The sequence below is a fragment of the Ovis canadensis genome, chromosome 5 (genome assembly GCF_042477335.2).
Source record: "Ovis canadensis isolate MfBH-ARS-UI-01 breed Bighorn chromosome 5, ARS-UI_OviCan_v2, whole genome shotgun sequence".
In the NCBI taxonomy this organism is placed as follows: Eukaryota; Metazoa; Chordata; class Mammalia; order Artiodactyla; family Bovidae; genus Ovis; species Ovis canadensis.
The window spans coordinates 55,403,979-55,474,138 of record NC_091249.1 but is presented as its reverse complement, the minus strand read 5'-3'; the positions used below and the strand labels follow the sequence as shown (position 1 = coordinate 55,474,138).

The 70,160-nt window shown below is 45.6% G+C and overlaps 2 protein-coding genes, 2 non-coding genes and 1 pseudogene across 43 annotated transcripts; 2 read left to right on the top strand and 3 right to left on the bottom strand.

Moving 5' to 3' along the window:
- Positions 1-19,947: 19,947 nt before the first annotated feature.
- Positions 19,948-20,865, top strand: LOC138441812 (nucleophosmin-like; annotated as a pseudogene).
- Positions 20,866-27,568: 6,703 nt separating this feature from the next.
- On the bottom strand, positions 27,569-27,640 carry TRNAE-CUC (transfer RNA glutamic acid (anticodon CUC)). The gene has a single exon. It is a non-coding gene; the product is annotated as a tRNA-Glu (tRNA).
- A 284-nt stretch (positions 27,641-27,924) lies between these two features.
- TRNAL-CAA (transfer RNA leucine (anticodon CAA)) lies at positions 27,925-28,030 on the bottom strand. The gene is made up of 2 exons: positions 27,993-28,030; positions 27,925-27,970 (listed from the first exon to the last, which is right to left on the bottom strand). It is a non-coding gene; the product is annotated as a tRNA-Leu (tRNA).
- Positions 28,031-45,006: 16,976 nt separating this feature from the next.
- On the top strand, positions 45,007-53,970 carry ZNF692 (zinc finger protein 692). 28 transcript variants are annotated; one of them, XM_069589629.1, is made up of 14 exons: positions 45,007-45,347; positions 45,523-45,764; positions 46,164-46,279; positions 46,433-46,620; positions 46,904-46,935; positions 47,215-47,478; positions 48,020-48,068; positions 48,169-48,291; positions 48,576-48,794; positions 48,882-48,959; positions 49,056-49,134; positions 50,562-50,676; positions 53,244-53,343; positions 53,485-53,970. In XM_069589629.1, exons 4-14 carry the CDS (start codon positions 46,445-46,447, stop codon positions 53,780-53,782), a joined length of 1,533 nt encoding a protein of 510 aa, XP_069445730.1. In that variant the 5' UTR covers positions 45,007-45,347; positions 45,523-45,764; positions 46,164-46,279; positions 46,433-46,444; the 3' UTR covers positions 53,783-53,970. The 28 variants fall into 28 exon arrangements, with proteins under 28 accessions (XP_069445730.1, XP_069445723.1, XP_069445731.1 ...); XM_069589622.1 differs by having other exon boundaries at positions 45,146-45,347; positions 45,569-45,764; positions 48,573-48,794; XM_069589630.1 differs by having other exon boundaries at positions 45,172-45,347; positions 45,573-45,764.
- A 518-nt stretch (positions 53,971-54,488) lies between these two features.
- On the bottom strand, positions 54,489-63,444 carry ZNF672 (zinc finger protein 672). 13 transcript variants are annotated; one of them, XM_069589649.1, is made up of 5 exons: positions 63,344-63,432; positions 62,538-62,997; positions 59,299-59,456; positions 58,484-58,590; positions 54,489-56,999 (listed from the first exon to the last, which is right to left on the bottom strand). In XM_069589649.1, the coding sequence occupies exon 5, from the start codon at positions 56,770-56,772 to the stop codon at positions 55,375-55,377; it is 1,398 nt and encodes a 465-aa protein (XP_069445750.1). In that variant the 5' UTR covers positions 56,773-56,999; positions 58,484-58,590; positions 59,299-59,456; positions 62,538-62,997; positions 63,344-63,432; the 3' UTR covers positions 54,489-55,374. The 13 variants fall into 13 exon arrangements, with proteins under 13 accessions (XP_069445750.1, XP_069445760.1, XP_069445751.1 ...); XM_069589659.1 differs by lacking the exon at positions 62,538-62,997 and having other exon boundaries at positions 59,406-59,456; positions 63,344-63,444; XM_069589650.1 differs by lacking the exon at positions 62,538-62,997 and having other exon boundaries at positions 63,344-63,443.
- Positions 63,445-70,160: the final 6,716 nt, after the last annotated feature.

Sequence of the window (70,160 nt, the reverse complement as noted above, 5' to 3'; positions counted from 1 at the left end):
TGCAGCACTATTTATAATAGCAGATATTTTAAAAACATAAACAACACTCAGAATTTTGTTGAACTCTCTTCTGTTGCAGTTTGGCAATGTTGATAATGTCACTTGTCAGTGCCTAGGGCTTCCCTGATAGCTCAGTTGGTAAAGAATCTGCTTGCAATGCAGGAGACCCCAGTTCGACTCCTGGGTCAAGAAGATCTGCTGGAGAAGTGATAGGCTACCCACTCCAGTGTTCTTGGGCTTCCCCTGTAGCTCAACTGGTAAGGAATCTGCCCACAATGCAGGAGACCTGGGTTAGGAAGATCCCCTGGAAAAGGGAAAGGCTACCCACTTCAGTATTTTGGCCTGGAGACTTCCACGGACTGTATAGTCCAGGGGTCTCAAAGAGTCGGACATGACTGAGTGACTTTCATTTCACTTCACTTCAGGGCTTCTAAGGCCTTAGTTAGGTCCAAGAAGTGATGCACGTGGACTGTGGGACAGGGAGGTTCTCAGTAGATGTCAGCCTGAATTCCCAGCAGCCCCACCCCCGACTTCTCCTTCACCCTTTCCCTCTGGGTTCCAGCCCCTTCCCAGATCTCCTTCTGCCCTGTACCCTCCTCTCTTTCTCCAGAATGCTTTTCATCACTTGACATACTACATAGTTATTTTATTTTCCTCTCTCTTCTTCTGTGACCTCTCTCCTCCTTTTTTCTAGCTTAGGAAAAAAAAAAACCACTAATTTTAGCACATAGGTACTTCATGATTTAAAATTTGTTTACATTTTTGCTAGTGTGTAATTTATATATAGCACAGTGCAGGTATCTTAGTTGATGAAGTTGTGTGCATTTATACGGTTGAGTGAAAACCATCCAGGTGATGACTGAATGCATTTCCTCTGCCTCAGAAGGTTCTCCTGTGCTACTTTCCAGTCAATACCCTCCAGAAGTAATCTCTACTGTTACTTTTATTCCCGGTGGTTAGTTCTGCATGTTTTTAAACATGTACGAAACTTTCACTTCACTTTCATAAATAGTGTTGTTGTTGTTGCTCAGTCATTATGTCGTGTCTGACTCTTTGCAATCCCGTGGGTTGTAGCCCCCAGGCTCCTCTGTCCATGGGATTTCCTAGGCAAGAATACTGGAGTGGGTTGCCATTTTCCTTTCTCCAGGAGCTCTTCCTGACCTAGGGACTGAACCCACCTCTTCTGCTTTGGCAAGAAGATTCTTTACCACTGAGCCACCAGGGAGGCCCACAAGAAGTAATGTAGCATATTCCTTTTGCTCAATTTTATGTCTGTGACGTCTACCCATGTTGGTTATGAAGTGTTACAAGTCATTTGTTTTGTTTTCTTTCTTTAATTGCTTTTTTCTACTGAGCAGTATTGTATGAATATGTACATATATATATATATATATTTATCTATCTGTGTGAGTTTAGGGCCATTATGAACATTTCTGTGTCTTTGGTGGACATATGTACTCATTCATGGATAGATATCAAGGAGTAAAATTTCCAGATCATAAGGTATACATATATGCAGCAATAGTAGATAATGACAAATGGTTTACGAAAGTGTACCAAGTTACACAGCTACCAATGCCATATGAGAATTCCAGTTGCTCCATATGCTTGCCATCACTTTCTACTGTCAGGCTTTTAATTTCAACTATCTCTAATGGCTCATGGATATTAAGAAGAATCTCAGTTCACTTCAGTTCAGTTCAGTCGCTTAGTCGCGTCCAACTCTTTGCGACCGCATGAATCGCAGTACGCCAGGCCTCCCTGTCCATCACCAACTCCCGGAGTTCACTCAGACTCACGTCCATCGAGTCAGTGATGCCATCCAGCCATCTCATCCTCTGTCGTCCCCTTCTCCTCTTGCCCCCAATCCCTCCCAGCATCAGAGTCTTTTGCAATGAGTCAACTCTTCACAAGAGGTGGCTTTAATCCATATTTCCCTGATGACTAATGATGGTGCCTGTTCATTTGCATATCCTCTTGTGAAAGTCCTACATGTTTTTCCCTAAGGGATCCCAGGCACTTTAGTAGGGTATTCAGTAAAGATGTGCTGAATGAATGGGTAAAAAATGAATCAACAAATGGATAAAATCCACCAGAATAAGAGGCTTACCCTCACCACTGGCTGCCACTATGCCTGTCTCCAAAGATCTCCAGCACTTTGCAGATTTGTCTCCTTTGGTTGGGCTTCCCATGTTGCCCTAGTGGTAAAGAACATGCCTGTCAAAGCAGGAAATGTAAGAGATGTAGGGTGATCCCTGGGTCAGGAAGATTCCCTGGAGGAGGGCATGGCAACACACTTCAGTATTCTTGCCTGGAAAACCCCAAGGACAGAGGATCCTGGTGGGCTACAGTCCATAGGGACACAAAGATTCAGACACAACTGAAGTGACTTAGCAGCAGCAACAGATCCTTCGGTTACATGCCTGAGAGTTGTGGTGGAACTGGGGCACTTTGGGAAGCGATTAGAAAGGTCTAAAACAGGATGCCAGCTTCTCAGTTGAACAGCTTGGCAAGCACATTGCTAAACATTGCCAAGCTTGGGGCACCCCTTCATGGCTCTGGGTTTTAGAGAACAGAGAGGGAGGTATGCCAGGAACAGGTACTGACACATTTACACATTCCCCTGCCATTCACCAATCTCTACTTTCTACCCAGTCAAGTCCCACCCCTTCTCTCCAGCCCAGACTGCACCTGACCTTCATGTTCCTCCCGTAACCTAGGCAATCTTGAATCCTCACCACTCAGCAAAGGGCAGGACAGAAGATGGTGACAGTTCCCAGAATGAGAGGACTATAGGAAGTATAGCAGGCCTGAGCCCCAAAAGTGGGGAGATGTGCATGAAAAACAAAAATACACTGGGAATCCAGAAGAGCCGGAAGTGCAAGTTTCACACCCAGAGTAAAACCCCAGTGAAAACCCTGAAATACAGAAGTAGGGGGTGACAAGGGGGCCTTTATGGGAGGATCCAAGTCTAAGGAGAGGTGGAAAGGAGAGCAAGAACACTGCCTGAATTCAGAGAAGTGATATGTAAAGATTCTCTGGCCTCACCACTGACCGCAACGGGCTCACAAATCCACGCCTCATTCCTGCATTCGCCGATGTAGCACTCTTTGAGCACCACTACATACCCACCCTCCACTAGGCATCCTAGATAAACAAGCAAGTTTCTGATATCATGTAGTGCACATGCTAGCCGAGTAGATGCAGTGGTCATGTATGGATCTGAGAGCTGGACCATAAAGAAAGCTGAGCGCCGAAAAATTGATGCTTTTGAATTGTGGTGTTGGAGAAGACTCTTAGAGTCTCTTGGACTGCAAGGAGATCAAACCAGTCAATCCTAAAGGAAATCAACCCTGAATATTTACTGGAAGGTCTGAGGCTGAAGCTGAAGCTCCAATACTTTGGCCACCTGATATGAAGAACTGACTCACTGGAAAAGACCCTGATGCTGGGAAAGATTGAAGGCAGGAGGAGAAGGGGACAACAGAGGATGAGATGGTTGGATGGTATCTCCGACTCGATGGACATGAGTTTGAGCAAGTTCCGGGAGTTGGTGATGGACAGGGAAGTATGCTGCAGTCCATGGGGTCACAGAGTTGGACACGACTGAGTGACTGAACTCACTGACTGATGCAAAATTAGAGTGTTAGTGGAAATAAAAATAAAAGTATCCCAGAAACTGAGCAAGCAGTGGTAAGGGAGGTTAAGTCGAGGGGCTGACATAATTTGACTTGTGTTTAGAACTGTCGTTCTGGTGGTAGCCAAGGGAGAGAAGTGGGGAGAGCTTGGGGAAGTGATGGTGAGGGATGTGGAGAGAGCATCTTGGCCAGGTCAGGCGTGGGGTGGAGACTGAGCTAAGAAGTTGTGGGGGCCAGTGAGAGGGCCTGGAGAGGCCTGAGGGGGCTGAAAACCCTGGAGGTGATGATTCAGCAGGAAGGAGGGCTCAAATCTACTTCAGGGTTTCTAGCCAAGGAAACTGGAAGGTCAAGGGTTCGCTCAGTCCAGGTTGAGGGAGGCAAGGAGAAACAGGTTTGATGGCAGGTGGAGAAGAGAGCCCTGGATTCTTCCTGATTATCCCCCATTCAGCCTCTCCTCTACAGCAACTTCCCCAGGCCCCAGTGAAAGTGAAAGTCGCTCAGTCATGTCTGACTCTTTGCGACCCCATGGACTGTGGCCTGCCAGGCTCCTCTGTCCATGGAATTCTCCAGGCCAGAATACTGGAGTGGGTAGCCATTCCCTTTTTCAGGGGATCTTCCCAACCCAGTGATGGAACCCAGGTCTCCTGCATTGCACGCAGATTCTTTACCATCTGAGCCACCAGGGAATCCCGGTGCAATTCAAAGAGTGGGAGCTGGGAAGTTCAAAGGCAGGAGAGAATACACCTCCTAACCCTGACCACGTCTCTCAGACAGACCTGAGCCCCATCAGGACTGGCCTGCTGGAATGAGCTCTCTTCTGGGGACCTGAGAACCAAACTCAGAGTCTGTGAGTACCCACAGATATCTTGCCAGGCCAGAGCTCTAGACTGGGCCTCCCCCACTGCCCTAAGCCTCCCCCATTGCCCTGTCCCTGGCCTACTTTCCAAACCAATAATGGAAACATATCATCTGACATATATTTTGGAGGGGACAATGAGGAAAACTTTTTTGAAGATGTAGGATGATCTATACCTCACTTACATATGTATCCACTCATACAGTGAATAGTCACAATGAGGCTGTAGCTGTGCCAGGTGTGGGGCATGACTACAGTGGATAAGGCAGACCTGGTCTCTGGCTCTTAGGGCAGGAATCTGGGCTGCTCAATGGTGTCTCCATCCCAGAGACAAGATGCAGCAGATCTTTAAGGCCGTGGTTGAGTAGCCCAGGGGGGTAGATAGCCCTCACTGAGGGCTGTGGGGCTGGTGTCAACTCCCTGGTCTGTTTTTTCTGGGTGAAATAAAAGGGCTCAGCTGCATAATTTGAGCAGCTCCTTTAGCTCAAAGATGTATTGTTCTGTTCTCTTTTGCTGAGGAGGAGCCCTCTACCCTAACGGACTGACTTTGCAGGGCCAGGCAGCTGATGGGAAAGTGTGAGTAACTCCATGCAAATTCCCTCCACTCAAAGCACATATGTTTCCTAGAAGGCCCAGCTGTGCATTTTCTGCTTTTTAATGGCTGAGCAAGATGCTATAATTGCTTACCATTTTAAGCACTGTTTTCCAGCAATATGGCATTCTGGTTAAAATATAAATCTCACAAGGGGATAAGGAGGCAAAGAGACAAAACTTACAATTTCAGGATGTGTCAGATTCCACCTTTCACATCAAGAAAGGGAGAAGGGATAAGCCCCACTCTTGTTCTTGAAGAAAAGGTAAATGGCTGAGGGTGGAAGAAGGCTGAATTCTTAAATGCATGTGTTTAAAAGAAATTTTAAAGTAAGATAAATTATAAGTAAAAGAAATTGTAAAATCAAGCACATGGGTTCTCAGAAGGAGGCTGGAGAAGCACAGGAGGCCCTCAGGAGAGCAAGAGAGACAGGGCAAATAGAGTCAACCTTTAGACAGGTAGCCCAAAGGACAGAGAGTCTGGGCTAGGCACTGCCCCAAGCATGACATCTGCAAGGAAGTGCAGAGGGTGGAGAGAGCCTTTGTAGGAAGCCTTTGCCCAAAACACTTGTCCATGCGTCCTTTCTTTCCTCTGCCACCAAACTTGCTCATTTATTTGTCTACCCATTTTTTAAACCACTGTCCATCTGCCCATCTATCCCCCCATCCACCTCTGCATGCCACAAGCATGTTGAGTGCCCAGGAGAAGCCAGGCTGTGTACAAAAGGGATTAATTTCTGGTCCAAAATGGAGATTGAGCAACTGCCTCCTATCTTACTCTGTGCCAGAACAGAAGGAATCGCAGAAAACTGTTAAAGGTGATGAGTGAGTGGAGGGTGGGAGAATGAGGTGCGGGGGGCACATATAGTTTGTCCTTCTATGCTTTCTTTTTCTGTAATACCATCACAGTCACAAATGAAGGAAGAAAGGCGGCCCAAATGAAACATAAATCCTGAGGTTGGAATCAAGGGTACAGTCACACATTGCTTGTGTGGATTCTTATTAAAAAAAAATGAATACACATTTTTAAAGGTGTATGGTGGTAAGTCTGATGTGAGGGTCGGACTCCTCCATACTGTAGGGAAAGATACAGAAGGAAACTTGGTAACAAAGTGTATTAGTCTACTCAGGGCGCCACAACAAAATACTGCAGACTGGGGTGGCAGAAGCAACAGAAATTTCTGGAGGCTGGAAGTCCAAGTTCAAGGTGTTGACAGAGTTGGTTCCCTTGAGACCTCTCTCCTTGGCTTGTACATCAGTGCCTTCTCACTATGTCTCCACATGGTCTTTGCTCCGTGCACACATCCCTGGTGTCTATTTGTGTCTCAAAATTTCCTCTTCTTACAAGGACAAAGGTCAGATTGCATAAGGCCTACCCTAATAGCCTCATTTTAACTTAATCACCTCATTAAAGGCCCTGTCTCCAAATATAGTCATATTCTGAGGTACTACGGGTTAAGATGACAACACAGGACTTGGTGGCGAAAAACAATTCAGCCCATAACACAGATAATAGTTTCAACAAGGACAACAATAAGAAAATGGCAGTCACAAAACACACATCTTCCGTAGGCTCCTGGAGGAAACGTATGAGCCAGAACGAATGGAACCCTGTCCAAGGCAAATGTGATAATGCAGGCTCACAATCGGGCAAAGTTTAACTTCAATGAACTGTCTCTAGGAAAGGACCTCACGATGTCTTTCAAGGGCTTGAGAAGCTGGTACCCTGCCATGCACATCTCAGGAAATACTGAGATTATTAAATGATGCCTTTATACTCTCTATCCTCACCCTGTCCTTCCGCAGGCAGTGAGTTGGGTCTTCTCACCACAACCAACATTCTGTCAATCTTAAGGGAAAAACGGGGCATCCAATGTGGTGGACAGGTCCACCTCACCTGTCCCCCCTACTGGATTGAGGTCTTGGCCTCATGGATGACAGTACGGCTGGCTAAGGGCAGGCACTCCGGTCAAGGCTCCTTGAGTGGGGGCAGTGAGGGGGCAGTGCTGAGCATCTGGGGTGCTGGGGGCAGTTTGGCAGTCCTGGTGACTAAGACACCCTCCAGTAGGGAAAGAAAGGTATGGGAGTGCCAGGATGTTGCATCACAGGTCTAGAAATATAAACACTCCTCAAAGCAACACCAGTGTTAACACCAGCAGGACGTCTTGGTCCTCAGCAGTTTGCTTGCCATCTCCACAGCTATGTGCCTGGTGCGGCTGGCCCTCACTCTCCTGTCTGTGCTCGGCCTGGGGACTCAGGCCTTCAACAGCCAACTTGTCAAGTGCTTTGAGGACCCCCAGTATGAAGAGATGGTGTGGCTGGCCCAAGATGGGCTGGGACAGAAGGAGGAAAGGAAAGAGATAGTGGTGATCGGGGCAGGCATGGCAGGGCTCACCACTGCTAAGACCTTGCAGGATGCTGGCCACTAGGTATATGTGGGATAGGATCTGGGAGGGTCCTGCATGGGGAACTTGGGAGAGAGGGAGGTGGACAGCCTCAGAGAGCTGGGGCAGGGGACTGGGTCTAGGGCTTAAGATGGGGGTAGAAGGGCTAGGAGAACCAGATGGTCTGGCTCTATAACAGAAGGAGACCTAGGGAAGAGGAAGGAGGGCTGTGAGAGCCTGCTAGGAGGGGATGTGTCCATCCTCACTGAGGTCAGGAAAGGGCTGTCTTTCTAGGTGACTGTCCTGGAGGCCGCTGGGTGTGTGGGTGGCAGAATAGAGACCCACAGAGTGCCTGGAGCACAGTGGTATATGGATCTTGGTGCCATGGGGTTACCCTATAGCCACAGGTATGGTTGGAAGAAGTGTGGGTGAGTAGGGAAGACTGGGGGCCTGGGAGGTAATATCATCTGTACCCTCAGGATTTTAGCTTGTGGAAGTGATGAGTAGCCATGGAGAGGTTAATGCCACTGGAAAATGTTATTACTTACAGTTCCAGAGAGAAGGAAGCACAACACAGCATGCAAGGCCCTGGGGAGGCACTGGGATGGTCAGGAAGCAGAAGACAGGAGCAAACAGAAGGCACAGACCATGCCTTTATTGGAGTTTCTAAGGGGAAGGCAAGGTAGGACAGAGTAAACAGCTTAGACTTGGCTGGTCTGAATAATTACAATGGGCTTTGGGCTGTAGGCATGGTCTCTCGTTGCCTGGTACCTGGCCCTGGGTGAGTTAGGGCAGGGGAAATATTGACTTGGTGTGTGGGTAGGAGTATGGCCTTAGATCAGCCAGGCTGCACAGTGAAAGGAGAGTTCTAGGCAAGCTGACATGCAGGAGAGATATAAACACTTTGATGAAGGTTCGGCCCTATGATTAATGAATATCAAATAGACGGAATCTAAGAACACACAGAACACACAATTTGAACTAGCAGTCAACATCAAGGCCAAGACAAATAGTAATAGTGAGAGTCCTCTTCTGGAAGTTAGTAAGGCTGGATCTGACCCCAACTCATAGCCTCGATGTTTCAATCTATATATTGGGCATAACGGCACTGCCCTGTCTGCTCAGAAGCCCATGTGGAGGATCCTGAAAGATGACTGGGATGGGAGAGTACCTTGAAAGTCAAAAGTGGCCCGGTAGGTTTGCTAACAATGGGAGTAAAGAGTATCCATCGAGGAGGATGCAGTGTCTGGTAGGAGCCCTGGCACCACACTTACTCCTAGGAAGGAAAGTTATGACCAACCTACATAGCATATTCAAAAGCAGAGACATTACTTTGCCAGCAAAGGTCTGTCTAGTCAAGGCTATGGTTTTTCCTGTGGTCATGTATGGACGTGAGAGCTGGACTGTGGAGAAAGCTGAGCACTGAAGAATTGATGCTTTTGAACTGTGGTGTTGGAGAAGACTCTTGAGAGTCCCTTGGACTGCAAGGAGATCCAACCAGTCCATTCTAAAGGAGATCAGTCCTGGGTGTTCATCAGAAGGACTGATACTAAAGCTGAAACTCCAATACTTTGGCCACCTCATGCAAAGAGTTGACTCATTGGAAAAGACTCTGATGCTGGGAGGGACTGGGGGCAGGAGGAGAAGGAGATGACAGAGGATGAGATGGCTGGATGGCATCACCGACTCAATGGACATGAGTTTGAGTAAACTCCGGGAGTTGGTGATGGACAGGGAGGCCTGGTGTGCTGCAATTCATGGGGTCGCAAGGAGTCAGACACGACTGAGCAATTGAACTGAACTGAACCTCATAAAGGATCATCCTAAAAGGGGGTCCTGCTCCATGGAGAATGTAGGGTGGTGGAAAATGCTTCCTAGAGACTTGGGAAAGATGAACATGGCCTCCAGGGAAGATAAGACCAGAGCACCCTGCCACTGTGCTCTTCATGCCACCTCCTGGGTCTTGAGACCAGAGATCTCAGACAAAGTGAGAGAGATCTTGGTCAAAATAGAGGACAAACCTGGTGTGATGGACAAACCACAAGCATGATGGCTCTGTTCCCTCATGGCCCTGCTGCCATGAGTGTAGTACCACGGAGGCGTGCAGTTCAGCTTTTGGATAGAGGCCATAGCTTTGCTATGGGGAGCAAAAACAGAGCCCCTGGAACAAGGACAGCTGGCAGGCCTCCTAAGCTACTTCTTAGGATTATATGAGGCTCACACAAGTGAAGGGCTCTGTAGAGTGTGTATACATGAGAAGTAGCACAGAGAGTTAGCTGTTTCCCTATTACTAGGGCCAAGAGCTTTTGGAGCCCCAAAAAATAAAGTCTGACACTGTTTCCACTGTTTCCCCGTCTATTTCCCATGAAGTGACGGGACCGGATGCCATGATCTTCGTTTTCTGAATGTTGAGCTTTAAGTGAACTTTTTCACTCTCCTCTTTCACTTTCATCAAGAGGCTTTTTAGCTCCTCTTCACTTTCTGCCATAAGGGTGGTGTCATCTGCATATCTGAGGTTATTGATATTTCTCCCGGCAATCTTTATTCCAGATTGTGTTTCATCCAATCCAGCATTTCTCATGATGTACTCTGCATATAAATTCTGCAGCCATGAAATTAAAAGATGCTTACTCCTTGGAAGAAAAGTTATGACCAACCTGGATAGTATATTCAAAAGCAGAGACATTACTTTGCTGACTAAGGTCCGTCTAGTCAAGGCTATGGTTTTTCCTGTGGTCATGTATGAATGTGAGAGTTGGACTGTGAAGAAGGCTGAGTGCCGAAGAATTGATGCTTTTGAACTGTGGTGTTGGAGAAGACTCTTGAGAGTCCCTTGGACTGCAAGGAGATCCAACCAGTCCACTCTGAAGGAGATCAACCCTGGGATTTCTTTGGAAGGAATGATGCTAAAGCCGAAACTCCAGTACTTTGGCTACCTCATGTGAAGAGTTGACTCATTGGAAAAGACTCTGATGCTGGGAGGGATTGAGGGCAGGAGAATAGGGGGACGACAGAGGATGAGATGGCTGGATGGCATCACGGACTCGATGGATGTGAGTCTGAGTGAACTCCAGGATTTGGTGATGGACAGGGAGGCCTGGTGTGCTGCGATTCATGGGGTCACAAAGAGTTGGACATGACTGAACGACTGAACTGAACTGAACTGAGGGCCAAGAAGAACAATTTGAGGCTGTCAGAACCTGGTATGCCAGGCAGACACACAGCAGCCCACAGGGGCCTGGCTGAATGGCCTGGCCATACCACTCTTTCTAATTCTGTTTCTCCTTGTCCCTGGATGCAAAGCAAGGGTTCTCATGTTGGCTTCCAGACAAGCTGATTCCCCTGCCTTCTCTCCCTGGAATAGGTGGCTGGTTGCAGCAATACCTGATCACAGTGGGGAACCCGAGCCATGGGGCCCTGCAGATTGTGGAGGACCTGATGAATATATATGGTGGCTATTACCACACCTTCTTAGAGATCTTGCGTAAATTCATCTTCTTCTTCCAGGACTCCCGATGGGAAACAGGCTGATGAAATGGGGAAATGGGCGTGGGTGAGCCAATTACTAACCAGGACATTTTGGGACTGGTAGAAAGCTTAGATAAATTGGGTGGAAAATTCCAAAAGAAATGGGGAAGTGGGAAAGAAGGGGTTTCCAAACTCCAATGAACTCAGAATCACTAGGGGCCTTGTTAAACACAAAAGGTTGAGCCCTACCCTAAGTCTCTGATTCAGCACATCTGGGCTGGGCCCTGAGAACATGCCTTTCTGACATGTTTCAAGGGCTGCTGCTGCTTTTTGTCTTTTTGTTTAGGAGCCCCACTTTGAGAACCTCTGGCTAAGAGGCAGTCACATCAGGAAGGTACAGATCTGCTTTGCTCTAAGCTTCACCTGCTTTCTGGTTACGGACAGGAGGGTCCTTACAAGGTGTCTCACTGTCTTTCAGCCAAGGAAGACAAATCATGGGTACTAACTCCAGGCTCCAACCATCAAACCCCTGGTGTCTGTCAGGATAGTCTGAAGCTGAAAAAATAAAAGAAACTGAGACTTGCTCTCCCTCAGAGTTCTGTGACCTGATTACTACCAAGGGGGAAAAAAAAAAAAAGTGCTGCAGATATTCAGAAGAGGACATCAGAGCAGGTCCATTAGAGGGCTTAGCCTCTGTGCAGTCCAAATGGCCCATCCTCTGCCTACTCTTGTCCATCATCATTCCTCCTCCCTGTCTCTCCCTTGCCTGCTTACTCTCAGATTTGATGAAATCACTGGGGGCTTTGACCAGCTCTCCCATGCTCCTCTTTTGCCCGGAACAGTCCAGCTCCACTCACCACCAGAGGAGGTGGAGTCATACGGAGATCACGTGCACATCACCTACCAAACGCCTGACACTCTGACTGCCGATTACATGATTGTGGCCACCACAGCCACGGCTGCCCAGCTCCTCCGTTCCCAGCCACCTCTATCCCATGGCAAGGAGAATGCACTGCGATCCTTCCACTACAGCAGTGTCACCAAAGTGTTCCTGGCCTGCATGCAGAGTTTCTGGGAGCATGAAGGCATCTCTGGGGATGAGTCCAGCACTGATTGGCCTTCCTGCTTTATCCACTACCCCAGTCATACCTTCCCCAGTGGCACACAAGTCATCCTCGCCTCCTTTACCATGGATGACAACTCTTTCTTTGCCCAGGCAGCCGATGTTGTCTTGGATGACCTGGCCACAGTCCATGACCTCTCCAAGGAGGAGCTGCGGGCCCTGTGCCCCTATTCCATGATCAAGCACTGGAGCCAGGACTCCTACTCCATGGGTGGTTTTGCCCTCTTTACTCCCTACCAGTACGTGGACTATGCCCAGGAACTTGGATGGGTCCACTTTGCTGGTGAGCACACAAACCTGCCAGATGGCTGGACTGACACATCCACCAAATCAGGGCTCAAGACAGCAAAGAACATACAAGAGGCTATGGGCCTGGCTTTGACAAAGGGCCCCAGAGACCCAAAAGAACCCCACCCCAAAATGGAGCTACAGCTTCACCTGAAACAATATTGTAAATCAGCTATACTTTAATTTAAAAAAAATGAAGCTATAGCTACACCTGTAATGATAATGTAAATCAACTGTACTTCAGTTTAAAAAAAATGGAGCTATAGCCAACTTCTTGACATCAGAAATTAGAGTAATTCTGGTCAAGATGGCCACCCAGGAATAGTATCAAAATCCACTCTTTCATTTTATCTCCACATTTTTCCAAAGGTGTCAACCAAGAGGTGCCATATAAGGCCAAGGAACAGAATCCCTATAATAGTTGGCCACCCATGATCTTGGATTTATTGGTAATGTCTCAACAACAGTGACATATGATATAGTAGTGATTAAAACAGTAAAGCATTCATTAAGTTTAAGGCTATCACTTAGTATTTTATCTGCATTCTGACTGGCATCTGAGTAAGTATAGAAGTGACTGCTGAGAGTTAGGCCTTTGATTTCCAAGGGCCTCATCTGGGGTCCTGGCTCTTCTATCACTCCTTTGATCTGTGTCTACTCCTACCTACCCTCCCATGTCTACTCCTCACTCTCCCATAACTGTTAATTTTAAGGGAAGCTGAAAACTTGGATGGAGACGACTTTGTGACCAGCAACATGCTCAATGCGTTTGCATATTATTAAAGCAACCCCCAATGCACATGTTCTAATAGTACTCCATGTCATAGATAAGGAAAATTGAATCTCCAAGAGGTTAAATAACTTACCTGAGGTCACAAATGCTGGTCCAGAGGGTTCAAAACCTAAGTCAACTAATTCCAAATCTTGCTACTTCTACACTGAGTGGCTCAGTCTTATTCTTTTGTTGTATTCCTAAAACAATGATTCCCAGTGTTGACCTTCAGCAATAAATATGCTGAATGTCTGAGTGACAGAAGCTCTCAGGATGCATGGCATCAAAGCTGCATAGTCTGCCCTCCATCCTTTTCCTATCCCCCTGAATCTTCTTTGTCCAGCAGCCCTGGGCGGGTGAGGAGGCAGATGAAGGAAAGTGAAAGTGAAGTCACTCAGTTGCGTCCGACTCTTGGCGATATCAAGAGCCTGTAGCCTACCAGGCTCCTTCAGTCCATGGGATTTTCTGGGTGAGTATACTGGAGTGGGTTGCCATTTTCTCCTCCAGGGGATCTTCCCAACCCAGGGATCAAACCTGGGTCTCCTGCATTGCAGGCAGACGCTTTTACCATCTGAGCCAGCATAGATGGAGTCAATACTGATAAGAGCTTTCAGGCAGATAGATGCATGAGGTTTAAGGGGGCCCATCATTTGGCAGTGATCTGGCCTGAATTAGGTCTCTAAAGGACTTCTTGGGGGTATAAATAATCACCCACAGGACCATAGGAAGGAGCCAGTTGACTATGAGGTGAAAGGACAGTTCATCACCAAAAAAAAAAAAACAAAAAACAAACCAGCCTTCAAAAACCAGCTGAGAGAGTGTCATTCTCTTCAGAGTCTGAGGCTGGGAAAAAAAAAATAACAAGGTGCCCAAGAACCCTCCTCTAGCTGGGATGGTCTAGGATCTTATCCTACTCGTGGGCTAGTAAGTTAGCTTGCCACAGTTTCATGGATGCGGGCAGAAGACACGAGACTCATGGGCCAGAGACAAAGGATTTTATTCCTCATGCACAGCAAGTAGCGCAAGAACCCCAAGCCCTCAAGTCCCAACGAGGGCAACACAGAGGGACCCAGGTAGACACCATGCATGTATGTAGTGGGGCTGCCTTGCAGCTGAGGAACACCGAACTCAGAAAAGTTACCAATTGCAGTAAGCTAACCTGCTCTTTATTTGGGGAAGGGGGAAGATGGTAGGAGGAGGGGTGGATACATTATCTCATCCCTCAGCATTGCTCACTAAAATGACTCTGAGAAACAGCCCAAGCAAAGAGCGGTCAGGGCCTTGCATTTTAAGCATATCCAACAGGAATGTGCAGAGACACTCAGGCCTCATTGGTGACTGCCTCTCCCAACATTGACTAACCCATACCTCCAGCCACTTCCTGACATATTGTAGTTTCTATTTCCTTCCTCATGTTCAGTCCAGCTCCCACAGGTGCTCGCACCCCTAGTCTCACTGAGTCCCCACTCTTATCTCACTGCACACATGAAGTTCACAGGGATTAAACAACCTCTCTGATAGTAGCTCTGAAATCTGGTGAATTGGACTCAAATCCTGCCCTCAGTGAATTTGGAGATGAGTTTAAAGGGGTTTCCCTGTGGTTCAGATGGTAAAGAATCTGCCTGCAGTACAGGAGACCTGGGTTTGATCTCTAGATTGGAAAGATCCCCTGGAGGAGGGAATGGCAAGTTTAGGCATTATCTTATTCCAAAAGGATGCTATAGAAAATACCATAGACTGGGTGACTTATAAACAGAAGAAATTTATTTCTTACAATTTGTGAGTCTAGAAAGTCCAAGATTAAGTTGCCAGCAGATTCAGGAGATTTGGGCCCACCTGCTAAGGGCCCAATTTCTTACAGAGTGGCAGGGGCAAGGGAGCTCTCTGGAGTATCTCTGATAAGGGAACTAATGACATTCACAAGGGCTCAACCCTTATGATCGAATCACCTCCCAAAGTGTCCCCTCTGAATACCACTATATTGGGATTAGGTTTCAACATAAGAATTTTGGGGGCAACAAAAATGTTCAGTCCATAGCAGGGACTACATGTTTAAATAAGTGTGATAACTGACAGATGATGGTGTTTGTAAGGCATAATGCCAGAAGTGGGCTTCTTCCTGACTGAGGGCTGATGTCACCCATTAGGCAGAGAGCAAGTAATGTTTTTAAGTAATTATAGATTCGTAGGTAGTTGCAAAGACAGTACAGACAGGTCCTTGCGTACCTTTCATCCAATTTTCATCAATGGTTGCATTTAACATAATTGTAATATAATACCAGTATCAGAACATGACATTAATACAATGTGTGTTTGTAGTTTTATCGCATGGGCATATTCTTTTTTATTTGCTTTTTAATTGGAGGATAATTGCTTTAAAATGTTATATTGGTTTCTGCCATACATCAACATGAATCAGCCATAGGTATACACATGTCCCATCCCCCTTGAACGTCCCTCCCCTCTCTAACCTCATCCCACCCTTTTATGTTGTCACAGAGCACCAGGCTGAAATCCCTGCACTGTACAACAACTTCCCATTAGCTATCTATTTCACACATGGTAATGTATTTATTTCAATTCTACTCTCTCAATTTGTCCCACCCGCTCCTGCTCTCCCTGTGTCTACAAATCTGTTCTGTACATTGGAGTCTCTACTCCTGTCCTGCAAATAGTTTCATCAGTACTATTTTTCTAGAGTCCATACCTATGTGCTGAAGGTGAGGGTGAAGTCGCTCAGTCGTGTCCGACTCTTTGCGACCCCGTGAACTGTAACCTACTAGACTTCTCCGTCTGTGGGATTCTCCAGGCAAGAATACTGGAGTGGGTTGCCATTTCCTTCTCCAGGGGATCTTCCTGACCCAGGGACTGAACCCAGGTCTCCCGCATTGGAGGCAGACGCTTTAACCTCTGAGCCACCAGGGAAGCCCTAGCTATTGTAAATAGTGCTACAATGAATATTGGAGTACATGTGTATTTTTCAATTATGTTTTTCTCAGGTTATATGCCCAGTAGTGGGATGGCTGGGTCATCTGGTAGTTTCATTTCTAATTTTTAAAGACATATCCATACTCTTCTCCATAATGGCTATTAATTTATATCCCACTAACAGTACAAGAGGGTTCCCTTCTCTCCACAGCCTCTCCAGCATTTATTCTTTGCAGGTTTTTTAAATTTAAATTTTTTAAATTATGAGAGTATGATAACACATTTACAAGAGACTTGGAAAATACAGAACAAAGTTACATATAGCTCTGTTATATATTAACATTATTTTTAAGTAGATAAATTAAGGTTTTTAGTTGGAGTTTCAATATCAAACTCTCAAAAATTAATAGAATGAACAGACAGAAAAAAAGTAGAAGGATATAGTGGACCTGAAAAGCACTATTAACCAATTCAGTATAATTAAGATTTATATAATTTTCACACAACAGCAGGGTATGAATTTTATTCAAGTTCCCATAGGCTATAACCAGGAGACACTGGAACATATCCAGGGACATAAAACAAGATGAAAAAATGTCATTGTCTAAAGGTATTAAAATCATACAGAATCTGTTCTATCACTGTAGAACTATGTTAGAATATAATATCAAAAGATATTTGAAAATAACCCACTTATTTTTCAACTGTAATCTGACAGTTACCAAGAGAAATCTTTTACTTAGCCATCAAAAGCCTCAAGAAGATTAAAAAACTGAAATAATACAGAGGAGATTGAAGAGAAGAAAGCATTTAAGTGAAAAGCTAATGTCAAAATGAAAAATTAATATCAAAACTAATTTAAAAACTCCATGTATTTGGAAGTTCAATGTCCACTTTTAAATGATGGGTGTATCTAAGAAAGCATAATAAGAAACATTAGAAAATATTTGTAAAAATAAAAATGAAAAGAGAATTTATCAGAATTTGTTGCGTGCAGCTAAAGCTGCTCCTGTCAACCAAATACAGTGTGGAATCTTGAATATGATAAAACAAATCATGGACACTAGCAAAATATTTTGTGGAATTTGAACAAAACCTATACTGTGCGTGCTAAATTGCCTCAGTTGTGTCCAACTGTTTTTGACTCTGTGGGTTTCCATTTCCTTATTCAGGGCATCTTCCTGACCCAGGGATCAAACCCACATCTCTTATGTGTTCTGCATTAGGGAAGCAGGTTCTTAACCACTAGTACCACCTGGGAAGCCAAAAAGAGACTGGATAAAAGTAAAAGATAATCACACAGTTCAGTTGCTTTTAAACATGGCTGCTCATTAGAATCACATCTGGAGGTCTGGAGGAAAAAAAAATACCAGGGCATTAGTTTTTTTCAAAAATATCCAAGGTAATTCTAATCTGCATCTGGATTTTAAAAACTGATTACAAATTTTTCTATTAAATGGTAGTTTCAGCGATATGCTGCTGCTGCTAAGTCACTTCAGTCGTGTCCGACTCTGTGCGACCCCATAGACGGCAGCCCACCAGGCTCCCCTGTCCCTGGGATTCTCCAGGCAAGAACACTGGAGTGGGTTGCCATTTCCTTCTCCAAGTTTCAGCAATACAGAATTCTATTATTTTCTGTTGACCAGTCATGATACAATGGTATTAAAACAAAGATACATAATCACAACAGTAAGAGATGTTTATCAGCTATCACAATTAATAGTAGTCAAAAAATAAGATAATTATAATTGCAAGCCATAATGGAAATATGATTAACTTAACAGGGCTTTCCAGGTGGTGCTAGAGGTAAAGAACCCGTCTGCCAATGAAGGTGACTTAAGAGATGCAGATTTGATCCCTGGGTTGGGAAGATTACCCTGGAGAAGGAAATGGCAACTCAGTCCAGAATTCTTGCCTCAGAAATCCCAAGGACAGAGGAGCCTGGCGGGCTATGGTCCATAGGGTCACAAAAAGTTAGGTCACAGAGATTCAGGTCACAAAGAGTCAGACATGACTGAAGTGACTAAGCATGCATAAAATAATTATTTACAACTTGGGGGGTTAAATAGGGGATAGGAATGCAAAAGTAGGAAGTCGAGAGATGCCTGGAGCAACAGGCAAGGTTGGCCTTAGGGTACAAAGTGAAGGAGGACAAAGGCTAGAAAGACTTTTGTCAAGAGAACACACTGGTCAAAACAAACACCCTCTTCCAACAACACAAGAGACAACGCTACACATGGACATCACCAGATGGCCAATACCGAAATCAGATTGATTGATTATATTCCTTGCAGCTGAAGATGGAGGAATTCTATAAAGTCAGTAAAAACAAGACCTGGAGCTATGACTCAGATAATGAGCTCCTTACTGCAAAATTCAGACTTATATTGAAGAAAGTAGGGAAAATCACTAGGCCATTCAGGCATGATCTAAATCAAATCCCTTAATGATTATACAGTGGAAGTGACAAATAGATACAAGAGATTAGATCTAATAGAGTGTCTGAAGAACTATAAGCAGAGGTTCATAACACTGTACAGGAGGTGGTGACCAAAACCATCTCAAAGGAAAAGAAATGCAAGAAAGCAAAATGGTTTTCTGAAGAGGACTTACAAATAACTGAGAAAAGAATAGTGAAAAGCAAAGGAGAAAGGGAAAGATATACACAACTAAATTCAGAGTTCCAGAGAATAGCAAGGAGAGATAAGAAAGCCTTCTTAAGTGAACAATGCAAAGAAACAGAGGAAAACAATAGAATGGGAAAGACTAGAGATCAATGGCACCCCACTCCAGTACTCTTGCCTGGAAAATCCTATGGATGGAGGAGACTGGTAAGCTGCAGTCCATGGCATCGCTAAGAGTTGGACAAGACTGAAGTGACTTAGCAGCAGCAGAGATCTCTTCAAGAAAATTAGAAATATGAGGGAATATTCATGCAAAAATGGGCACAATAAAGGACAGAAATGATAAGGACCTACCAGAAGCAGAAGAGATTAAGAAGAGATGGCGAGAATACACAAAGGTACCATACAAAAAAGGTCTTAATGACTCAGATAACCATGATGGTGTGGTCACTCACATATAGCCAGACATCCTAGAATGTGAAGTCAAGTGGGCCTTAGGAAGCATTACTATGAGCAAAACTAGTGGAGGTAATGGAATTCAAGCTGAGCTATTTCAAATCTTAAAAGATGATGCTGTGAAAGTGCTACACTCAATATGCCAGCAAATTTGAGAAATTCAGCAGTGCCCACAGGACTGGAAAAAGTCAATTTTCATCCAATCCCAAAGAAGGGCAATGTCAAAGAATGTTCAAACTACCATACAATTGGGCTCATCTCACATGCTAGCAAGGTAATGCTCAAAATCCTTCAAGCTAGGCTTCAACAGTACATGAACCATGAACTCCTAGATGTTCAATCTGGATTTAGAAAGGGCAGAGGAAACAGAGATCAAATTTCCAATATCCATTGAATCATAGAAAAAGCAAGAGTTCCAAAAAAAACATCTACTTCTTCTTCATTGACTACGCTAAAGCTTTTGACTGTGTAGATCACAACAAACTGTGGAAAATACTTAAAGAGATGGAAATACCAGACTACTTTACCTGGTTCCTGAGAAATCTGTATGCAGGTCAAGGAGCAACAGTTAGAATTGGATATGGAACAATGGACTCATTTAAAATTGGGAAAGGAGTATGTCAAGGCTGTATATTGTCACCATGCTTATTTAACTTATATGCAGATCACATCATGGAAAATGCCAGGCAGAATGAATCACAAGTTGAAATCAAGATGGCTGGGACCTGGTGTGATTCTATCCTGCATGACTGCTTGTTCGAACAGTAGTCATTTAATTCCATCCAGCTTCTCTCCCACTTAAATGAGTGTCGCCAACCCATGGAGGATTCAGTGGAGATGGACATGAGCACCCTGAGGCCCCAGACTATCTTTTCAGTTGTGAACTAAAGGCTGACAGAGATTATCACTTCAAGGTGGATAATGATGAAAATGAGCACCAGTTATCTTTAAGAATGGTCAGTTTAGGGGCTGGAGCAAAGGATGAATTATGCATTGTTGAACCAGAGGCAATGAATTATGAAGGCAGTCCAATTAAAGTAACACTGGCGACTTTGAAAACGTCTATATAGCCAAGTTTCCCTTGGGGGCTTTGAAATTATACCACCTGTGGTCTTACAGTTGAAGTCTGGTTCAGGGACTGTGCATATCAGTGGACAGCTGGTGCTGACCAGGACTGACCAGGACTTAGTAGCTGTGGAGGAAGATGCACAGTCAGAAGATGAAGAGAAGGAGGATGTGAAACGCCTAAGTATATCTGCAAAGTGTTCTGTGGTAGCAAGATTCCCCAGAAAAAAGTAAAGCTTGCTGCTGATGAAGATGAAGAAGATGATGATGATGACAATTTTGATGAGGAAGTTGAAAAAGCTCCAGTAAAGAAATCGGTATGAGATACTCGAGCCAAAAATGCATAAAAGTTGAACCAGAATGGAAAAGACTCAAAACTGTCAACACCAAGATCAAAAGGTCAAGAATCCTTCAAAAAAAACTGGAAAAAGCACCTAAAACACTGCAAGGACCCAGCTCTGCAGAAGACATTAGAGCAAAAATGCAAGGAAATATAGAAAGAGGTGGTTTCCTTCCCAAAGTCGAAGCCAAGTTTATCAGTTATGTGAAGAATTGTTTCCAGATGACTGACCAGGAGGCTAGTCAAGATCTCTGGCAGTGGAAGAAGTCTCTTTAAGGAAATAGTTTAAACAGTTTGTTAAAAATTTTCCATCTTATTTCATTTCTGTAACAGTTGATATCTGGCTGTCCTTTTTGTAATGCAGAATGAGAACTTTCCCTATCACGTCTGATAAATGTTGTCCAAGTTCCATTGCCAAGAATGTGTTGTCCAAAATGCCTGTTTAGTTTTTAAAGATGCAATTCCACCCTTTGCTTGGTTTTAAGTATGTATGGAATGTTATGATAGGATTAATAGTAGTGGTGGTCAGACAGATGAAATGGTGGGGAGACAAAAATCTACATGTGAAATAAACTCAGTATTTTGATTTAAAAAAAAGATTGCTGGGAGAATATCAACAGCCTCAGAAATGCAGATGATACCACCCTAATGGCAGAAAGTGAAGAAGAACTAAAGAGCCTCTTGATGAAGGTGAAAAAAGAGAGTGAAAAAGCTGGCTTAAAACTCAGCATTCAAAAAACTAACATCATGGCTTCCGGTCCCATCACTTCATGATAAAGGGGAAAAAATGCAAACAGTGACAGACTTTATTTTCTTAGGGTTCAAAATCACTGTGGATGGTGACTGCAGCCAAGAAATTAAAAGATACTTGCTCCTTGGAAGAAAAGCTTTAACAAACCTAGACAGCATATGAAAAAGCAGAGACATCACTTTACCGACAAAGGTCCATATAATCAAAGCGATGGTTTCTCTAGTAGTAATGTACAAATGTGAGAGTTGTACCATAACTCTGGTGCTGGAGAAGACTCTTCAGAGTCCCTTGGACTGCAAGAAGATCAAACCAGTCAATCCTAAAGGAAGTCAACCCTGAATATTTGTTGGAAATATTGATACTGAAGTATTTTCTATTCCTCCAATATTTAGCTGACACGACTTAGCGACTAGACCACAACAGTCTTATGGAAGGTTTCCTGTGGATGCCAGGGCTGCGTAGCCTCAGGCTAAACAACTAACAGAGAGGAAGAGTGCAGCTCCACCTATCAGTAGATAATCGGATTAAAGTTTTACTGAGCAGGACTCTGCCTACCAGAACAAGTTTCAGTTTTTCCCAGCACCAGAACTGATGCTGAAGCTGAAGCTCCAATACTTTGGCCACCTGATGCAAAGAGCCAACTCATTAGAAAAGACCCTGTCACTGGAAAAGACTGAAGGCAGGAGGAGAAGGGCTTGACAGAGGATGAGATGGTTGGATGGCATCACCGACTCAATGGACATGAGTTTGAGCAAACTATGGGAGATGGTCGGAGAAGGCAATGGCACTCCACTCCAGTACTCTTGCCTGGAAAATCCCATGGACGGCGGAGCCTGGTGGGCTGCAGTCCATGGCGTCGCACAGAGTCAGACATGACTGAGCGACTTCACTTTCAATTTTCACTTTCCACTTTCATGCATTGGAGAAGGAAATGGCAACCCACTCCAGTGTTCTTGCCTGGAGAATCCCAAGGATGAGGGAGCCTGGTAGGCTGCCGTGTATGGGGTCGCACAGAGTCGGACACGACTGAAGTGACTTAGCAGTAGCAGTAGCAGTATGGGAGATGGTGCAGGACAGGGAAGCCTGGCCTGCTGCAGTCCATGTAGTCACAGAGTCAGACTCAACTGAGCAACTAAACAACAGCAGTCCCTCTCATCAGCCTCATCCACCAGAGGGCAGACAGAAGAGGCAAGAAGAACTACAGTCCCGCAGCCTCCAGAATGAAAACCACAACCACAGAAAGTTAATCGAAATGAAAGTGCAGAGAACTATCTCCCAGATGAAAGAACAGCACAAAATCCCAGAAAAGTAACTAAATGAAGTGGAGATAGGCAATCTTTCAGAAAAAGAATTCAAAATAATAGGGCAGATGACCCAGGATCTTGGGGGGGAAAATGGAGAAGGTGCCATAAATGTTTATCAAAGACCCTAGAAGAAGTAAAGAATAAACAGAGATGAACAATACACTAGAAGGATTCAATAGCACAATAACTGAGGCAGGAGAATAGACAAGTAACCTATAAGGTAGTATGGTGGAAATCACTGCTGCAAAACAAAATATAGAAAAAAGAATGAAAAAAAAATTGTACTCTAGGACAACATTAAAGGCTCCAATATTCACATTACAAAGGTCCCAGAAGGAGAAGAGAGAAAGGTCTTGAGAAAATATTTGAAGAGAAGATAGCTGAAGATTTCCCCACCATGGGAAAAGAAATAGTCAACGAAGTCCAGAAAGTGCAGAGTCCCAGGCAGGATAAACCCACACACACCCAGTTATCAAACTGACAAAAATTAAAGACAAAGATAAAATGTTAAAAGCAACAAGGGAAACACAATAAATAACATACAAGGGAATTCCCATAAGATTATCTATTTGTAAATTTTTTGATGATAGCCATTCTGATCAGTGGGAGGCAGTACTTCATTGTAGTTTTGATTTGCATTCCTCTAATAATAAGCTATGTTGATCATTTTTGCATGTGTTTATGGATGTCTTCTTTGGACAAATATCTATTAAGGCCTTCTGCCCATTTTTTGTTTGGGTTGTTTGTTTTTCTCATGTTGAGCTGCATGAACTGCTTACATATTTTGGAGATTAATCCTTTGTCAGTTGCTCATTCACAATTATTTCCTCCCATTCTGGGGGTTCTTTTCATCTTGTTTATGGCTTCCTTGGCTATCTAAAAGCTTTTGAGTTTAGTTACCTACCGTTTATTCTCATTACTCTAGAAGGTGGGTCATAGAGGATCTTGCTGTGACTTATGTTAAAATGTGTTCTGCCTATGCTTTCCTCTAAGAGTTGTATAGTATCCTTGTGTGCTCAGTTGGTCAGTCATGTCTAACTCTCTGTGACTTTATGGACTGCACCCCACCAAGCTCCTCTGTTTGTGAGATTCTCCAGGCAAGAATACTGGAGTGAGTTGCCATGCCCTTCTCCAGGGAATCTTCCCAACCCAGGGATCAAACCCACACCTCCTGCGTCCTCTGAACTGCAGGCAGATTCTTTACTCATTGAGCCACCTGGGAAGCCATTTAGGTCTTTAATCAATTTTGAGTTTATCTTTGTGTGGTGTTAGGGAGTATTCTCATTTCATTCTTTTTCATGTAGCTGTCCAGTTTTCCTAGCACCACTTCTTGAAGAGGTTGTCTTTTCTCCATTTTATATTCTTGCCTCCTTTGCCAAAGATAAGGTGCTCATAGGTGTGTAGGTTTATCTCTGGGCTTTCTGTCTTGTTCCGTTGGTTTATATTTCTGTTTCTTTGTTAGTACCATACACTGTCTTGGGAGAAGGCAATGGCAACCCACTCTAGTCCTCTTGCCTGGAAAATCCCATGGGCAGAGGAGCCTGGTAGGCTTCAGTCCATGGGGTCTCGAAGAGTCGGACATGACTGAATGACTTCACTTTCACGCATTGGAGAAGGAAATGGCAACCCACTCCAGTGTTCTTCCCTGGAGAATCCCAGGGACGGGGAAGCCTGGTGGGCTGCCGTCTATGGGGTCGCACAGAGTCGGACACAACTGAAGCGACTTAGCAGCAGCAGCACCAGCAGCAGCAGCAGCAGCAGCAGCAGCAGCAGCAGCAGCATACTGTCTTGATGCCTGCAGTTTTGTGAAAGTGAAAGTCGCTCAGTCCTGTCTGACTCTTTGTGACGCCATGGACTGTAGTCCATGGAATTCTCCAGGCTAGATACTGGGATGTGAACCCAGGTCTCCCGCATTGCAGGTGGATTTTTTACCAGCTGAGCCACAAGGGAAGCCCTTGTGGTAATTTTATAGTACAGTCTGAAATAAGGAAGGTTGATTCCTCCAGCTTCATTCTTCTTTCTTAAGATTGCTTTGGCTATTCTGGGGTCTTTTATGTTACCATACGAATTGTGACCTTTTTTGTTCTAGTTCTTTGAAAAAATGGCACTGACAATTTGATGAGGATTGCCTTAAATCTGTAGATTGCTTTGTAATATTGTCATATTCACAATATTGGTTCTTCCGATCCAAGAGCATGATATATCTTCCATTTGTTAATGTTGTCTTTTATTTTTTTTTCGTCAGTGTCTTATAGTTTTCTGTATACATCTCTTTTGTCTCCTTCAGTTCAGTTCAGTTCAGTCGCTCAGTCATGCCCAACTCTTTGCGACCCCATGAACTGCAGCACGCCAGGCCTCCCTGTCCATCACCAACTCCTGGAGTCCACCCAAACCCAGGTCCATTGAGTTACCTTAGGTAGGTTTATTCCTAGGTATTTTATTATTTCACATGTGCTTATTCTTCTAACTACAACCACAACAAGATACAGAACTATTTCACCAACATAAAGATTTCCCTCTTGCTATGCCTCTTTAGTCACTTCTGCCCCACTCCCTACCTCCCAACATCTCCAAGTCCTATCAATCAGTAATCTGTTTTCTATCACTATAATTTTTCATTCACTATAATTTTTATGTGAATGAAATCAAGAAGTATGTGACCTTTTGATATTGACGTTTTCACTCAGCGGTATATCCAAGTTATATCCTGCATCAGTAGCTCATTTATTTTTAGTGCTGAGTAGCATTCTATGGCTTGGTGGTACTACCATGTGTTTAACCATTCACCTGTTGAAGGGCATTTCAGTTGCTTCCTGTTTTTTGGCTGTTATAAACTGCTTTGAACATTTGTGTACAGGTTTTTGTGTAAATATCAGTTTTCATTGCTCTGGGATAAATGCCTACGAATGTAATTGTTGGGTCATATAGTAACTGCATGTTTGGTTCTGTAAAAAAAAAATTGCTAGACTCTTTCTTAAATGGCTGTAGCATTTACATTCCTGCTAGCCATGAACACGTGATCTCGTTTCTCGTCATCCTCACTAGCATTTGCTGTTATCACTGCCTTTTATTTTAGCTATTCTGAAAACCTTGTGGTGATATCTCATCGTGATTTTAATTTGCACTTCAACAACACTGAATGTCTTGTCTTCAACAACAATGTCTTATCATGCCATTGGCTCATTTTCTAATTGGATTGTTTCCTTTTTCATCATTGAGTTTTGAGAGTTCACTATACATCCTAGATACGAGCCCTTTATCAGAGATGTGGATTGCAAATATTTTTTTTTCTGTTTGTAGCTTGTCTCTACATCGTCTTAACAAGGCCTTTTGCAGAATAAGTTTTTAAGTTTGATGAGGTCCAATTTAATATTTTCCTACATGTCATTTTTAAGAACTTTTCACTAAGCACTAGGTCTTAAAGGTTTTCTCCTATGTTTTCTTATAAAGTTTTATAGTTTTAAGTGTTACCTTTAAATCTATGACTCATTTAAAATTGATTTTTGTGTAACATGTGAGCAATTTTTCAAATAAATTGTATTATTCCTCTACTAATAAATTGTATATACTCATGGTAGAAAAATCAGCAAATGTCTGACATTAGGACAAAGAAAATTTAAATTCATAATCCTACCACTTATAGAAAATGTTACATTTAGTATATGTCTTCCCAGCTTTTTTAAATTCTTTACACACATACACACACACACATATATAACATAAATATATATACTTAGGTTCCTTCCAGTTCCTTTTAAAGATGAGGGAAAATTTCAAAATGAAACTTAAAGGTTAGATGAAATTTCATTCTTATTTGTCCTTTGATTGGCTAGCTTTACAGATGAGAAAACTAAAGCTTAGAGAGAATAGACAGCTTGCCTTCTGAAAAGTCCAGTCAGGACTTGCACTCAGCTCAACCTGACCATTAGTCATCATTTGCTATGCTATACTTCACACAAGGCTGAATTACCAAAAAAGAAAGAAAGAAAGAAAGAAAAAGAAAGCCAACAGCTAAGAAAGAGAAAAGCAGAGGCAAAATTATTTGTTCAAGGTAGTTTGGTGAGCCAAGCTGTAATTAATATGGAGGTACGCTATATCCTAACAGCCTGGCCTGGAGGTCTAGAAAAGACACCCAGGGAGAAATGAATACTTTCAAAAACAACAAATTAAGCATAGAGGGTCAAAATATTATACAAATACTAAGAAGATAGAAGTTAAATGTGGCTGAAGAGTTTTTATTATTCAAATAGATTATTTTCCACAGGAGTCACAATAGAAAAATGAGCAGTGGAAATTTCTAGAATAAAAAAATTTAAAAAACAGCTATAAAAGATATTTTGGGAACAATTAGGGGAAATTCAAATGTGGACTGGCATCTGATGACAAGTTGAAGTTGATTTTTCTCAGGTGTGACATGGAGTAGTGTAATAATGTATGCAACTTTCAAACGGGTGGGAGACTGAGGAAGCTCTGATTACGTCTAGAGAGAAAGAGAAAATGTGGCAAAATATTAACCTATGTCGTATGTAGGTAGAAAGAACACCGGTGTTCGTTGTGTCATTATTTTACTTATTTCAGCTTACTTTCAAAATAAAAGGTACGTGTGGGGGTGGGAAGAATTTCCAGACTCCTTTTTATAGTGAAACTTGCCTGAGTCATCGTGAGCAGTGAGCCCCTTCTAGGTGACATCGGTCATTTTAATAATTTTGAGTATTCGGGGAGATTTTTTTTTTTTAACCCTGGGCATTGGAAGACCCGGCACTTGTGGCAGCACCAGAGTTTTCTTTTGAGATCATTTAGTGCTGTCTGCCCCGTTCTTCCTTTCTTAATTAAGGTATCGTAGGTATAGGACAGTGATTCACAGACAGCTGGCACTCGTTAACCAGAATAATCCTCACCTCTGGTAATTACGTTCTCCTAAACAGAAAGGTAGCCAATATTGTATTTTTGGTGTCAAGTTGAAAGAAAAAAAAAGTTACTTTCCCTGACCGGGAATCGAACCCGGGCCGCGGCGGTGAGAGCGCCGAATCCTAACCACTAGACCACCAGGGAACACATAAGAGAGCCCTCTACAGTAAGCTAGACAAACTGTAAAAAATGTGACGTAAACTGGGTTGCTGAATGCGGTTGTTTGAACCTCCGGTATTTAAACAGCCTCCCTCTTCCACCTGACCAGTCTCTCGGCCGCTGCAAAGCCGAAGAAAACAGATAATGGAGAACCGAAGCAACGTAAAGTCTGAATATGGCCGCCGTCTCAGAAACAAAACAAAACCAAACCACCGGCCGTAACGGGAAATGCTCTTGGATACGTTCGCGAAAGGTTGCAAAAACGCGCCTGTCAGAAGTGGGATTCGAACCCACGCCTCCATTCGGAGACCAGAATGCCCTTGCGGAAGGTAGACACCTTGAGTCTGGCGCCTTAGACCACTCGGCCATCCTGACACGCTGGTAGGAAAGTGTTCCTGAACGGCCTGCTTTCTGCGACAGCCTGATGCGTTGCTCTGCTTTACTGGGCAGGCTGTCGGCGGATCCACCAGGTTAGGGCGGAGGAGAACCTTGCGCTGGGCGCCTGCGGCTGGCTGCGGAGGAGCTCTTGGAGAATGCCGGGTTTGCAGTTCCCGCCGACTGCCTAGCCCCTCCGGTTGGCAGGAAAATCGAGTCAAGAAGCAAGGACAATCCCGCTAGGAAACCAAAGGGTTTAGTGACATCCGACCCAGCAAAGGAAGGAAACTATAGTAGCAAAAGCAGAAAGAAAGTGCCAGGTTTCTGCCCAAGGGGCGACCGCCACTGCCAGATCCCGGGCTCCCGCCGCACATGCCTGGCTCTAGCTGGGGAAAACTGGCTAGTTGAGTGAATACAAGGAAAGCATATGGAAATAGCTTGCCACAGAAAAAGCAACAGTGATTGCTGTTGTTGTTTCAAAATTATTCGGGCTTTCTGCCTTATTGTCTTTGGCATACCCAGCCTTTTAAGATCCACACCTCCTCCTCTACCACGTCACCCAGTCCTGGCTAGAGATAATGGGGGGCTATCAGTGTTAAAGAAAAACATTGCTCATTCATGACACCCCTTAAAGCACTGTAAGGAAGACTTTATTAAATGGGTGGTGCGGGGGGTGGGAATCAAGATATGTATGGTTACTACTGCACCAGGGTCTTGCAGTGGGAGAGGTGAAATTGGATTTAATTCTGAGGACAACAAGCGAGACTGGAGATTTATAGCCAGAGAGCGGTAGGGTGCATTCAGTGGATGAAAAATTACTAAGGGCGCGGGGAGGGAAGGATTCTGTCCGAAAGGATATCTAACTGGGTTCTTGCTGAAGGTAGACCAGGGTATTAGATATCGCCTGATGGAGGACCAGGAACCCCATTATATATTGAGTGATAAAAATCAAGGATGGGGCATTCTCGTTAAACATACTTAGCAGGATTTTTGCTAAAACTGAACGCTGTAGAGACAAACATGAAATTCCAAAGCCAGACCTAGTTGGAAAAGATTTCAGGGCTGGGGGCAGATTTAACAAGAGTGCAAAGATAGCAAATGTGCTTTAGCATCAGCTGGGAAGTCCCACTTCTTGTGCTCCAGAGTACATACCATTCAATCACTCATTCATTACTTTATTCACTGAGTCTTAATCGATACGTTTTTGCTGTTCAGTCGATTAGTCCTGTCCCACTATTTGTGGCCCTGTGGATTGCAGCACGGCCAGGCTTCCTTCCCTGTCCTTCACTATCTCCTGCAGCTTGCTCGAACTCGTGTACATTGAGTTGGTAATGCCATCCAACCATCTCGTCCTCTGTCGTCCCCTTCTCCTGCCTTCATCTGGGTCTTTTCTAATCAGTCAGTTCTTTGCATCAGGTCGCAAAGTATTGGAGCTTCAGCTTCAGCATCAGTCCTTCCAATGAATATTCAGGATTGATTTCCTTTAGGTTTGATCTCCTTGCAGTCAAGGGGCTCTCAAGAGTCTTCTCCAACATCACAGTTCAAAAGCATGAATTCTGCGCTTAGCTTTCCTTATATTCCAACCTTCACATCCATACATGACTACTGGAAAAACCATAGCTTTGACTAGATGGTCCTTTGTTGGAAATTGATACAGCCGTGAACAAGGAGGAGGTCCCTACCCTGGCAAACTGACTGCTAGTGAAGGGGATAGTCAGCCCAAAGGAACATACAGGCTGTGAGAACAAAAGGAGAGCAGAGCAATGACATGGTGGAGGTCTATTTTTAGACTGTGATTGTCAAGTAAGATCTCACTGCCTTTTTCTAAAAATAATTTTCAAAAAGTAAAACTCATGATTCCCATGCAAATATATGTGATGCACGTATAAAGATTTTACTCAACTCATTAATGAGGGTGTGATGTTATAACCAATTCAAAGGAGATTTTGAAGAGATTTTTTTTTTAATAGTCAGACAAGGGAATTTGAAAAGAGATTGCTAACAGATGTGAGATGGGTTAATTTATCAAGGGTATGATATTTAAGGTGTGCTTTCTACTCTGGGGTTGTTTTTTTCTACCAGAAATAAACCAGGTGCCACTTTTCACAAATTTTATTTGTATTTTGATACATAAGAATCTTTAGCTTTGCTCCCACACAGAAACCCTTTGCATCACTGTCGATTTTCTATGGGTTAATTTCTACCCATACAGAACTCTAAAATAGTCAATAGAAGCCAGTCAAAGGTGCACATGGACTCAGATAATCCCCAAAAGAAGTGCTAGGCAATGCCAAGCACTCCACTGTAAGGATACCTTGTGTCCAAGAGAAACAAAGCTGAACAGCAGTGAAAGCTGTAAGAACACATTTTATCCAAGAACTATTGTAGTAGGAGAAAAGAGACCTTATATGATAGAACTGGGCTCAATTCCAAATACAGCAAGGAAAAGTGGAGATTTATAGCTAAGGAGCAGGGTGGGATTGGTGGATGGAAAATGGCTATGAGGAGACATCAAGAGTAGAGAGATTCTTGCTAAACTGACTTAATAATATTTCTGCTGAAGGCAGGCCAGGGTCATCATATATTACCTGGAAGATGGGGAGGGGGATGAGGAATTTGTTTAGCTGTGGGGGGTAATCAGATATTAAAGGTAAGGGGATTCTCACTAGTACCCTAGAAGGATTCTTATTAAAATTAGACCATACAAGGCAGAGCATGGAAGCCCAAGATCAAGGTTTAGTTGAAAAGAGGGCTCAGAGGAGAGCCTGACTAAATTTTGGTCAAAGTGGGAAATTTTTGTCACTAATAATATCTTTTTCTATTTCCAAGTTTTAGATAATCTTTTCTTTCACATTAGAGCCTTCACTGAAGGGAGGACATAAGCACTGGGAGAAGGGGAGGGACGTTTTCCACAACCCTGAAAATAATATTCTAATTTCTCTGGTGGTCTACTTGGCCTTTAGGAACTTCTGGCCAGTCTGATCTTACCTCACAGTCTCTCGTGTGCCCCAGTGAGCTAGCTGAATTTTCCTCAACGTGCTTAATCAGCCTTCGTTCCTTCTAGCTCACCCAGAAAGTCCTGAGAGCCTGGGGGGTAAGGACCGTGGATGTAGCAGAGAAGAAAACAAAATATTTATCTGTGCTTCAGAAGCTCACATTCCAGCAAAGAAAGATGGAAAGTAAACAAAATAATTATATGTGGGGGAGTAATAAGTACTGTGAAGAAAAATAGAGAAAGAAGGGCAGGGGGAGAGGTAGGTGGTTCAGAAGATCTTTCAGGATGTGGCTTTTGAGTAGACTGTCGGTGAATGACCAGGTAGAATATCTGTGGGGAGAGAGAAGAGCAGATGCAAAGTCCAGCAAAGAATACAAAACAGACAGCGTGGCAGGGACTGGGTCCAGCCTGTGTATTGACACTGAGTGAAGAGGAGAGCTGAGGTTGGTAAGATATGGCCTGCATGGAGAGTAGATGGGAGAGCACAAGAATGAAGCAGAGAGAACAGTTGAGGCTACTGCAAGCTCCCTTTGACAGACCATGGGGCAGCAGGCCAGATGGTGATAGACAGTCAAATTCTGGATCTATTTTGAAGGTGGAGTCAATAAGATTTGTTGATGCATGAGAAGGAAAGAAGTGGCATGTATTAAGAGGTGTTTGCTGCTGCTGCTGCTGGTAAGTCGCTTCAGTCATGTCCAGACTCTGTGCGACCCCATAGACGGCAGCCCACCAGGCTCATCTGTCCGTGTGATTCTCCAGGCAAGAATGCTGGAGTGGGTTGCCATTAATTGGCCAATAGGAAAGCCAGGGAGGAGGCAGACTGTGGAGAGAGAGTATGGTTTTCGATCTTCAAGTTTAAGATGCCTGTTAGAGGTGTCAAGCAGCAGATAGATACAAGCATCTGAAGTACTGTGGGAGATATAAAAGTGGAAACTCATTAGCTAATAAACTGTACTTATCTGTATCCCTGCCATAAAACAGGGAATTCCCTGGCAGTCCAGCGGTTAGGACTATGTGCTCCCACTTCGGGGAACACGGGTTGGATCCCTGGTCAGGGAACCAAGATACTGCATATGCAAAGGGCAAAAGAAAAAAAAAAAGCCATAAAATAGAATGAGCTCACTTGGAAAGTGAGGCCCAAGACTGAGCCCTGGGACATTCCAGTAAGTTGAGAAAGAAGAGGAAGCTGCATAGAAGGCTGAGAAAGAATGGCCAGTGAGAAAGAAAAAGAGAAGACTGTGGTTTGCAGAAGCCACGTGGAGAAAGAAGGTAGAGGAGAAAAACAGTGATCGGAAGTCCAGTGCTGCCAAGGGGAGTAAGCTGAGAACCCAGTGGGTCAGGGTTCTGGTGAGGTTGGAGGAGAGACTGGAGGTGGTGACAGGACATACTGATGCCCTTTGGGAGGTGTTCTGCCTTGAAGGGGGTCAGCAGCATGGAATGCTAGCTGCAGGAGACCACAGAATCAAGGTTTCGATTTATTTGAAAACAGACATCACATGGTGTGTTGTATTGATGGCAACGATCCAGTGTTGTTTCTCTCCTCAGCGTTTCTTTGGACCTCTCTGGCCATGTGGTGAGGTCTACTTCCCGTGGGTTTGTTTTTTAAAAAAAAAACTGAAAAGAAATAGAAATAACATAAAATTAACTATTCAAAGTAGCATTTAATACATTCACAATGTTGTACAATCACTATCTCTGTTTAAGTTCCAAAAAGACACCTTGTACCTGTTAAGCAGTTACTCTGTTTCAGTCAGCTTGGGCTTTAGTCAGTTGTAATAAAACACTGAAGACTGGGTGGAATAATAATTTATGTTCTTATGCTTCTGAGGGCCCACTCTTATGGTCTTATCTAAATCTCATTAGCTCCCAAAGGCCCCATCTTAAAATATCATCACATTGGGGAGTAGGGGTTCAACATGTAAATTTGGGATTGCGCAATTCAGTCCTCAGCATTCCCTATTCCTCCCTTCATCTAGCCCCTGGCAATCACCAGTCTGCTTTATATCTCTGTGAATTTTTCTCTTCTGACTATTTCATATAAATGGTATTTATATATGATCATAGTCTATATGATCTTTTATGCAGGGCTTCTTTCACTGAGCACACACACGAAGGAAGTATGCACCCACATTGAAGCATATATCAGTACTTCATTCCTTTTTATGGCTGAATAATATTTCATTGTATGGATATATCACAATTTGTCCACTGACAGACATTTGAGCAATGTTTGCCATTGTGAATGTGTTCCCATAAACGTGTGTGTACTTGTGCTTAAGTACTTATTTTCAACTCTTTGGCTAAATAACTAGGAATAGAATTTCTGAGTCATTGGTAATTCTGTTTGGGTCATGGGAATCTATTTTCCACAGTTGCTGAACAATTTACATTCCCAATGGCCACATATGAGGGTTCCAATTTCTCCTATTTCCCCCTTGCCATTTTAAAAAAGTATGGCCACTCGGGTATGAAGTGGTTCTTCCTATGGTTTTGATTTGCATTTCCATAAAGCTTAATATAGGCTTCCCTGGTAACTCAGATGGTAAAGACTCTGTCTGTGATGCAGGAGGCCCTGATTTGATTCCTGGGTTGGGAAGATCTGCTGGAGAAGGGATAGGCTACCCAATCCAATATTTTCAGGCTTCTCTGGTAGCTCAGCTGGTAAAGAATCCACCTGCAGTGTGGGAGACCTGGGTTCAACCCCTGGGTTGGGAAGATCCCCTGGAAAAAAGAAAGGCTACCTACTCTAGTATTCTGGCCTGGAGAATTCCACAGACTGTAGTCAGATTGCAAAGAGGCAGACACCACTGAGTGACTTTTAAAGATTAATATATTTTCATGTGCTTGTGTTTCACTACTGTGTCTTCTTTGGAGAAATGTGTATTCTTTTGCCCATTTAAAAAACTGAGTTGTTTGTCTTTTTGTTATTCAGTTGTAAGAGTTCTTTGTATATTCTGGATACTAGACCTTTATTATCTATATGACTTGCAAGTTTTTTTTTTTTTTCATTCTGTAGGTTGTCTTTTCATTTTTTTAAAAAAGATTTGTTTATTTTCTGCACATGGGCTTTCTCTAGTTGTGGTGAGCAAGAACTATTCTTCATTGTGGTTCGTGGACTTCTCATTGCCATGGCTTCTCTTATTGCTGAGCACAAGCTCTAGGTACACAGGTTTCAATAGCTGCAGTGTGTGAGGTCCGTAGTTGCAGTTCACAGTCTCCAGAGTGTGGGCTCAGCAGTTGTGGCACCTGGGCCTAGTTGCTACACGGCATAGGATCTTTCCAGACCAAGAATCAAACTAGTGTCCCCTGAATTACAAGGTGGATTCTTAACCACTGGACCACCAGGGAAGCCATGTCTTTTCATTCTTCATAATGTTCCTGATGCACAAATTTTTTCATTTTGATTATATGTAATTTTTCTGTTCTTTTGTTGCTCATGCTTTTGGTACCCTGAGAATCCACTGCCAAATCTGAGGTCATAAAGATTTATCCCTAGTTTTTTCCTAATAGTTTCATTATTTTATCTCATATTTAGGTTGTTGATCTATTTTAAGTTAATTTTGGTGTGTATGAGGTAGGGGATCCAACTTCATTCTCTGTATGTGGATGTCTAGCTGTATTAATACCATTTGTTTAAGAGACTATTCTTTCCCCATGGTTCAAAATTCATTGACCCTAGGTCGATGGGCTTATTTCTGGTGTCTCAGTTCCGTTCCAGCAGTCTATATGTCTTCCTTTATTCTAGTACCACTCTGCTTTTGATAACCTTTATTATATTTTTGTAATAAGTTTTGAAATCAGAGAGTATGAGTCCTTCAATTTTGTTCTTTTTCTTCAAGAGTGTTGAGGCTATTCAAGGGCCCTTATTATTATAGATGCATTTGAGAGCTGGCTTTTCTATTTCTGAAAAAAAAAAAACACACACACACAGAAATTTTGTTACAGATTACATCACTATGGGTGGTTTTGACTCTTAACAATATTGTGTTCCAGGCAATGAATATGGGGTATCATACCATTTATTTAAGCCTTTAATTTGTTTCAGCAATGTTTTATAGTTTTCAATGTAAAAAGTCTTTCACCTTTCTAGTTAAATTTATATAAAGGTATTTTATCCTTTGGGGGTTATTGTAAATGGTATTGCTGGTATACAGAAATGCAACTGAATATTGTGTGTTTTGATCTTGTATTCTACACTTTTGCCAAACTAAACTTGTTTATTAGCTCTAGTAGTGTGTGTGTGTGTGTGTGTGTGTGTGTGTGTGTGTGTGATTTTTAACATACAGGATCATGTCATATGTAATGACAGCAAGCTTTACTTTTTTCCTTTCCAATTTGGATGCTTTCTATTTCTCTGTCTTGCCTAATTGCTTTGGCAAGAATTTTTAGTGCAATATTGAATAGTAATGGTGAGAATGGACATTTTGTCTTGTTTCTGATTTAACCGGGAAGGTTTTCAGTCTTTCTGCATTGGCCATGTTCTTAGTTGTGGGATTTTCATATATGCCTTTGATCATGTCAAGAAAGTTCCCTCACATTGTTTTTAAATACATAAGACAAAGTACATGGGGTTACAAAGGAAACTAATTATGTTGAAATTGTTATAAAAATACTAAAATTAATTTGTGCTATAGTAATATGTGTGCTTATTTATTAACACATTAAATAACAAGATACAGAGCATTTTGAGTTAATGATAAGTATAAATGACATTCTGAAATACCTGCAACTGTAATGTGGTATGAAAGTATCTTTGATTTTTACGCATGACAGTAGGTCCTACTAATACTACTGTGGTTTGCTGTCTCCTTTGTTAATGGAAGGAGAGGCTCGATTTTAGCCAGAGTTTTTTGAAGATAGATAGATATATAAATTGTTTCCCTTTAAAACTCATAGGTATCTAAATTCTCTCCACTGGAATCTCAGCTTAAGAATCCCTAAAGTTGTGAGAAAATTGGTGATAGAAAAGATGGACATGGCTGGGATGGAGGTGTAGGGAAGTGGCAAGCTGTTGTGCCCAGGAAAGGGCTGGTCTCATATTTCCATATAAATGCTACAAGGACAACAGCAAAGGCTTCTTGCCAAATGATTAGGTCTGAAGGAAAGGGGACAGGGACATAAGGGTGTGTGCCCAGGGAATGGCTACAATGGTAGAACCTGGACTGGAAGCTGGGCAAAGAGAAGAGGGAGGAGAGAGGTGGAGTGCGTCAGTGACAGGTGTTGGCTGGAGTTCCAGTAGGGTCAAGAGTGGACCAGGAGTGAACTAGAAAGAGAGGTGGTGTTAGAGCAAGATACTTGAAATACCTAGAATACCTTCTGAGAGAAGCTGAAATGTTACCAGGTAGCAAGAAGAGACATTTTTTAGGACTGTCTGGGCAGGATTAAGAAAAGCTTTAAAGTTATTTGGCTAAATTCTGCATTGGCAGGTGGGTTCTTAACCACTAGCACCACCTGGGAAGCCCAATATGTTTATTAAAGGACAAATAAGAATGTGCTACTTGAAGTCCTGGAGGCTCAGTGGTAAGGAATCTGCCTGCCAATACAGGAGGCACAGGTCAGGAAGATCCCCTGGAGAAGGAAATGGCAACCCACTCCAGTATCCTCGCCTGGGAAATCCCATGGACAGAGGAGACTGGCAGGCTACAGTCCATGGGGTCACAAAAGAGTTGGACATGACTGAGCAACTCAAAAGCTTGATGCATAAGGATCTTGAGATAGACAAACTGAACTGTAAAGCTACAGTTATTTAGAATTTAGACTATTAGGAGATTTTACCTCGGAGAAGTGTTTTATCACTGACATTGTCTATGATTGATAGGGTATAATTGTAATGAAAAAGCACTGACTTAGTTTTATTTTTGTATTTAAATTCTTTATGGCTTTGGTTCTAGCTTCATGGGGCTGCATTCTTGCTGTTTGACCTCCTAGAAGTAGATACACAAATACAAGATAACAATGCCATGGGACTTATGGGGTCTTCTTACCTTGTTGTAGGGAGCTGGGTTAAGTGGAACTGATTGGCAGAGCAAGAATTGGGGGCAGGCTAAGGAGGAGGTGGTGCCAGCATAGGTCAGGGTAGGACTTATGGGGTGGAGGATGGAACAATAATGAAGGGTCAGAGTCATTCAATTTAGAGGGGGTCTTTTCATTCTGATCTTTCTTGGAACTTTGTCTCCTTGGAACTTTGTCTCCTTAATGCCTTAGGGTCCTTCCCTCAAGTTTCCCAGTTGTCTCTCTGCTCTCCTTCTACATTTCTTTCCCGTATCCTGCCTACCCCTTAGACAAGATTCTTCCAAGATAAACTGAGCTTTAATATATCAGCAAGGCCCAGACCTTCAGCTACTAATGGCTTGGGAGATCCTGGAGGACTCACTACTATCACATCTGCTATCTCCTAGGTCCCAGTATATGGTGTAGGCAGGAAGTAGGGGACTCAGTGGGCTTCCCTGGTGGTTCATTGGTAAAGAATCCACCTGTTAATGCAGGAGATGAGGGAGATGCATGTTTGATCTCTGAGTCTGGAAGATCCACTGGAGAAGGAAATAGCAACCCATTCCAGTATTCTTGCCTGGAAAACCCCATGGACAGAGGAGCCTGGCAGGCTACTGTCCATAGGGTCGCAAAGTGTTGAACATGACTTAACGATGGAAAAACAAAAGGGACTCAGTAGGTCTAGATGCTCAGGTTACAAACAGAGTCTTATAATAACTTCTAAAAAGCCTCCCACAGTGCTCTGCCATCTCTCCTGCTCTCTCCATGTTGTACTACAGTGGGATACATGGCAAGGGAACGTTTGCTAGAAGCCATTCCCCATGAGCAACAGCCCCCCACCCATGTCATTGTTCATTCTGTTGACATGATCTTAGAGTGTATCAAGAAAATATACACTTATTTTTAAGTCTCAGTGGAGATGTGAACCACCTAATTTGTTTCCAAAAATTTTCATGTATGCTACTTGAACACCATTCACTTCTTGCTGCCAAGCAGCTTTCGGATCCTATTTGCTTTCTCTAGTGCTCACCAGGAGCTCAGTTTTGCTTTCTAGTCTGAAATTAATGTCTTCAGAATATGAAGACTTTAACTAATTATCTTGAAATAGTCATCTCAACAGATGCTGTAGCCAGACTTGGGTTTTCTTGGTGGAGATGGCTGAGGAGCAAGCATTTTGTTTTAGACATCATGCTGGGTGTCTGTACACCCCAGGGCAAGGTTTCGAATAAACAGAGACAGGCCTCACAACTAAATTTTTTCTCAACACATATCCTCACCTACCAAACACACTTTTCACATTATTTTACTCCTGGTTACCTCTCTTCCTCACTCACCAGGCCTTTTAGATAAATAGGGCTTTACATTTTCAGCCCAAATGTAAAACTTTCTAGGTACAGAGAAAATAGATGAAAGACAGACAAGGAAAAGGTGAGAAGACAGAAAGAAAAGGGGGGCAAGAATAAATTGAGCACCAGAAAGGAAGGAAAATGAGTAATTTGAAGTAAAACAGAAGTGACAGTAAGTGGAGGGAAAAAATAGGAATAAGAGGACAGAGATGAGAGAGAAAGAATAAACCCATGATGTGAAGTAGGATGAGAGAAAAGCAAAAGGGAATTCTAAATGGAGTCCTAGCTTGCCAGGAAACAGTAGAAACATGCAGGGGGCCTGTCTAGGGGTGGGGAAAGACTCTTCCTTACCCTTCCGTCCTAATTTTAGGCTCCTCTTCTGCTAGTAAGCTTGACTTGGATGGCTAGTGTTTTATCAGCACCCTCTACTTGCCATTCTGGCTTCTTCATCCCTCATCTACGTTTGAATACACAAGTGCAACAGCTCATCCTGGTACAGTGGATGAAGATAACTAAGAGAGATGAAGATAACTAGAGGGAGCCCCTCTAGGGATGGAGAGGAGGAGACAGGACATTTCTTCTACTTACAGGAACCCTGTCTTTATCTGAGCTTTCCTCACCCATCACATCCACCCCACAAAGCAGCTTATAAAACGACAAGTTCAGATTTTCTCTTTATTTCCATCTTCATTGCGTGGTGAGGTATAAGGTTGGTCCAGGTGCCTGGGTTCTAACCTCACGTTTGCTTGGAACTTTTCCCGAGTCCATGACATTTTTGCCTGATTTTCCAGTATTCCTTCCTTTCCTGGTATTTACTCTGGAAACACCTTCATTTCTTCAGCAACACACCAAAGATCTAGGAGCACGTATCTCTGCTACAGCCTGGATGACAAGCTAGCTATGTCTGTAAATCCACGATTTTTCGCAAGCACTTGGCAACGGGGCCTGTCCTAGGGGGACCCCGAGAGGAGCCCACTCCTTCGGACTAGCGCGGGCAGCGCGCGGGCCACCTGCCCGCCACGCGTCAGGAAGGAGGTGGTGAGGGCACGAAGCAACTCTCCAGGACAGGAGCGACCAGAGGGTGGAGCCGATCTCAGCAGTTCCGGTTGCCCGGCGCTCGCCTCGTAGGTCCGCACCCTCCTGACTTAGTCGGGTCACCTCGCGCGCCATCTGGTTTAAAAGATCCCGCTTCACCACGTGCAGTATCACCACGGCGTCCCTGGACAGGGGCTGCTTCAGCATCTGCAACACAATGTCTCCCCGCGACCGGCGCTGTGTGTTCCGCCGCGCCCCCTGCCGCAGCGGCGGAAAGCACCCGTGCGGCTTCAACATTTCGGAGGATAAGTCTCCTGGGTGCCAGCTTTCTTCCCGTACATGTCCTCAGCCCTCTTGGGCTGCGACCTAGGTTTCCAGACACCCGGCTGGTTTCTTATAAATCTACCCGGCCCGCCCTCTTGCCGTCACAGAAGATAGTGGCAGGCGACTCTAGCGCGGTTGGGCTCAGGACAAAGGCACCGCCCACTGATGAACAAGGAGAAGACAAACGGATAGAACTCCTGCAGAAGGTAATTGGCTGAAGAAAACAGATGCCAGACGCTGATTGGGTAAGAGAGAGACAAGGGGTAGGGGTGTAAGACTCTTGAATAGACTTGGGGCCTGAATAGGGCTAATAGTGTCGGTGGGTCTCCTGAAATTTAGGGCATAAGCTTCCTGTGGAGTGCTCCTTCTCGACTTTATTATCATTATTTTTAAGTTTATTTATTATTAACTGCGTTGGGTCTTAGTTGCGTGTGCAGGCTTCTCTCTGGTTGAAGGATGTGGGCTCAGTTGCTCTGAGACATGTGGGATCCTAGTTCCCTGACCGGGGATGGAACCCACACCCCCCTACAATGGAAGGTATATTCTTAACCACTGGACGACCAGGGAAGTCCCCCTTCTTCACTTTGAGTCAGGACTTCAGATCAAGGCTGTAGCAATTTGGCTCTCCTTAAACCAGGGGAGTGGAAGGTGATTTTTCTATTTAGAAAGAAGATATTGAGAACTCAGACGGTACAGTAATAATATCAGATAGAGCTTTTCCCAAAGCAGGAGATAAAAAGGAAGCTATGGTGCCACCTAGAATCCAGAAAAAACAAATGTCATGAGGATAAATGTAATGTCCCTCCACATGAACCCCTAAGCCTCCTCACAAGTTCTTCATGGGGAGACTTAGGAACTTAACATGAAAAAAACAATTGGCAGTTTCAAGAGGCTGTAAAGTCTGTGTAACTCAACAGAGCTAAAGCAACAAAAAGCTAACATTTAATCATAACTTTTGAAATGGGGTGACAAAATGGAATTATTAGATTGGGCTAAATACTGAAAGCAGTTTGGGCTAAAAACTAAAGGCCGAGAAGAAATATAGAGAATCTCCTCTTCCCATCCATGCCAAAGAGTTAGTGCTTGTCTTCAGTACCTACAAAGAAGGGTGACTATTGAGAGGCTTGACTCATCCCTTACTTCAGTGATGTAAGAAACTGAAGAGAGATTGAGAGAGGGAAAAAAAAGGATTTGTTTGGAGAGGGTTATTGGAGGATTAAGGGGTTTAGAGCTTTGCAATTTTGAACCATATCAGACTGACAGAACCAAGAGTGTGCTTGAGTCTCAAGGGACTTTTTATTATTATTATCTAAGAGTAACCAAGAATTATTAAACTTGTTTGTAATTTCATTCATGGGAAAGAGAAAATAGGATTTTACAGATGTCTACTAAGGGACCATGAAGGGAAAGAAAAAATTTTTTTTTCCTGTTTGTTCCCTGTGGAGTCCTGTTCCTTGGATTAATGAAGAATCTTTATTAATTAGTAAAGTATCTGGAATATGTGAGTGATCTTTCCTCCAACCTTATATTAGGCAGACAAATACCATGTTGAGTCATTGGTATCATAATTCAGGAGTATGATATAGGCAGGACATACTGGGTTGATCCTAAAGGGTAGTTTATGATTGGATACCATGTCATTTTGACTGTGTAGGCCGCAGAGGAGAAGCTGGAGATAGCCAACAATTATCATATACCAACAACAAACACACAAGCCAATAATTTCAGAGAACTAGACGTGCTGTGAAGGAAGTAGAAGGAAATAGAAACAGTGGGCAGAAAATGACAAAAAGGATCTGAGTAGGTGATATTGGAGCTGAGATTTACATAATAAGAAGGAAAACAACCATATGAAGAGATAGAGAGTGGGTATTCCAGAGACAAGGGACTCTCTCCAGCGTGTTTGGTACATTTGAGAAATAGTAAAAACAAAACAACAGAAAAAGTGGGACAAAGTAAGGAAATGTGGGGGAGGCCAGAGAAACAGCCAAAGGTCAGACCGCACAGGCCTTGATGTCATAGTAAGGGTTTTGGATTGCACTGCTGCTGCTGCTTCAGTCATGTCTGACTCTGTGCGACCCCATAGACGGCAGCCCACCAGGCTCCCCATCCATGGGATTTTCCAGGCAAGAGTACACTGGTAACCATGAAATGTTTTAAGCAGGAGATTTCCTCCTTCCTGCCTTGTGCGGGTGGCAGCAGAAGGAAGCAGATCAATCTAGCAAACACTCTGTAGGTGTGATTGTTTTAGGATATTGGGATTGAGAGATTATTTGGATTATTGCTGGGGTCCAGCTCCCGCAGGATCCAGGGGAACCTGAAGGAAAAACGGTGTCGGCGATTGATTTAGAGAGAGATAAGGAAAGAATGTTGTTGATAAGAAAATAGAAGAGAGAAAAAGGCTGATATTCCTTGGTTTACACAGAAAGCTAATAAAGTCAGAAGCTCAGGCAGAAAAGTGAACGCAGGGAGCCTTTATGTTCCAAGGGATCAGCCTGAAAAAAGGGAGGAGAGGGAGAGAGAGAGAGAGAGAAAGAGAATGATTGACGCAGGGTGACCAAGCTTCTTAGAGTGAGTCCCAATAGCTTTATTTTTAAAAGGTACTTTTATACCTTGTCTTATACATAGAGGGAAATGAAAGATGCAAATTCATACAGTCAGCCCAAACATTACATCTGTTTTGTCTTTATCGAAACCAGGATTTTTTTTGCAAACCTTTCCCATAAACAATATTGTGTACATTATCTTCTGGCCTTGGAGGCCTGTGAACATTTTATGACCCTCTTTTGATAAAGGCTGCTCAACCAGAAAACTTATTTTCCCTCAAAGTGTTTTTTCTTTATATTTCTAATCTATGTCAGCCTCAGAAAATATCAAACAGAGTTACATTCTCACGAAGCAAAGGTGCAGTGAGTTACAAGAAAGAACCAATTAGCTCAAAAGTCTGATGTGGTTAAATTCAAGGCTACACTTGTTTTTCTTACATTCCAACTATGTTAACTAATGCACTCCCAGGTGCACAGTGGATAAGAGATATGGGAACTTAGCAACAAGCATTGGCCAAATAATGAAATCCTACGCCAGCACTACTCTAATAACTTTTAACTCTTTAAAAGGCTCTATGTTTTAGGCTTTTCGTGCCTCTCATAGCTGGGAGGCTGTACATAATCATATGCGTAGCTGCAAGAGTCTGGATAGACCTGCCAAGCAAGCTAGAATGCTAACAGAGGGAGTTTGATTTGAAATATTCCTCTCATGTCCAGGAGACTTATTAGCTATAGCCCTAAGTTGATTTTCTCCAGAGAAAGGTGGTCAGGGTTAGCCCCCTGTTAATGTCAGAGGAGTTGGTGAAAGTCATGAAATAGTAAAACAGACAGATTCTGGTTTGGGGGTAGATGCTCGAGAAAGCCTAGGGAGCCCCTTGAGTTCTGAAGCCTTGCTTAACAGTTCTCTTCCACATGACCTTGTCATGGGTGGGATCTCCCGTGGTGGCTCCTGGTAGATTATCTTTGTTATTTTTGTTCAGTTGCTAAGTCGATTCCAGTTCTTTGCTGGACTGCAGCATGCCAGGCCTGCCTGTCCTTCACTCTCTCCTGGACTTTGCCTAAGTTCATGTCCATTGAATTGGTGACGCCATCCAACTGTCTCATCCTCTGTGCCTTCTTCTCCTTCTGCCTTCAATCTTTCCCAGCATCAGGGTCTTTTCCAATGAGTCGGCTCTTCACATCAGGTGGCCAAAGTATTGGAGCTTCAGCATCAGTGCTTCCAATGGGTATTCAGGGTTGATTTCTTTTAGGATTGACTGGTTTGATTTCCTTGCAGTCCAAGGGACTCTTAAGAGTCTTCCCCAACACCACAGTTCAAAAGCATCAATTCATCTGTGCATATCCTTCTTTATGGTCCTACTCTTACATCCTTACATGACTACTGGAAAGACCATAGCTTTGACTATATGAATCTTTGTCAGGAAAGTGATGTCTTGGCATTTTAATATGCTGTCTAGGTTTGTCATAGCTTTCCTTCCAAGAAGAAAGCATCTTCTGATTTCATGGCTGCAGTCACCATCTGCAGTGATTTTTGAGCCCAAGAAGAGAAAATCTGTCACTGCTTCCACTTTTTCCCATTCTATATGCCATGAAGTGATGGGCCCAGATGATCTTAGTTTTTTTAATATCGAGTCTTAAGATTTTATTTTTTGGGGATTTTCTAGGTGGGTCCAAACACCTTCACAAATGTTCCTATAAAAGAGAAGTACAGGGAGATTTGATGCAGACAAAAGGAAAGGTAGCAACATGACTAGAGAGAGATTGGAATGATGTGGCCACAGGCTTGGGATTGCCAGTTCATCACCAGAAGCTATAAGAGGCAAGGAAAGGATTTCCCCCTAGAATCCTTGTAGCAGAAATATTGCCCTGATGACAGCCTCATACTAACTTGAGGCCTTCATAACTATGAGTAAAAAAAAATGTCTGTTGTTTTTAACCACCAAGTTTGTGGAGATGTTACAGCAACTACAGAAAACTAATACAGGTGACCTGGAGTAAGGTTTTAGCAGTGAAAAAAGCTGGACATGATCGGATTCACAACAAATTTTTGCAGACAGTATCAGCAGGACTAGATGATGTAGTCAAGGATGATTCTGAGGTTTTTGTGTAGTCAAGGATGATTCTGAGGTTTTTGTTCTGAACAAGTGGGTGGATGATGACAACATTTACTGGGAACTTGGGTCTCTTGCATTGCAGGTGGACTTTTTACCGTTTGAGCCACCAGGGAAGCCCTTTAAAGCCAAGGGGCCAAATAAATCAAACAAGAAGAAAAAAGTCCAGAAGAGAGAGGACTTGGTCCACGGAAAACCCCAAACTGATTCTCTGAAGAGGATCCAACAAAGGAAAGGAAGAGCCAGTGAGGAGGGAGGAAGACTAGGTGTGTGTGCAGTCACAGAAGCCAAACTTGTGTGAGGGGAGAGGGGTCATAGAGGGAAATATCTACATTGTCAGATATTGCTTTAAGGGTAGAGAAGCAGGGATGGAGAAGGAAATGGCAACCCACTCCAGCATTCTTGCCTAGAGAATCTCGTGGACAGAGGAGCCTGGTGGGCTGCTGTCCATAGGGTCGCACAGAGTTGGACACGACTGAAGCGACTTAGCCTGCATGCACGCATTGGAGAAGGAAATGGCAACCAGCTCCAGTATTCTTGCCTGGAGAATTCCAGGGATGGGCGAGCCTGGTGGGCTGACGTCTATGGGGTCGCACAGAGTCGGACACGACTGAAGCGACTTAGCAGCAGCAGCAGCAGCAGCAGCAGCAGCAGCAGCAGCAGAGAAGCAGAGAACAGACCACTGCCTTTAACAAAGCGACTGCCCCAGGTGACGTTGACAAACGCCGTTTTAGTGGCTTGGTAGGCAGAAAAGCTCCACTAGAGTCACCTGAAGAGAGAACGGAAGTGCAGAATAGTCCACAGCAAATTTGGGCAACTTTTCAGATGACCTCTGTCGTGCGTGCGTGCTCAGTCACTTCAGTCATGTCCGACTCTGTGCGACCCCATGGGATGCAGGCTGCCAGGCTCTTCTGTCTATGGGATTCTCCAGGCAAGAAGAGCGGAGTGGGTTGCCATTCCCTTCTCCAGGTAACTTCTGTCGGGGAACAGGGAATTGGGAGGGAGAATAGAAGATCAACTACAAAGTAGGAACTGTTGCAGAGGCCACATCCCTGGGCTGTTTGAAGGGGCTGGGGTCTGCGCACGGGAGGAGGGCTTGGCCCTATGAACTCCATTTCCCTAAGCCCTTGGTCACCAAACACAGGAGCTCGCCGGGGCAGCGACCCTTTTATAACCTTTGCACGGTTCAGCCAGGAGCCTGAGCAGTGTGTATGGGAACCACGGCTCCCAGCAGGCGTTGCGCTGAGCGGCCAATGCGCAGGCGCGCGCAGGCAGATTTCGACTCTCCGCTTCCCCTCAAAGCCCGGCGCCAGTGCCAGGCTGGAGTCACCGACGCGAAGAGGGACGAGTTCCTCTTAAAAGAGAAACACCGGCGGCGCGCGCGAGGTGGGCCCCTGTCCTCCCGCCGCTCTCCGGGCCTGCGCGCGACACGGGGGAGGCGCAGGCGCAGTCGGGATGAGGGCGGGTGGGGGCGCTCAGGTAAGGCCGGGGTAGGGGTGGGTCGCGGCTGGAGCTCTGGGCGGCCGGGGAGCTGCCTTAGGAATTGGTCCATCCGACGCAGTGTGAGTGTTCAGTGGGGCGGCCCAGAACGGAGTGGGGGGTGCCCTCCAGACCACCCCCCTCTGCCCCCGCCCCGGCTCTACCCAAGTCGTCCCAACTGTGAGGAGCTCTTCCAGTGCAAACAACCTCTTCCCTCATTTACCAGAAAAGACTCAGGCCTTTTTCAATATAAAACTGTTACCTTACCCTTTACCCCGCCCTAGTTGAAATTTTCTTACCCCATAGCTCCAGTTCTGCACTTCAGCGTGCCGGGGATCAGGCCCTTCTGACTCTGATGCTGTCCCCTTACCTCCCACCCCCGCGATACCCACCCCCCAGCACTAGTTTACACGCCCTGACAGGTAAGCAGATGTGGTTCGGGCCCGGTGGCGGCGAATGCTGTTGCAGTGGTTTGGTTCTGCCCCAATTCACCGATGAGGAAACTGAGGCCCCGGCAGAGGGTGGAGTTGGGGCCTCTGGAGCCGTATCCGATCAGCGTCTCCTCCACCCCGCAGGCCCTGGTGCTCATGGCGGCCTCCCCTGCAGACGCGTCCCGCAAGCGGCGGGAGAAGCGGCGGCAGCTGGATGCGCGCCGCAGCAAGTGCCGCATCCGCCTGGGTGGCCATATGGAACAGTGGTGCCTCCTCAAGGAGCAGCTGGGCTTCTCCTTGCACTCGCAGCTGGCCAAGTTCCTGTTGGACCGGTTAGGGTCCGGGTCAGGGGTTCTGAGGGAGGGCACCCAGGCTACAACTCCCAGCACCTTACCCGTCCCCTTTCCCCGACACCAAGTGTAGTCCTGCTGCTCCTTCCCACTGGCAGATTTCTCATTTCAGAAGCAAGGCCAGTGTGGTTTGTGACCTCCCACGGTCTTCCCCCACCTCTTGGTCCGCAGAGGATAGAGGACCCCTTAAGTGTGTGAGTGGCCAGAGCTGAGGGCAGTTGGTCACATGGGCCCTCACTTGACCTGCCTCTTGTCCCCCTGGCAGGTACACTTCTTCAGGCTGTGTGCTTTGTGCAGGTGCGTAGGGAATGGCTAGGGGTAGAGAATTAGGAGCCAGAGAGGGAAGAGGGGGCAACAGGGAGTGGTGTGACCTAGAAATACCCTCCCTATGGGGACTGGATCAGAGGGAGCCTTGAGTGAGTTTGGGAAGAGATGGGGGGAGTTGGACAGCTGAGAAGGGCCACCTGTGGAGAAGGGAGTAGGGGGTTGGGGTACAGGGCTGTCTGAATGTGGCTCTCCAGGATGAGAGGAGAGGGCCTCCCAGTTCAACCTTGACTGTTGCCTTTATTGCTCTAGGTCCTGAGCCTGTTGCCCCCAAGGGACTGCAGTATCTGGTGCTTCTATCTCACGCTCACAGCCGGGAGTGCAGCCTGGTGCCTGGGCTGCGGGGACCTGGGGGCCAAGATGGGGGGCTTGTGTGGGAGTGTTCAGCTGGTCACACCTTCTCCTGGGGCCCCTCTTCAGGCCCCAAATCTCCAGAGGAGCCAAATCTGACCCCTCTTCCAAGTACTGATGAGAGGAGCTGGTGCCCAGAGGCCAGGAGTGGGCAGGAGCCTGCAGGTAGGCTGGGGGAAAGAAGAGTTATGGAGAAAAAAAGAGGGGAACTCAGAACCCTATTCTGTAACTTAGAACACCATTCTTCAAAAATGATCCTTTCTCAGTGGAAAAACTATGCTGATAAGGAAATATATCCTCAATATATTTTTAGGTATGAAAAGCAGAATACAGAATTGGATGTATCATATGTTACCATCGGTGGATAAATAAGAGAAAAAAGGAATTTATTTGTATGTACTTATAAATGTATAAAAATTTCTGGAAGGGCATATAGGAAAACAGGTTTCCTGTAGGAAGACTGAGGTGGCTGGGGTACAGATTGGAAAGGAGGCTTTTCACAGTGTACCTTTTTATACTTGTTTCTTTTTTTGCGCCATGTGAAATGTACCATCTCTAAAATCAAACAGTCCCTCCCACTCCAGTAGCCTGTGCCCCCTCTTCTTCTTCCTAAGAGTCTTCCCACCACTTCAGGCCTTAGAACTTCACCTGTCCTCATCCCTCCAGTACAGAATTCCTTCCGTTTTGACACTACCCATGCCAACAGGTTTGGAATCTAACTGTGATGAGAGGGCTCAGGAGGCCAGGATGCCCAGGTGAGTCTGGGGTTGGGGAACAGCGGGGGAAAAGATAGACCTGGGTGGACAATGGAAGGGAGGGAGCAGGACTTCACACTTGCCTTCCTTGGACCTGCAGGGGGGTGGGACCCTCACCGGAGACCTTCCCATCCCTTGGAGAAGATGGGGAAGAGGAAGAGGAGGATGAAGAGGAGATGCTCAGTGATGCTAGTCCCTGGACCTACAGCTCCTCCCCAGATGAGCAAGTTGGGGCTGAGGGAGGATTCTGAACAGTGTGGGCTAGTTGGTGGGGGTGGGGGGTTGCCGGGGTGGGGGGCTCTTGGAGCTTTGTTTTGCAGACTTCAGGGAGTGGCTTGTTGGTGGAGAGGGCAGGGTAGCCTTTGGGGAAGGCAGAAAGAACTAGAGATTTTGAACTGGGTGGAAAGTGAGTTTGGGATCTTTGCAATTTAGGGATTGGGGTTGGGCTGGGGCTGGCTGAGGATCCATGAGATAATGTCCTCCTCCTTTTCATTCTCCTTTCAGCAGTGAGCCAGATGTCCCCAAACCACTCCCTTCCCCTGTCACCCATGCACTTAAGGATGGGGAGATAGCCCCAGCCCCTGCAGCTGTCCCAGCTCCTCTTGCTTCGCCGTCCTCATCAGCATCCTCATTGGGTTCTGGAGCTCCTAGGCCTGTAGAAGTCAGGATACAGCCAGAGCTCAGGGGGACCCCTCAAGCAGACCAGCAGACTGAGCCCCCGGCCAGGTAACCTGATGGCTGAGTCAGAGGGCAGGGGCATCCTGGGACATGGCCCTCCCTCGAGGCCCTCTGCTCCCTCTTTGCTGCCCATAGCCCTGGGAGTCAGGCTCAGTCTGCTCTGGCCTCGGCATGGGATGAGGACACTGCTCAGATTGGCCCCAAGAGAATTAGGTAGGACTGGGGAAAGGGGCCCCGGTAGGGAAGGGTGAGGAGGGAGGTGGAGGAGAGCCTGCACAAGTCCTCCCGCTTCCTATTCTCCTTCCTCAGGAAAGCTGCCAAAAGAGAGCTGCTGCCCTGTGACTTCCCTGGCTGTGGAAGGATCTTCTCAAACCGGCAGTATTTGAATGTGAGGATGTGAGGGGTACAGGTTGGATTCTGTGTAGCCTCATGGGTGGAGGAGGAGGGCTGAAGGAGAAACTGAGGTAAAGAAACCTGGGGTGTGGAGGGAATTCAGAACCAGGGAGAGAAGGGTTGGGATGGATGTGCAGAGCTTGCCTACAGTTCTAATCACTAATCCAGATGACTGGTAGATAAGGCAGGAAACCAAGCCTTAGGTGCACAGCTGCTGCCATACTGCTTGTTGCACAGGCCCTCTGTTGACCACATGGAGATAATGGTGGCATTCCTCAGGCTTTGGAGGTGCTAGTGACTGTTCTAAGTACTTGATATGTGTTGAATCTTTTGATCTTCTCAACATTCCTGTGGAGTGGGCGCTGATACTATACCTGCTTTGCAGATGAGGAAACCGAGGAACACAGAAAGATTAAGCATTGCCCCAGGCTTCTCATTAGTGTGTCCTGGTGCTAGGGTTCCTCAGTCCATTGGACTGCCTCGCTCTGCTGGCTTATGTCGGTGGTCCTGCCCTGGAAGGTTTAGGAGACAGTCTTGTCCTCAGCCTTGCTACAGGAGAGGTTTGAGGCACAGAGAGGGAAGAGTCCAAGCCCCACACTCAGCGAGAGCTCTCACAGGGTTCTGAGGCTGGGGGACCCTAGACCAGATGGATGGTGAGGCCTGGGTGGATGGGATTTGGGAAAAGGGGAAGGTCCCCATGTGGTTGCAAAGCTCTAGGCTTTTGATAAGAACAGCAGGGCTGGTCAGACATATTTGATTCTGTTAATGAAGGAGACTGAAGTAGCTCCCAGCAGTAGTTTAAATATGGGGAAATGGGATTATGGAGAAAGGGAAAGCCCATGCAGCTTAGTGAGCCAGAATGTGAAAATTAGACCAGATAAAAAGAGAAATATTTCCTAGAAATACTTGGGGAGTTAAGGTTGAAGAACACACTACCCTTAAAAGTGTTCTAAGTTGAGAGAGTGTGTGTTTCCAAAGCACATTTAGGAGAAAATAAATGTGAAAATGAGAAATAAATGGTGAGCTGTTAGTAAAATGTAGGTCATCTGAGGGACACTGTTGGGCATTGGTATTGATATCAAGGAGAATAATTATAACCATCCAAAATGTGTTCCCATCCCTGGCAGATGCAAATGTATAGTTAGGGAACCAGGAATGTCAGTAGAATTGCATTTTGTTCAGGGAACTGGGCATTGAAGGGTGAGGTTGTGACAAGGAGATGAGATAATGGAAGTTGAGGGCAGGGCAGAGTAAGGACAGGGTGGGATCAGGAAGGGATGGGATTGGGGTACTCACTTATAGGTGAGGACTGGACTATAGGTGAGGCAGTGACAAGAACTGTTAAGGAAAAGGGCAGAAGAGCCTGCCTGCTGGGTCAGCTCTGGTGGTCTCCCTGAGAAAGCCATGTGCTTCCTTCCCTAGCACCACAAGAAATACCAGCACATCCACCAAAAGTCCTTCTCCTGCCCAGAGCCAGCCTGTGGGAAGTCCTTCAACTTTAAGAAACACCTGAAGGAGCATGTGAAGCTGCACAGTGGTGAGTGGTGGAAATGCCTTTTCATCTCCCCACTGTGGGTCCTGTCACCTACTCCTGTGGGTACCTTCACCTTCCCCATGAGGCCCATCACCTCTTATCTGCAGGTTTTGTCACATTGCTCTGGGATAACTCTTCATTCACACACTCATCCTGCACTCTCTTTTTGTTGAGATCTTGCCTGTTTTAAACTGTTCTAAGTGCTTGGATTTGGCAGTGAATAAAGCAGACAGTACTCACCTTGTAAGATGTCCACTCTACTGGCACTGGGCCACAGAGCTGTGAAAGGTGCTTTGAGGAAAGACCTAAGTGAAGAGAGAATGGAGGCTTAGCCACACCCATAGGCAGCTCATGAGAGGACCCTAAACTGGCATCTCCAAGCATGATCCAGGAATGGAGAGGAAGACAGGAGGTTAGAAAGGAAGGAAGAGAGGTCAAATAGGTGGTAGAGGGCTCCGAGACCATCTTCACGATGGCTTGGCTCCTGGCCACATGCGATGGGCACCAGTATGTTGGAAGGAGGGACACAACTGACTTTAAAAGGAGCATTGTCACTGCCATGTGAAGAATGGAGGGACTGCAGTAATGTGCAGCACAGTAATGGTGACCTGGACAGTCGAGTCGGTGAGAAGTGAGACTGACGAGTGAAGATGGAGCCAGGGCTACTGTGGGTAGAACAGATTGTCCATGGGTAGGACTGTAGAGTCAGGGAAGACTTGGAAGAAGACTCGAACCTGAGCAACTGGGTAGAAGAGGATGTGATTCCCTGAAAATGACAGAGAAGCAGGTTTCAGGAAAGGGACATGACATTTTATTTGGGACACGCTAATCAGGTGTCCCAGAAAACATGAATCTGAAGTTCAGAGATGTTGGGTAAAAAAGAAAAAAATGTTCATCATGAGCACTTGGGTGGTGTTTAGAGCTGTGGGTGGAGTGTTTCTACAGGGAGAGAGTGAACATAGGTAGAGAAGAGGTCTGAGCAGGGCAGGTGGGAAGGTCAGCTACAGAGGGGCAAGGGAGGCAGCTGAAGAGCAGTATCTGAGGAGCCAAGTGGAGAAAGCGCTCTAGGGAGGGGTGACCTATGCCAGTGCTGCCGAGCTGAGTGAGATGAGGATGTGGACAGGCCATCAGACAGGGTAGTGGAAAGCTATCCTTGACCAGATGACAAAATGGCATGTGACAAGGGAGATAACAGCCAGCAGGGGGTGGGTCTGGAGCAGAGAGGAGCTGAGGAAGTGGAGACAGCAAGTATGGACAACTCTTTGGAGTTTTGCTGTGAAGGCAAGCAGAGATTTAGGTATAAGCTGGAGGGCAGGATCATACACAGATGATCCCACAGAGAGGAAAGGCTTGCTGATGCCAGGGTTGGGCAACCTCAAGTCAGTGAGGAGGGGGTGTGTCTGGGCACAGTTGGAAGGCAGCCACAGGGAAGCAGGGACTATTCACATATATGGGCACAAAAAGCAAGTTGCCTGGTGGATTAGGTGAGGGGAGGATGTGGGCATTCTTCCCTGGCTCTTTTCTTCTGGGTGACTTATAAAATGAGGTCATTGCTGAGTGAGGTTGGTAGAAAGAGGAGGTCATGTGGAAAATGCCCTTCTGGACTCTAGAAAGTGGGAGTGAACTGACCAAGGAAATGCAGAGGTACTGTGGCAGGGCAGTGGGGAGGCTCGACACTTGTAGTTGTGTATGAAAGTAGAGCCCAAGGTGGGGTAGTGGGGAGTTGTAGGTTGTCTGCCCTGCTCGACACACATGTGCAGGTCTGGAGCAACCAAGTGTTGTATTTATTCTGAGTTGGGTTTTAACCAGGAAAATATAGCTGAGGAAGAGGGAGACAAGTGACGTGAAGGAAGGCCATGAAGATGCCTTGGAAATGGACTGGTCAGAGAAGGCAGGGAGACAGTGGGCCACTGAACTGGCAGCCTGGAGTTGTGGGATTACTGTGACAGCACAAAGGATGACTGGAACTAGGATGCTTGAAATTGTGATTTCTACATGGTGCAGTGATGGTGCAGAACCTGGGAGTGGTGGCTGAGGAGGGTGGGGGGGCCAGGTTAGTGAGGGTCTGGAAACCAGGAGAGTGGAGGGCTGGACATGTAGAGAACAAATTGACATCAGTGGTAGTGACTGAGGAGAGAGCCTGGAGCGGGAGTTGTGTGGAGTACAAGTTAGTGATGGGGATGAAGGCTATAGGTACGTGTGTGTGGTCTGATGGCAGGGCATACAGAGCAGTGGTTGGGCAGAAGACTACAGGATGCATTGAAAAGGATGGCTATCTCTGCTGCTGCAGGAGGTGTAGGAGAAATGTACCAGGCCTGTGAGAACTGCTAGAGATGGGCAGTGGGCAGGTGCTGTTAGAGCTGGCAGGCAGGTTCAGGGAGAAAGGAGAGGGGATTGGTTCTTGGTGCCCACAGGGGGTCTGTCAGGTCACGGGGCACTGTTGTGGGGCTGGGAGGAGTGAGACATGCAGACTAAATAGGGACAGTGCTCCTTTGGAGGACTGGAAGGGGTGGGCCAAGGAGGCCCTCAGTTTGGGGATGGATGCTTGGCTATCCCCTATGTGCCCACAGACACCCGAGACTACATTTGTGAGTTCTGCGCCCGGTCTTTCCGCACCAGCAGCAACTTGGTCATCCACCGGCGCATCCACACTGGAGAGAAACCCCTACAGTGAGTGGGGGAAGGGAGCCTGCTGTGGGGTGAAGTGGGGAGGTGCTGGAAGGACACCTGGGAAGCTGGGACCAGGAGGAGCCCCTGGGGAGCTCAAGATGGGCTGAGGCACCTTCCCTCACTCTTCTCCCCCTGGTTTAGGTGTGAGATCTGCGGGTTCACCTGCCGCCAGAAGGCATCCCTGAATTGGCACCGGCGCAAGCACGCAGAGACAGTGGCTGCCTTGCGATTCCCCTGTGAGTTCTGCGGCAAGCGCTTTGAGAAGCCAGACAGTGTTGCAGCTCATCGCAGCAAAAGCCACCCGGCCTTGCTCCTGGCCCCACAAGAACTATCTGGTCCAGGGGAGTCCTGTTCCAGCATCTTGGCCTCTGCATCCGTGGGGGCCAGTGAAGGATCCAGGTCCTCTCTGGCTCCTCAGGCTCCCATGCTGCTCCCTTAGCAGCGAGCATTCCCCAGAATTTGGGGATCCAGGTCCCAGGGACTGGGAAGGAGCAAGAAGGGCCAGATGCCTGGTGTCCAGGAACTAGGGTGATGGGGAATGCAGGGCAGGGGCAAGACCGGATTTTAGGGGAGCCAGGCTACTTGAGTCTTCCTAAAGGACAGAATAAACCCAGTATTTTACATAGACCTGTATGGGCAGAGTGAGTATTTTGGCACGTGAGGTACAGAAATCTTGATTCTTTTAGAAACAGGCTCTGCTGGAATGTGCCTGAGTGTACCCTAAGTGCAGGCCCTGTTCTTCTCTCTGCAGTTCCCCACCTGCCCCCACTGTGAGGACCCAGCTTTCTTTCCCAGTTCACTTTGGCTTCCCTTTTTTCTGTGGAGAGTCACACACGCTTTTGCCTTCAAGCAAGGTAGGGTGTGATCACTAGGTCATTCCAGAGGGATGGCCTGGAGAAGGATTAGCGGTATGTGATTCTGGGCCACATTTGTATTCTTTGTTAACCAAGACAACCAGATGTATAGGGTCCCCTGAAGAGTCTTGCCTTCCAGTGCAAAAATGAGGGGGCTATACATCCAAGGTTGCTGAGGTAGCCTGGCAAGGGACCAGAGACCTTGATTTTTGAAAGGGCCTGTTCCTTGGGTGACTCTTGGTGTCTGTGAATACAGCAGCCTCAAGTTTAACAAAGGGAGCTCTTGGCATCTAGAACTCAAACAATTCTTTATTTCACCACCTGCAAGAAAAAAAAAAGGCCAATTCCAGGGAATTTTCAACCCTGCACTGTGGCCTCTATGGAGCTGTTTTCCCATGGTTCCAAGCGTGATTTGTACATAGCATTCTTATTCCACTTGGCAGTGCCCAGCTTTGTGGACCCATGTGGTCTTGACTCAGGTCCCAGGCTGTTGTCCCCTACTTGGAGAACACTACCCTGAGAAGCACCCTGATCTGTATACCAACAGGTCTGTCCCATGAGACAGGTGGGCAGCCATGCTGAGGCCTCATGCCCACCTTTACATGCTGTGAAGCACGTCTCTGAGTTCTTCTGATGTGGAGATATTGTTCAGAAAAGTGAGTTCTCCCACCGTTTCTCTGCAAATTTCCTGTCTCTCAGAAGCTGAGGGAAAAAGCAGCAAGAGACTAACAGCCAAGTGACAGGAAGAGGCAAGAAGACCACAAGGCTGGTAGGATGTGACTCTAGCCACATCTACAGTCATTACCTGAAGAGACAGGATACCAAAAGTACCCAGAAAGAAAAGGTAGAGGGGACTCAGGCTGCAAAAAGGAGATGGAATAAGAGAAGACCTGAGAGCACAGCAGCAGGGATGCGACACACCAATACTTGGATGCTGTTCTACGCATGGGGTCCTGCACCTGCACCTCAGAGGGGAAGGAGGAAGGGCTGAGAACAGGCAAAGAGCTGAGAAGGGACGCAGGTGTAGGGGCGCAGCGAGAAGCCAGGTGAAGTCCTACCGAGAGAGATGGAGAAAGGTGATAGGCCATGCTGTCTTTCCACAGACCTCCGTCTGCGAGTTGTCCCACCGTCCCTGTGGCATTGTATGAGTGCTCCTCTAGCCCAGTCCAGAGAAGTCTCAACAAGTCTCTCTAAACTGAGACAAAAAAAGCCCTGGCTTTTCCTGTCCTGCTTGCCCAGCAACTATGAGCGCAGTGCCTGCCTTGGGCTGAGTGGCAGCGGCAGCAGGAGCAGTGGAGGCATGAGCACGCCTGTGAGCTCGCTGGTGCTGTGACAGGGAGCGGCTGTGGCTGAAACATTTGCCGCACTCCGCACATTCCGCTGGCCGCTCGCCCAGGTGCGTCTTGCGGTGCAGTGCCAGCTTGGAGCCCACACTGAAGGCCTTGCCGCACTCAGGGCACTTGTGGGGCTTGTGGCCAGCATGGTTGCGCCGGTGCACATTGAGGTTGGAGATGCATGTGAAGCACTTGCCGCACAACTCACAGCGGTAGGGTTTCTCACCTGTGTGTGTGCGCCTGTGCTTTGTGAGGTCTGAGCGGTCGCTGAAGCAGCGGCCGCACTCAGTACATGGGAAGGGCCTCTCACCTGTGTGGATGCGCTGGTGCACCACCAGGTCTGAGCGCTGCCCAAAGCCCTTGCCACATGTGGCACAGGCATGTGGCCGCTCTCCCTGATGGCTGCGCCGATGGCGCAGCAGCGTGGAGCTCTCACTGAAGCGTCGCCCGCAGTCGCCGCAGGCATAAGGCTTCTCGCCCGTGTGTGTGCGCTGATGGCGTACCAGTGTAGCGCTCTCCAAGAAGCCCTTGCCACACTCCGGGCATTTGAAAGGCTTCTCACCCGAGTGCGTCTGCAGGTGTCGCGTTAGCGTGGAACTCTTGCCAAAGCTCTTGCCACACACACCACACTGGTGTGTGTCCGGAGCACCTGGCTGCAGAGGTATGGAGTCACTGGGGCTCCTGGCTGCGTGGACACGCAAATGGCTCCGAAGTCCAGCGCTGCTGTGGAAAGCCCGCGAGCACTGTGTGCAGCGGTGGAGTGTGTCAGCGGGCACGGTAGGTGTTCCCCATGGGTGCGCCCGTGCCAGGTGGAAGCGCAGCGCGCTCTGGCGGAAGGCTCGAGCGCACAGCGGACAGCGTTGGGGCCTCTCAGGAGGGTGCCAGCGGCGCCGGTGCAGCAGCAGAGCCGGGAGGTGTGGAAAGCATCCACCACAAACTCGGCAGCGGCAGGAGCGGATGCGCCGCCTGTGTACGCTCTGGTGCAGGTCAAGGCGGCCGCTGTGGCGGAAGCTCTGGCCACACTCACTGCAGATGTAGAGCGTCTGGCCCGCGTGAGCGCGTCTATGTGCACGGAGCTCTGAGGCCTCTGCGCATCGCTCGCCACACTCTAGGCAGCGGAAGCTGCTGTCACCACTGTGGACGCGCTCATGCCGCAGCAGCACTGAACTGTAGCGGAAGCTCTTGCCACACTCACTGCACCCATAAGGCCTGCCTGCTGCCACCTCTGAGGCAGCGAACATGGTGAGGGCCAGGTCTGGAGCCCTCAGGGTGCAGAGTGCCACTCACAGTCTGGAGTCCACCTTCTCCATCTGAGTTATTTTTAAGGCATAGAAAGGGAACAGTAGCAAAGGGAAGGGAGAGAGGCCTGGAAAATTGGTCTGTAGATTCCAGGGTTCCTTTTCTCATGGCAGGTGCTGTGGCTGTTTCAGAGGTGGGCTGCAGCTAGGTTTACCATGTTCCATGAGCCCTGCAGAGAGAAGGTCACTGTGAGCTCCAGCAACATCTATGACAGCTACACCTTGGGGAATGGAGGGTCAAGCACAGGCTCCCTGTTTTCCCTCAGTTAGGTCATCTCCTCAGTTCCATTCTCCAAGAGAGGAGGCAAAACCATGGGAGTCTGAGAAATATAGGCCAGGGAGGGGTGTGTCCTTGTGCCACTAGGAAGGGCAGGAGGGACTTAGAGGGAAGTTTGCCTCCAGTACAGTGCTCAGAAGAGGAGGAAGCGTGTCCAGCTTGTTTTATAGCCTTAGACCAGGGATCCTGGCCCTGGTGATGCACTAGGAAATGACCAAGGAGGGATGGGCAATGAGAAGTCCCCTAGGCCTAAACCAATCAAAGCCTTCCAAAGACTCAGGGTTTCCTGAGTAACCAATGTGAACTGAGCCAGGCCTACACTGAAATTGGTGAAGCATAACCCCCTCAAGCAGCAGCAGCCCGGGCAACAGGCTCAGGAATGGCTGGGACCTGAGCAAGGGAAGGTATTTGAGAAAACTGAAGTATTGCTCCTTGGCTTTGGATAGCACCTAATAAGCAGTCACTCCACACCAGGGCACAGTCTCCAAGTTCCCTGGCCTAACCTTGAGAAAGCAAAGCAACTCAGGACCCAGGAAAGGGGTAAAAGAATATTATCAAAAGTTTATGGTATTATTAAAGAAAGTGAAGTGAAAGTCACTCAGTCGTGTACGACTCTTTGAGACTCCATGGACTATAGTCCATGGAATTCTCCAGGCCACAATACTGGAGTGTGTAGCTTTTCCCTTCTCCAGGGGATCTTCCCAACCCAGGGATCGAACCCAGGTCCTCCACATTGCAGGCAGATTCTTTACCAGCTGAGCCACAAGAGTAGCCCATTATTGAAGTGCCTTTCAAATTTCTAGGGAGGGCGAGGAAGGAAGAAGGAAAATCCTTTCTAATTCTCAGGGCATCCAAGTTGTTTGCAAACATTCTGCAGACTTTCCTCATTACCCCAGCTCCAAGGATCTGAGAACCTGAAGTAGCAAAGAAGCCCCTTTATGGGGATGAAATCTGCTCTGCTATTCTGTTTATCTCAAATGGTATCCCTGAATCCTTCTGACAAGTTGGCCCAGATGGCTGTCCATGAGCAGGATCAGCATTTGTGCACAGATCTTCCTGTGCCCTCTATCTAAAGCACACATGGAGCTGCTCTCCTAACTTGGCTGGCCTTACCACTGCCTGCCTCAAGACCCATGGCTCTGTCCCCAGTTCAGTTCAGTTCAGTGGGACATGGGAGACAGGTATAGTCACTATCAATTACAGCCATGTCACCCAACAGATCAGAGATAGGAAGTAAACAACAGTCATCAGTCATTTTCTTATTAGCAGATGGCAACTCTAAATTTCCAGAGCTGTGGTTAAAACACCCCACAGATAGGGTTCTAATCTTCTGGATGCAAATGGACTCAATTTAAAAAAGCCTTTAAAGCTACAGACCTGCAGGAGTGGGCTCTGAAGCGTCTGCTCCCGTCCGTACTATTGGGCAGGAGTGGCTGATGTAGGATGTTCTCTCTCTGTGCCTCTGGAGCAGGGTGTGCTGTGCCCTGCAAGAGGGGTAAAATAAGAGGGACAATGTGATTTTAAACTGAGCAGAGAGGACAGATGCAGGAAGAGAGAAGAGGGGAACATTTCCTGGAAGAGAGGTATTTTTTAAATGGATATTTTCAAGTATAAAAAATTTAACCAGAAGAGTATCACAGACCACTCACTCACCTTCAGCATTTATTTACATTCTAAATTATGTTTCATCTACGACATCCCCTCAACTTGCTCCAGCCCATACTTGTTTTAGGAGATGGGGTGGGGGAGGGATGCACTGGAATATTTTAAATCCTGGTTGTCTTATTCAAAGAGTTTTGAACAAAATCTGTAATTAGGAGCAAGAGACCTCTGCAGACCTGAGAACAGACTTTAGAGGGAGTCTCTTGGTTCTTCCAGAAGGAGTTTTCAGTCCAGACACTTGCTTGGGTTGCTGATTCTAACCATTCAAAATAAAAGGAATGTTTGCTCTCGTGTGACTAAAACCTCTCAAGGGTCAGTGGTTGATCCCAAATGCCAAGGAAAGCAGGGCTTATGTCCTAGTGAGTGTTCCCCCTCACCTGAGTGTCTCTGGAGACCCTGGCACCTCTCAGGCCAAATTTCTGGGGTCAAACCCTCTACCAGGCTACCGATTTCAAGGGTACATGTCCAAGGAAGGTAAGACAAATGCACAAACATAAACACACACACATAAATGACATAAACAAAGATACCATTTTGCCCCATTACAGACATGGAATAAGAGACCCTGGTCTAGGGTGCAGGTTTGGTGCTTGAGTGTCATGGTGTATCCTTCAAGTTTCACTTCTGTTCACTTTACCCCATACTGGAGCTTGCCCTTGAAGGAAAGGGTCTATGCCTGGAAGAAAATCTGAAAAAAAAAAAAAAAAGTATTACTCTGCCAACAGAACCATTTCCAGACTGTCCTAACCATCATTTTCCTGATGAGTTTTGAAGTGTTATACCACCAAATTTCTTTGACTTTGGGGACAAGTGAAACTTTAAAGAGGGAAGGGGGTAATTATGTGTGAATTTATGAAAAATCCTAGTTGTTCAATTTTAGTAGCTTTTAAGCATTTAATACTTACAGATTTATTATATGTAACTAATATAAGACAAGTACTAAGAAGACAAGTACTAAGCTAATGGCAAAACTTAACATTACAATACATTTGAGTTTCGTTTACCACAAAATGTATTTGTTTCTTAATAGATATTGCCAGCATTTCATGTCATATCTAATGGTTCACATGATTGTTGGACTAAATCAGGATTTAGTACATTTACTAACAATCTTCTGTGAGAGAAGTGTAGCTCTTTTTCTTCTGAGTTGTACTGTTCAGTGAAAATAAAGATTTTCCTCCCTGGTTATCTTTTCTGCCAGGCCAACATTTCTGGGGCATTGTAAAGAGGTGAGTGATCATCTCAAAATTCCTCCATCTTTAAGCCAGAGTTGGATGCAGATGTGGGTTTGAGGGCTGCCTCAGCTGTGCCACAAGTGACATGTGGCAACTGAAACTTGAAATATGGTTGGTTCCAAATGAGATGTGCTATAAGGGCCAAGTACACTCCTAACTTCAAAGACTTAGTATGAAAAATAATGCAAAATATCTCATGAATAATATTTAATAGACTGTATGTTGAAATAAAATTTTAGATGTATTGGGTTAAATGAAATAATGAAATATATTTTATAATTTATTTCACCTGTTTTTAAGACAAGTGATGATTACAAATGTGGCCAAATGGCTTGGAACACATACAAAGGGAAGCTACCCCACTTCACAGTCCCTGGAGGGACTGCATGGAAAGGTCACTAACTTCTTGGACGCTTAGAACCAGAGAAGCTGGACACTCTTCTCTTCTCCTAAGAGGTAGGGCTCTGGCCACACCCTCCAGAGGGTCCATCTGCTCTTCGGGAAAGTGAATATCTATAGTGCCATGTAGATCTGTTTGGGACTTGGGGTTGTGACTAGTGCAAAGCCTATCACTGCTACTCTCCTAGTTGTTACTAGCATCAATATGGAATGGCTCTCGTATGTATGTTCCTGTGTATGTGCCACTTTCCTCTTCCCACCAGTCCTTTGAGCTGGGTACTACTGGGCACCCCTGTGTGACCTAAGGTTCCCCTGCGGTGCGAGCTTTTCTAGAGCCCCTCAGGCGGCAAGTGGGTCCAGGGACAGGAAAGGGATGGCAGGCCAGGAGACCTGTCTGATTCTCCCTGATAGTCTCCAACCCTTCTGGCCCCGGCCAGTTGATAGTAGCAGATCAGAAGTCCCTGGTGACCTCACAGGCTGCCATGGGACTGGGGCTCACTTGAGCTTTGCATTCGATTCTTTGCAATCCTGGTAATGAGAAAGGAAACTGTTGGCCTTAGAAGTGGTTTGGAGAGTGGTAGCTGCATATGGGAGAGAAGATTCTTCGCTGGCCTCTCTCTATATACTTAAACCCCACCCTAGTCCCAGCCCTAAAGTCTGTTCTGTTGCCCCAGCCTTAATGACAGTGTAGTCTCAAGGACTCTGAAATACCCCTAGAGGCAGATGAAATTTTACATCCATTATGAAGCAAATGATACACTTTTCACGGCTGGGAGGAGGAGGGGGGAGGCACTGGCTGGATGGAAAAGTTTCCCTTGCCCTCTGGAGCCTAATTTGGGTCTTTTCCACTGGTAGGTCTTTCTGCCTGAAAGCCTTTCCCTTCTTCATTCAGTGCTCTGCCCCAATAATCCCTCTGCAGAAACCCTACTGAGCACCTCCACTCCTCCAGCCCCCTCCTTGGCTTTATTTTGAATAATCAGTGAAAGTAACATTAAACAGTGATTCCCAGTCCACTAGGAAAGGTTTCGGTCTCTTTTCTAAGTGAGGATGGGGTATGAAATCCAGAGCAGCAGAGTGGCCACTCCTCACTTTCCTCTTTCTCTTAATAGAAACATGGTCCAGTATTTTAAAAGACCTTATCTCTTCCAGCTTCAGATCCAGTCTGACATATTTAAAGAATTGGTGGAAACAAATGACAGTTCTCCATTCCCCTCAACTGCCCAAGCCTGATCATGATCCAAGCAGATTCTTTTGCAAATTTTTTTTCACAAAGATTTTTTTCTGTGAAATCTGGGAAGTGTGGAGAAGGTATGTATGTTGACAGGGAGAGAACATAGCAGTATAGTTTATTCTCTATGTTCCTTTGACACACGGGCAAGACTACAGCTCAGAAGAGCCAGAGGAGCCCAGAAGCGGGATGAGGGAAGGACTATAAGGTGGTTTGCATTCTTCCTGGGCCTAGCAAGAAGTTGGGCACACATAAGGCATCTAATGCTTTTTAAAAATGATGTATTAATCTGGAATGCTATTCTTTCAAGCATTAGGTTCCTGGAGGAGAGTGCCTCTCTCTAGTCATCTTATCCTCCTTAGCCCTATCCACTGCATACACTGCAAATACTCTGCCTTGGTTTACTAAGTGGAAACTACAACCTCTGTAGGGGAACTAGAGAGGCAAGTATCCAAGTTCTGGGTCTTCCATGGCTGGCTGTGTGACCTTGGACAGGGGAGTCGTGTGCCTAACACTCCTGCCTGAGAAAACTCAGTAGGGGAAACTATTATAACGTCTCCTATGAAAAGAGGTAGGTGTAAAGTCTGAGAGCGGCAGTTGCTGAGTTTTTAGGATTTACTCTTCCCAGGACAGTTTTGAAGAACTCTGAAAAAGGGGTTTGACTCCTACCTCCTAAATATCCTAAACGTTCTGCAAAACCTTTCAAGTTCTCCCCCTCCCCAACTACCCCCAACCCCCGCAAAGAACCCTACTTAATGGGATTAGAGAAGCGTGGGGCTTTCGCAGACCCTCGACAAACACCATGGGTTTAGAGTAAGTAGTGACGTTGATTACTCATTTTAAGGCTTTGTGTCTAGTACTTAACGGGAGCTGAGAACAACTATTCGAGGAATGAGGAACGCCGCACCTGAGCAGGTCACCTTCACGGGCCCCCCTCCGCAGCGCAGCCAATCCCGGGCGCCTCAGTTAGTTTTCGTCATGAGTTGCTGGTCAGATTCTCCTTGGACGAAATTTCCCATCCTTGGGCCCACCTCAACTCTTTGCCTTAGGCGCCAGCCCACGCGAAGGGCAAGACAGGGCACCAAAAACGTAGTGTAGAGTAAGGGGCGTTTAATATGGTCGGGACCTGGAGGCTACCGCTGCCCTTTTATTCGGACTCAGCCTGGTGATATTTGCGTCTTGGGGCCGCCAGCAACGAAGGTCACAGCGGGAAGACTGCCGAGGACAGACGGAGGGCAAGGCCTGGGAGGAGCAGGCCGCGCGGCAGCAGCGGACGCGGGCCGGCCAATCCCTTGCTCCGCTGGGCCTCTGCGTCACTAGTTGCTAGGGAGGCGTTCTTCACAGCGGCAGACGCTGGCCGCGCGAAGCTGAGGGAAAAAGCCGGGCGACAATTGGGGATCGCTGCCCCGCGCTAACCCTCCCTCCCGCCCCTTGGTCCCCTCACCGGTCGCCGACTGGCTCCTCGGACACCGCGCGGCTCCCACTCAGCTGGGTCGCTGACCCCCGCCTCCCGGACTGCGGGACTGGGGCGGGGAAGGGAGGGAAGGAGCGCGGGGCGGCCTAGTTGGGGGAACTGGGAGGTGCCTCGGGATTGAGGATCACGCTCCAGCCCCGCTCTCCCGGGTTGGCCAGTGGCCTGCCTCACGCCGGTGCGTCACCGGTTGCTGGGAAAACTACGAGACGTAAGACGGCTCCACTAACGGTCGGCCTTACCTGCACGGGGCGGAATTCCAGTAAGGGGGCGGGACCAATAGACAGAGCCTCAGGAGACTCCTGGCCCGCCTCCCTCCCATGTCAAGGCCCCACCTTCTTCCTGGGCTCAACCAATCCCTGCCTCCTCCCACCCCCGGGTCTCTTCCCGCCCAATCAAGAGGCTCTGAGCCCCGTGCACAGCCTCAGGGCCTAGTGGCGGAGTCCTGGTGTATGCTTTTGTGTTTCTGCGGTTCACAGGGGCAGGCGTGGACGCAGAAAGATATCCCCGCAGGTGACGCAGCCTGGCTAGGGGTGTCCCGGGGTGGAGTGACCTTGGGGGCCACCCGTCCGAAAGTCCCGGCAGTAAGCTAGTGACTTCTTACAAAGAGGCCACACTTGATACCTGTCATCTTAATCCTCACCATAGCCCTGCCAAGGAATTGATGACCCGTCCAAGATTGCACTACTAATATTGGGGGGGTACTGCTAGTCGGCTTTCCAGTTGTCTCTACAAAAGCATACTGGCTGAGCTCTCCGTTCAATGTCTTGTTCCACTGAGATGTGCTGTTAATGTTGTTTTCCAGAAACGCATTTGGCAATGTGATCGTCTGCCCTCAGGGCTGCCTATCAGGCTCCGGATGATGCCACTCAGGATCATTCTTCACCAGTTCTAATCTTCCTTTCACGGTCACATTAGTGCCACATATCTTGTCACCCATCCAGAGCTTCTGCCCCTCTCCTCTGCTCAGTGCAGTCGCTTAGTCGTGTCCGACTCTTTGCGACGCCATGGACTGCAGCACGCCAGGTTTCCCTGTTTATCACCAACTCCTGGAGCTTGCTCAAACTCATGCCGATTCCCTCGGTGATGCCATCCAACCATTTCATCTTCTGTCGTCTGCTTCTCCTCCTGCCTTCAATCTTTCCCAGCATCAGGGTCTTTTCCAATGAGTCAGTTCTTAGCATCAGGTGGCCAAAGTATTGAAGCTTTAGCATCAGTCCCTCCAATGAATATTCAGGACTGATTTCCGTGAGGATTGACTGGTTTGATCTCCCTGCAGTCCAAGGGACTCTCAACAGTCTTCTCCAACACCAGTTCAAAAGCATCAATTCTTCGGTGCTCAGCTTTCTTTATAGTCCAACTCTCACATCCATACATGACTACTGGAAAAACCATAGCTTTGACTAGATGGACATTTGTTGGCAAAGTAACGTCTCTACTTTTTAATATGCTGTCTAGGTTTGTCATAGCTTTTCTTCCAAGGAGCAAGCATCTTTTAATTTCATGGCTGCAGTCACCATCTGCAGTGATTTTGGAATCCAAGAAAATAGTCTGTCACATTATCCATTGTTTCCCCATCTATTTGCCATGAAGTGATGGGACTGGATGCCATGATCTTAGTTTTTTGAATGTTGAATTTTAAGCCAACTTTTTCATTCTCCTCTTTCACTTTCATCAAGAGGTTCTTTAGTTCTTCGCTTTCTACCATAAGGGTGGTGTCATCTGCTTATCTGTGGTTATTGATCCTGGAGATCTTGATTCCAGCTTGTGCTTCATCCAGCTCAGAATTTCACATGACGTACTCCGCATGTAAGTTAAATAGACAGGGAGACAACATACAGGCTTGATGTACTCCTTTCCCAATTTGAAACCAGTCCATTGTTCCATATCTGGTTCTAACTGTTGCTTCTTGACCTGCACATAGATTTCTCAGGAGGCAGGTAAGTCTGGTATTCTCATCTCTTGAAGAATTTTCCACCGTTTGTTAATGATCCACACAGTCAAAGGCTTTGGTGTAGTCAATAAAGCAGATGTTTTTCTGTAATGTCTTTGTTTTCTCTATGATCCAGTGAATGTTGGCAATTTGATCTCTGGTTCCTCTGCCTTTTCTAAATCCAGCTTGAACATCTGGAATTTCTTGGTTCACATACTGTTGAAGCCTGGCTTGGAGAATTTTGAGGATTACTTTGTTAGTGTGTGAGATAAGTGCAGTTGTGTGGTCGTTTGTATACACTTAGATCCTTCAAGCCCTTCCCATTGCTTGTTAACAACTGAATAAACCCAGGCAACCAGCATTTGTATTAAGAAATGGAATATTTCAAAATAAAAAGAAAAATGGAATATTTCCAGAATCCCCCAAAACCCTTTGGCTCACTTTTTGTCTCTCTTCCCATGTAAAGAGTAACCATAATTCTGACAACATAAATTAGTTTTGACTTCCCTGGTGGCTCAGACAGTAAAAATATGCCTGCAGTGTAGGAGACCTAGGTGGGGTCTTCCCCGGGTGGGAAAGATCCCCTGGAGAAGGGAATCTTCCAGTATTCTTTCCTGGAGAATTCCATGGACAGAGAAGCCAGGTGGCCTACAGTCCATAGGGTTGCAAAGAGTCCTGCACAACCGAGCAACTAACACTTTCACTTTTCATTGATACATAGAATCATATTATAGGTGCTCTTTTGGAATCTAATTCATTTTGCTTAACTTTACATGTAAGGTTTATTCATATTGTTAAGTGTGGTTATAGTTCGTTCACTTTTGTTGCTGTATAGTATTCCATGGTATACCTATACCATATTTATTTACCTGTTCCACTAAATACAGTTGATTAACATTTGGGTTATTTCTAGTTTGGGACTTGTATTAGTTTTCTAGGGTAGTTGTAACAAAGTACTACAAACCGAGTGGTTTAAGCAACAGAAATTTTTTTCTCACAGTTCTGGAGTCTAGAAGTCTGAGATCAAGTGTCAGCAAGGTTGGTTCTTTTGGAAAGATACGAAGAATCTATTCCATGCATCTCCCCCTAGGTTCTGGTGGTTTTGGAATGCTATTCAACTCTGCTTTGAATTCCACCCATTTTTAAATGTTTAGCCAAATGCCATCTCCATAAACCTGGAGATGCCTATGCTGGAATGCTCTTCTTTCCCATAGTTAAGAGAAAGGCTTTTCCCTGAAAAATATGCCCTGAAAACAATGCCCTGAAGCATGAGCACAGGGCCTGCTCATCACAAATACTCAATGAATGTCTGCTGATACATGTAGAGCAGCATGGAATAGGGAGTACATGTCTGGCAGCAGGAGGCAAGGAAGTGGAAAACAGACACAGGCCTACGGTGATGACAACCTGAACCAGAAGCAACAGAGGAGGCAGATGCAGAAATGAAAAATGTGCCTGATGTAAGGTACCATACATTTTAAGGTAGCACTGTGTTGAGGATGACTGTGTGCTGTGCTAAGTCACCTCATTTGTGTCTGACTCTGTGTGAGTCCACGGGCTGTGGTCTACCAGGATCCTCCGTCCACGGGATTCTCCACGCAAGAAACTGGAGTGGGTTGCCATGCTCTCCCCCAGGGGATCTTCCCCACCCATGGATTGAACCCAGGTCTCCTGCAAGGCAGACAGATTCTTTACCATCTGAGGATAATTCCAAAGCTTTTCAAGCCATGGAAATGAACTAATTGGGATATTTCTGGACTCACTGGTCAGTATTGATGTCATGTGTTTAAGTGACACTGGTCAGTTCCAGAGGGGTAACTAAGATGGTGACAGATACGATACGTGATTGAATGGGCTGAGACTATTCAACCTGGAAAAGAGAAACCTGTACATGATGGCTGTGCACAGGTTTGACACACTGTCATATGAAAGAGTTGGATTACATAATTTTCTTTTGTGTAGCGATGGAGGGAAGAACTCAAACAATGAAGGGAAATACAGGAAGGTATATTTTTGTTTCTTATGGGAGTCATTATAGATGGAAATGATAATTGGAACTGTAATAATGAGTGTAGTGAGAGAAAGTTAGAAGGTCAAGAATGATGTTATGTCAATGATGTTATGACAAATGATTATTTGTCAGTTTGAAAATATTGAATCCAAATGTTTGTCTTTCCCTACAAATTTATATCAACAAATGGGACAACTCTGAACATGGTTCCATAAATATTCAAAATATTTATGGAGGGCCTACCCTATGCCAAGTGGTGTTCTAAGCACTGGGGAATATGGCTGTGAACTGCTAGGTGAATTTCCCTAAAATAATCTCTGGCTGTGTCATACTCCTAATAAAAAACTGTCAAAGGTTTCCATTAATCATTACATAAAATTTACTCTCCTGATATGACGTTAATGCCCTTTTCTATCTGTTCCAACCTGCATTTCCAATCTGTTCTCTCCAACTCTCTGCTAAACTCAATCAAGTTATTTAACCTCTAGTCCCTCAATTATAAAAATGGAGGTGCAATATACCTCAGTTGGTTGTCAAGAGGATCAAATGAATAGATATAAACTACTCAGAACTTGGTGCCTGGTACAAGATAAACATTGCATAAGTGTTTGCTGTTTTTATTGTCAAATGATATGAGCAAGTCAGGGAAAAGAATTTACTTCTGGAAGACCCAGTAGATTTAACAAGGGTAGAAATAATTCTGGGATTTGAGCAAAGGCTCTGCCTTTTATCCATCTGTATTAGTGGACTCTACACTATGTATTTCTAAGAGCAGCAAGTATTTAGCCAGATTAAAAAAAGAAACAGCTTTATAATTGACATACAAAATTTCAGATACTGAAATGTATGGTTTGAAAACTTCTGACATACGTATACACAAATTATATCGTCACAACAATCAAGATAGAGAACACATCCACTACCCACAGGTTTCTGTGTGCCACTTTGTAATCCACCACTCCCCTAGGCAACTACTGATCTGCTTTCTATCACTACACATCAATTAGCAATTGATGGTGTTATTTATTAAATATTTGACTTATAGTAAGAAAAAAATCAACATAGAAGGTAGTTTCTATTGGTGAAAAAAATAAACTAAAAAAGGGTAGTTTTTAAACATGAAGGTAATAGTATTTGAAGAAATTAAAAGTAATTAATGAGAAAACTTTTATTTCATTGAGAAAGAGATGACTTTTGATACTACCTAGTAATTGGTTGTGTTACTAACATCTTTATATGACTTTCATATTTCATTCATTAGACAACAGGGGTTAGTTATTTGTGTCCGGGACTGGAAGGGGGTACACTTGTAATGGGGAAAACATTGAAATTGTGCTGTCCAATGTATTAGTCACTAATCACATATGGCTATCGAAATTTAAATTAAAATTTCAGTTCCTCAGTTGCACTGGCCACATTTTAAGTTCTCAAGCACCCCTTACCTGGCTAGTGGCTACTATACCGAACAGCGTGGATACAGAAATTAGTTATCATTGCTCCAAATTCTCTTCTATAGAGTTAATTTAGAAGATCCTTGAGTATATTATCTATATGGGAGGTAAGAAGGTTCTAAGCTGAAGCAATGGCAATGAAATGGAGAGGAGGTGTCTCTCCTTCAGATACTGAGATACTTAATGTGATGCTGAGTGAAGACAGCGGGATTCATTTAGGATGTAATATAGGTTTGGAGTAAACAGGTTGATGATTAAAATTATTCACCAGCCAACTAAATATAGGAGAAGCAGCAGGATTTGGGAAAAGGGGATGGCATCAGACTTGTGTGCAATGAGTGAGAGGCAGCCATGGACTGGCCATTGGTCTGAGAAGCGGCCGGATCTCAGATTCTGATCTGTGGGGATGCTAGGTAGAGACAGAGTTGCAAGGAAGGAGCAGTAGCCATGGGTAGAGTCAGAGCCATATACTTGGGTGAGGGCTTTCAGAGAAATTAGGCTACAGAAGAAGGTCAGAGGCTAGTATCAGGGCCTGGGAAGAACTCACATTTAGGGCAGGATTTTCAAACTGTGAGTGGCTCATGAAATTAACAGAATAGGTCTCCACCAGCATTTAAAAAAACAGTAAAACAAATATTAATGTGCTTTGCATATTAAGTAAAGACCTTTTCCTGGGCCTTCCTTGGTAGTCCAGTGGTTGTAAGTCTACCTGCAAATGAAGGGCACATGGATTTGAATCCTGGTCTAAGAAGATTCCATATGCCACGGGGCAACTGGGCCCCTGTGCCACAACTACTGAACTGGGCATGATGCAACTACTGAAGCCCGTGCACCCAGAGCCCACGCGCCGCAACAAGAGAAGCCACTGAAATGAGAAGCCTGCATAATCCAAGGAAGAGTAGCCCCCTCTTGCCGAAACCAGAGAAAGCCTACGCACAGCAACAAAGACGTATTGCAGCCGCAAACAAAAATCTTCTTTTGAAAATTGAAATTCTTTTGAAACTTTTGTTATGAATATATGTACATACATATATGTATACCAAGTTGCAAAGTAAAACATACTTCTGAGTTGATTAGTGTGAATATCACCAATTTATTAAGTGACACCACAGACTATAAGCTATATACAAATAAAGTCCTGGCATGCAGCAGACACTGAGTAAACATACTATACAAAGGAATTAACCAATAGGTCAGAGAAAAAGAGGAAACTGAGGACAAGGGTGACTCAGAAGCTAAAGAAGAGTGAGAGAGAAGTAACAACCCATTGTCAGACGTCAGTCACTTGGTGATACTCAGAGCTTATCCCTGATATTTCTGTGGCAGGAGCAGAAGTCAGACTACAGAAGTAAACAAGAGGTGAGGAAATAGAGATGAGACAAATGAGAGTGGAGACTGAGAGACATTTGTTTTGTTAGAGGTTCACTACCTGCCTGGAAAAGATTACATAGGAGAGGCATGCTCTAGAACGGTGCTATCCAATAATGGAATCAATAGCTACACACAGCTATTTAAATTAAACTTAAAAGTGCACTTACTTAATAATACTAGGTCCATTTCAAATGCTCAGTGGCTTACATATGGCACAGAGCTGATATAAAACATTTCCATCACTGCAGGTAGGTCTACTGGATAGTGCTGCTAAAAAAAACTTATAATGTTTA

Excerpts from the sequence above, each read along its gene's own strand:
- ZNF672 (XM_069589659.1), bottom strand. The coding sequence starts at position 56,772 with ATGTTCGCTGCCTCAGAGGTGGCAGCAGGCAGGCCTTATGGGTGCAGT.
- ZNF692 (XM_069589617.1), top strand. The coding sequence starts at position 45,204 with ATGACCTCTGTCGTGCGTGCGTGCTCAGTCACTTCAGTCATGTCCGAC. Across the intron at positions 45,348-46,432 it reads GTTGCCATTCCCTTCTCCAG|GCCCTGGTGCTCATGGCGGC; the intron begins GTAACTTCTGTC and ends TCCACCCCGCAG. Across the intron at positions 49,135-50,561 it reads CAAACCGGCAGTATTTGAAT|CACCACAAGAAATACCAGCA; the intron begins GTGAGGATGTGA and ends TTCCTTCCCTAG.